Source organism: Quercus lobata, chromosome 4 (genome assembly GCF_001633185.2).
Source record: "Quercus lobata isolate SW786 chromosome 4, ValleyOak3.0 Primary Assembly, whole genome shotgun sequence".
NCBI classification, from domain to species: Eukaryota; Viridiplantae; Streptophyta; class Magnoliopsida; order Fagales; family Fagaceae; genus Quercus; species Quercus lobata.
In genome coordinates, this window is record NC_044907.1 from 76,758,321 (window position 1) to 76,830,409 (window position 72,089).

General features: G+C 34.1%; 1 protein-coding gene across 3 annotated transcripts; it reads right to left on the reverse strand.

Annotated features, from left to right (window-relative positions):
* Positions 1–26,990: 26,990 nt before the first annotated feature.
* On the reverse strand, positions 26,991–58,833 carry LOC115983195 (molybdenum cofactor sulfurase). Of its 3 annotated transcripts, none has more exons than XM_031105838.1 (22): positions 58,522–58,831; positions 56,787–56,885; positions 56,051–56,109; positions 55,610–55,770; positions 55,262–55,416; positions 54,318–54,444; positions 52,642–52,744; positions 52,500–52,545; positions 51,927–51,965; positions 51,695–51,851; positions 50,236–50,338; positions 48,139–48,255; positions 43,792–43,869; positions 43,562–43,663; positions 42,949–43,048; positions 37,456–37,563; positions 35,698–35,762; positions 34,160–34,311; positions 29,235–29,467; positions 28,564–28,700; positions 27,656–27,766; positions 26,991–27,566 (listed from the first exon to the last, which is right to left on the reverse strand). In XM_031105838.1, the coding sequence occupies exons 1-22, from the start codon at positions 58,631–58,633 to the stop codon at positions 27,453–27,455; spliced, it is 2,478 nt and encodes an 825-aa protein (XP_030961698.1). In that variant the 5' UTR covers positions 58,634–58,831; the 3' UTR covers positions 26,991–27,452. The 3 variants fall into 3 exon arrangements, with proteins under 3 accessions (XP_030961698.1, XP_030961697.1, XP_030961699.1); XM_031105837.1 differs by having other exon boundaries at positions 28,564–28,703; XM_031105839.1 differs by lacking the exons at positions 26,991–27,566; positions 27,656–27,766; positions 28,564–28,700; positions 29,235–29,467 and adding an exon at positions 32,581–33,415 and having other exon boundaries at positions 58,522–58,833.
* Between the last annotated feature and the right edge of the window lie 13,256 nt (positions 58,834–72,089).

Genomic DNA, 72,089 nt, shown 5'->3' on the forward strand with positions numbered 1-72,089 from the left:
AATTTTTGGATCTATAATATCCTTTAAAGTTGTCAAGAGTTTTGTAATTTAATTGATTGATAATTTTTAGTATTTCAAATTCTCCCTCTCCCAATTATGGAGTTATAAAAAATAAATGAATAAAAAAAAATCTGCAATACCAATACTTATCTCTACCTTAACAATGAAATGAACTAGTAGCTAAGAAAAAAAAATGGAATGAACTAATAGTAAAACAATAAGTTATCCCCCCCCCCCCCCCCCCAAAAAAAAAAAACCAATTAAATTAAAGACATAGCATTTTTTGTGTTATGATTAATGCATAATAAAATTTATACTAATAATATATTTACATGAAAATAATGCTATCACGATCAAATTAACTTATATACCACTTTAGTCAATTGTAAAAAAAATTTACATCTAATATTGCTGGAGGTTAATACTTAATTACATTCTCAACCTCAACAAAAAAAATTAATAGGTAAAACAATAAATTTTATAGAGAAAAAAAGATTTCGAGGCAATATTTTTCACAAATTTTAACTACCCTATTGTTCATGATAAAAATGTGTAATGTGCCAAATAAAAATGATACTACTCCTATCTCAAAAGACCATATTATGAAAAAGTATAATAAAATAAATGAATAGTGTTGACACTAGCTTTAGCATAATTATGAAGAATCATGTCATTTAATTAGTTGATATTTTTAGTATTTTTAGCATAAACATCCAGAATTTAAAAATCATTTCTTATAATACAACCTATGAATAAATAATAATAATAAATATAGAAAATACAAAATTTAGCTACAAAATTAGTTGTAACCTAAGGTTACAATCTTACTCAATATCATTCATATTACTACATATTTTAAAAATCTAACTGTTGAATTGTATGTTCTTTATGTTCTTAATACACATATCAAATTTTGTGTCAATTGGATATTATTTATTATATGATCTATAAGTTTACATTTTATACATAATTTTAAATTACAAAAACTTGCAATTTAAACAATTTATTAATGACATAGTTATTGATCTTTAATTTTATAGAAATTTTGCAAGTATGAAGAATGTAAAAAACAAATGTAATTCAACAGTAAATTTGTCAAAATTCATTTTCAATAAAAAAATATTAAATATTAAGAACATAAAAAAATGCAATTCAATGATTTCCTTCTCAAAAAATAAAAATAAAAAGATATTAAGTAAACTCTAATTTTGTAACTAAACTTTGTTCATACAAAATTATCAATAACAAGAAGTTATTGTTCATAGAGTCACAGTGATATAGGTTCTGTTTGGTACGAGAGTTCAAACACATGTTTTTAGTTTTTAAATAATATTACACGTATTTTCACACACTTTTTCACCCACATATATCTTCAAAAAAATTAAAATTTGTTATTTAAACACACATACTAAATGGACCCATAACCACCGATTTTTGAAGGACAATAGCTGCACCACGTTGAATTGACCATTTTTCCCAAAAAAAAAAGAAAAAAAGAAAAAGTTGAATTTAACCATTGTCATTTGTGATCCACAAAGCGTGGGCATGATGTCATTCTGGCATCACGGTAATTTGGACAAGAACACCGAACTCTTTTTTTGTTTTCTAAAATTTTAGGACCATATTTTTCATCACCACGTGTGCAACAACTATTTACATGGTAGACTATGAATAATGGAAAAAATAAAAAATAAAAAAATAACGCGTTCATGTGAGAAAAAAAAGTAGTCAATCACAGTTTGATGCATAAAATTAATAATTGTGGCAAAATCTATAATATTTATGTGATATTAAAGTTTATTTTCTTTTTTCTTTTTATTTATTTTAAGGAAAGAAACAACAAAAAATTAAAAGAAAAGTAGAGTAGGAAAAATGCCATAGGCATTGAAAATCTATGAGTAATTAATATTTTTAGAAAAAATCTAGGAAGTAGGAATACATCTTTTTGTACTATAACTTTGCAATAGTTTTGATATGGCATGGGTTTATATGAAAATAACAAACAACCAATTACAATAAATAGTTTGTAAAAAATGGTGTGATAAAATGTGTGGTCCTAAAATTACTTATGTGTATTACAATGGGACCTAAGTAATTTGATTGCTTGTCAAAATAGAGTGAAAAGTTATGTGATTTCTTCAGTGCTTGTAGCATCACTTGAAAAATATATTCACTTACTGATAACATTTTTTTTAGAGTTGGAACCAGCATTTCTAAGCGATTCCAATATAATCGTCCGGGTGCAAATCTATTTCCATTATTGTAAGTTGTAAGTTGTAACTATCGAATTCAAATATATCTGTAAGAGTTAAAAAATTTTAGTTAGTTTATCTCCCTTGATAAAAATTTAATGAAGGGTAAATATACTAACTGCATATCTCTATTTTTTTTGAGAGAGAGAGAAACAAACACTCAATAGAGAGAGAATGAAATTCTAATACAAAAGCCACACTATAAACTACACTTCAAAGCCATGGTAACTTTTAAAGAATAGTAGAGTAAGTTATACTACATACAATACTCTCTCTTAAGCAATGTGAAATAATAATATATTTTTTTATTTAAGAAATAAACGAGATTTTAACACAAAAACATATACAAATTTCACTCAAAAGTTATGACGGATTTTAAGGAAGAATGAAGCAAATTATACTACACACAATACAATTACACAATACACTTTTTAAGGGAGACATATACACAATACACTTTTTAAAGCAAAACGTAGGATAATTACTTTTATTTTTTATTTTTTTTTTTTATATATATTAGAAACAAAAACACGCACATGTACCAGAGAGGGGATGTATATTTACCATCTTAAATCAAAATAAAAGAGGATTATAAAATGGAAAACTATTATAGACTAGGCATAAAAAAAATTATTAGAATATATTAAGATACTCCCATTGATAAGTAGATTGGCTTTGTAAATTGTAAAATACTAGAGTTGTGATTTTGTAATTACTACCATAGGTTTATATGGTTTTAAAGTGATCACACTAAGCTTAATGTATTTTAATATACACTCTATATTATGTTGATTATAATATACAATTTAGAACATCAAAAGATTTTACAGTATGGATGTAGACCATCAGATAGAAGTACTACGTTAATTTTCTTGTTTCTGTTTTTTCTAGCTTAATTTCTCTCTTAACATTTTCTTATTAATTTAAACATTTTACAGATCATGGCATCACAAAACTGACTAGGGTCTTCTATTTTTTCCCACCCCCATTTCCATCATGCTTTTACCTGTGTAAAATTGCATATTATTCTGATTAAAAAAAAAGTATATTTAAAAAAAAGGTAGTTTGTAAATAGCTCTATTTTCAGTTAATGATTTGGATTGTTTTACCAGACGCATAATTGTTTGGAATTTTAGGGTTTCACTATTTTAGAGAGAGAGAGAGAGAGAGAGAGAGATTTGAATTATCAGAATTGAAATAAAATGTTTTTTAGCATATTAGTAATGTACATTGGTTGTAGAATTATTGGAATATAATTTTGTTGAACTTATTTGGGATTTTTACAAATAGTACCTTTGGAATTTGACATGGGGCCAATTTGATTCCTAGATTTTTTATTTGGATAATTAGCCCTTAGTGTGTTTTTTTTTTTTTTTTTTTAATATAACATATTTGAATCATCAATTTGAACACAATTAATTGATTTTCTCAACAAAAAAAAAAATTGAACAATTAATTATTGCACATAAGGCCAAGAATGTTGTAACTCAACTAGAGACATAGGGTTTAAATTTCTTCACCCCCATCTACTGAATTATAAAAAATAAAAAAAAATAAAAAAAATCAACGACATACTAATAATGATTATTACAGATTAACGACCCTTCTATTAGATTTTTTATTATTAGTAAAACCCAATGATTAGCCCTTTTAAATTATTATGGTTCATTATTAAAGAAAAAATAAACATTATCGTTTTGAAGACAGGCTTAAATAGTACTCCCAGTTGATAGGTGGACATCAAAAACTTGACTTCGCATGCATTTGTTGCCTCCACTTCATGCATCATCAACAATAGGGGAGGAGTTATATGACAATCATTTTCAAGGACTATGGAATTCCTTATGTGTTTTTTTTTTTTTTTTTAATAAGAATTATTCTATAACAACTTTTATGCTATTACAACTCTAATCGATATAACAAATTATGAGTGGTTGTTTATCACTTTTATATAAACCCACCATTTTTTTGTCCACTATCACATTATACCACATTAGAATTGTAACAAAAGTTGCGTCCATAAATATTCTCTTCATATATACTAAATTTGGCCATAGAGATTTTTTTTTTTTTTTTTGGGAGAAATAATTACAACATACTGCTAACTTCGCAAATCGAACATTTTTCCTCCTAGACTCCCAAGCACTTTGTACATGAGGAGATGCCAATTCAGCTACAAGACCTTTGGCTGGCCATAGAGATAGAAGAAAGGAAGAATCAACTAATGAGCCCTAAGGTACTTGATTGTGTTTTCTTTGAGAGGATCAAACTAGTTAATATAAATGTTGAGAGGGATGTTTATATTTGATTGAGTCTTTTGATTGAATATTTGAGTGAGTCTTTTGATTGCGAAGAGTGATAATATAGTCAATATATACATAAAAGGAAAGACCTTATGCGGGAGTGTATGAGGTTATGCCAGATGACGTTCTAATTTTGCATTTAGTTTTTTTTTTTTTTTATACATTTTTTATTAAGATTTTTTTACTATTATCCCAAAAGATCACATTAATTTATTTTTACTGTTATTTCATTAATTTCTTGAAATTTCACTTCACCTTTCTCTCTTCTTCATGTCTTTTAGCATACCCACCATTTTAGTATTAAAAAAAAAACTAAGGACTAAAATGTTGTGAATTGTTAAATGTAACGCACTGTTTCACCATTACCAAAATAAAATACCTAATATTAACAAAGCATTTGTAAGAGAAAGAAAGAGAGGAATTTGAGGAGCAGCCACCATCATTATGTTGGCCTCCCACCACCATCAGACCGCCAAAACCCCTTATGGGCAATTTTTTGTTGTTGTTGCTTTTTGAGATAAATTCATTATTAACAAAATTCTATAACAATTATTATGTAATATATATATATATATATATACACACACACAACATTCTTCAAAATCATCTTACATAAAACATTATAATTTTTTTTTTTTTGATAAATAATTACAATATACTGCTAACCCCGCAGCTCGAACCCTTTCCCCCCTAGACCCCCAAGCACTTTGTGCATGAGAAATAATATTATCCGTGCATTACACGGACAACTTACTAATTAAGTATAATTTGAAGGTATAAAAGAGGGGGTTTATACTAGGTCTTTAATGAATTTACTCTCAACTTCGTAAACAAAATAAAACCATAACTCATATATATTTTTTAAATGATTTCTGAAATATTAAAGGAAAATAAGCCGTATTTTAAATATCCCCATATACATGTATCACATGACCTTGCTTGCATGGTTGCATAAGACTATAAGAGACACTATTATTTCTTAGTTGGACTAGTTAGCAGGTTATTATCTTAAGGCAAGGGGTCTCTTTCACTTAACCAAAAAAAGAAGAAGAAGAAGACAAAAGGTCCCTATGATAGTCTTGTCATTCCCTCTTAAATGATTCTAAATATATAAAATTAGCTAGGACTTTTCATTTTCTACCTTTTGACTTTTAAATGTAAATCAAAATCAATGCACGTCTCCATATGTTGTCTTTTCATTCTCATAACCAATTCCATATTGCCACTTGATATTTGTGATCTGTTTTTTGAAATCCTTTGTGTGTGCAGAGACTCATTACATTTATTGTACTTTATTCACATTATGTTGAATCGAGTTATTACTATTTATCTTGGACGCCAATCTTGATTTTTTGGGTATTGAAAACGGGACCAGATGTGCACATTCATGGTTGAGAGTCCAAGTTTATTACAACTCAATCTTTTTCATGAACTATTCCACATTGTTGTCATCAGAAGAGAGACTTTATTGCTTTATGAAATACTTTCTCAACGACTTTGAAAAAGGAAATTTTAATGACAGTTTTTACCAAACCATATTAAGCTTGGACAAGTTTCTAAGTTCAAACCATGCATGGATTTTTTTTTTTTTTTTTTGGGGTCCAAAATGTTGATAATAACTGAACATTTCACTAACTGCCTCATGCATTTATATACTTTTCTAACTTTTACAAGTCTGGATGGAGTCAGGGGCGGCTTTACGTTCAAATGAACCCCCTGACCCCCCTGACCTGGCCATAATTATATATCTATCTATATATATAATTTTTAATAAATTTTTTTTAGCCTCTAAAATAATATTTTGAACCCCCTAACCCTAAATTTTGTTTAAACCCAGCTGATATAAGTTTGAATATGATAATTTTAATGCTACTTTCACAATATTTTCACGATAATTTAATAATAAATGTTAAGTGACAAGTTGTAACTGGTTTTTATCAAGACCCACAACTAACATTACTTTTTTCTTACCTTTAACAACTTGCTACATAGGTTTGTTGTAAATAGCACTACTCTTAAAATATTTTAATTATATAAGAAAAAAAAAATGTTTCAAATTTTTTCTCATTCGTTAACAAAAAAAACTTTTTTCCAAGACTTTGGCTTATTACTTTTCCATTGACAGCAGAAAAAGGTTGCTTTTCCTTGTATTTTTCTTCTTCATCAACAAAAAAGTACACCATTGTTACAACCAATAGATTTGTATCTATATCTGTGATTTTTTCCTCATTCTCTCTATCTTTCTTTTTCCATTCTATGTTTTCTTAGTTTTTCTCTCTATTTGATAAATATTGCTCTATAGATTTCCAAATCCAAAAAGTCTTTTAGTGGTTGCTCCAATTTTAAGAGACTGATCATGTGTATGATTAAGAAGTCATATACTTCAAAAGTTAAAACTTATATTAGTTACTATTTTTTTCTTCTTAGTTTCACATTTACCGTTAGTTTGACTCCAAGAGACTGAAAACGTGTATTATTAGTTATTTAATTATATTAGTTTGTGCATTTAATGGTTGTTTTCTTACCTTATTTATACTAAATTATATTTAGAATACTATTTTAGATTATTGTATAATATACCTAATATTGAAGTTGCACATGAAAAAAAAAATTGATTATTATTTTTTATTTGCCCTCATGATAAATTTCTAGCTCCACCACTGCTGACCTCCCTAAAAAAAATTCTGGAGCCGTCACTAGATGGAGTCTGTTCCTTCGGATATTACTTCTATTGTTTTGTTGGATTTACCTTTAAATAAATAAATGCAGCAAGTACTTCTTTCTCAAAATAATAATAATAATAATAATAATAAAATAATGTCTTCTGAACACTCAACGTATAGGTACAATTCAACTAAGCTCGTTTCTTTATCTATCTCACTCTTAAAAAATATTAACATTCAAATAAACTAACTTTGTTTCATTCCATTTCTTATACTAATTATATATATATATATATTTTTTTTTTTTCATTTCTTTATAATTTACTTATTTCATTCAAACTTCTAAACGAAACCAGTGTGTATAGAACTTAAGTTAGATGAACTTATATATTTTCATTTGTTTATTTTGTTTACATGAAAATTTGTGTAAACATACCATTGTACTTTAAAAAAAAAAGAAAAAGAAAAAGAAAAGAGACTTATGAAAAGTTTTATGTAAACAAATAAGGTAAAAAAAAAAGAGAGAGTTTAATATGTGACGTGGAAGACACAGCTTATTTCTTAAAATAAATTGATCAAATGGCTCGGATAATAAACAACAATGACCAAGTTATAGATAGTAGATATTAAGGCAATTAAGTGAATCTGATGCTTCGAGAAACTTTTGGAGAATACTAATCAATTTAGTCATGTAGAGGGCGTGCCTCAGATTATATCTGTTAGATATTGGCTGCTATTTCAGTTTTCTTGTTTGGTGAGAAGAATCATGTATGAGTAAAACTATAAAGTCATGCTTGACTGGCCTGTTTCCATAATGACAAAACAACTCTTAACCCCCACCAATTTGCATCATGATAAATTGAACCTTAAATTGTAAGCATACTATAGTTGACACAAGTAGGTATACAGTAACAAAGACCTAACAGAAAAAAACCAAGAGACCTATTCTTTAGAACAAAAAATTAAGACCAAGAGAAAAACATCACTTTGAAAGAAAAAAAAAATTCCAAAAGAAAAGTAAGAAAAACACTACTCTTTGTTTTTTGTTTAAAAAGAAAAAAGAAATACTTTGTATTCGAGTAGACTCAGCCACGAGCCAGGTCAACAGATAAGACCAGTCACTTGTTCCTTCACTTTGAAAATTGAAAAAAAAACATCAGGTTTGTTGATTATAACATGAAAGACTCATTCCATATTTGCTAAGTCAAAAGTATTCAGCGAAAAAGTAGGTCAAGAGGAAAAGAAAAACCTAGTCAGGTCTACATATAGCCAGCCCTCAGTCATGAACGAATCTAGCATGCAAGTGGATAAAACCATGTTTTTATTTTTCTTTTTCTGGGTCAGAGAACATTGTTGAATGCAAGTTCTATTGTACTTGAATGGGTTCTAATGGTAATATTTTGCTCATCATTAAAAAAACAAAACAAAACAAAAAAAATGTTGTGCCAAGTGCATAAAGCTCTCATTTGCTTTTTATATTTCATCATTATTCCTTTTGGATTTGCACTTAATTAAACAAGTACTTGGCAGTTGGTTGGCCAGCAGACCTGATGGAAATAAAAATTATTTACACTTTATAAGATTAGATTATATTGCACACTACTGCTGCTAATACTACTAGTACAATTAAATCTTTGTCCTTTAATTTTAGGGTTGAATATGGATAATATTTTTTTCCACAGTTCTATCGTGATCCAAAATCATATTTTTCATTATCCTCCTTAACTTCCCCCCCCCCCAAAAAAAAAAAAATCTATTTATCAATAGGGGCCACATATTTTTAAGCATATTTTTCCATTTTGAATCTTATCTTTTATTGTATATTCACTTATTCATTTTAATCTTTTTTTCATTTTTAGTTATTCTTATTAATTGAACATGTTACTTTAATTTTTAATAACCCAATATTTAATGCTACAGAGCATAGCTGGTCTTGTAGTAATTTTACAAAAATCTTTTCTTAACTTTATAGGTATTTTACAATCACACAATATTTCCTATGTGTTTTTATTCCACTTTATTCACCCTGCTTTTATCCTAGGCTTAATTCTCTTCAATCTCTCAATCCTCTTATGAATTATAGATCCAAGATATCATAAACACTCGCTCTTTGACATCTAGTAACTATCAAGTCTTATGACCCTTAATTTTTGTTTCTACTATTACTAAACTTCATGTTCTTTGTTTTTTCCCAACTTAGTTGAAAATCTTTAGATTCTAAAACATCTCTCCAAGTTTCTAATTTGATATTAATTCCATGTCCAATTACATCCACTAGAACTATATCATCTGCAAATGCATGCACCATGGGAATTTATCTTGAATTGATCTAGTGAGCTCATCAATAACAAAAGCAAAGATACATGGACTTAATATTGATCCTTAATAGAAACCTGTAATATGAGAAAACTCACTTGTAATGTCTCCATTTTTTCTCACATTAGTTATAGCTCCATCATAAATATCTTTAATAAACTTGATATACTTTAGAGGGACACATTTCTTTTCTACAACTCATCACATAACCTCTCTAGGTACTCTATCATATCTTTTCTTTAGGTCAATAAAAACCTTATGAAGATCTTTACGTGCCAGTGGTGTAGCTAGAAATTTACTTTTGGAGGGGCCAGACAAAAAAATGACAAAACTATTTTTTTTTTCTCTATGTTTTCCTATCTAATTTCATCCAATATATTGGCCGAATAGTTTCACAATTGAGTGCATAATCATGGATCTTGTTTTAAAGTTCTAACATTAACTTCATTGGAGGTAAGTGGTGAAAAAAATTTTGGTCTAGAATGATGTTTTTTCAGGTTAAATCCTTGGAGATTTGGAAGGATGCTCAACACCATAATCCAAAAGTATATTATTTTCCTAAAGAATGAGTCAGTAGTCCAAAACTTGCCCAAGGACCTAGATTTTTCAAATTAAATTATCACCCATTAAGTTGAATGACTAAGATTATAAAAAATACTAATAATTTAAAAATGACTAAATAATAGACAAACAATCATTCAAATTTTAATACATTAAAAAAAAATACGATAAACTACAAACAAATATATGTTATATTATTTTTGGAGCAATACCTGGGAATGCTACACAGCCTACACGGCTACGCTTACTTTGGGAGATTAGATTCTAACCATACACATGTTCATCAAGTGGAGGATTAATAAATCAAGTTGGTCTACAATTATCAGTCACGCTTTGCTTAGTTACCTTGTAAATAACAGAAGAACTAGAGGAAAGAAAAAGAAGGTAGACGCAGCAGAATAGAAGGAAAAAGAAGGAATAACAGATTCTAACCATACCCGGTTCGACACTTCACTGCTCAGTTGAGACGCCAAAGAGAACCTTTGATGAGCGGAATGCTGCAACTGTGTGGTGTGGCGCCATCCAGTAAGCCCTAGAAGTGGTTGGAGGAAAATTAGATTTTTTTTTTTTTTTTCCTTTTATTTGTTGAGACACAATTGATAGGAGGAAAATTAGAATTTTTTTTCCCTTTTATTTGTTGAGATAATTGTGTCTAATTATTGTAATTTTTTTACGTATTTATTTATCACTAATTGGATTGTATATATTAACCGGGTATGGGGATTGGGGGGCCAAAAGGGTAAACGTTCCTCAAAATTTTTCAAATTGGTTAGGATAACTCCAAAATCTATATATCTACTAATTTTTTCCAAAAATTTTGGGGGGCCAAGGCCCCCTTCGGTCCCAACGTGGCTCTGCCGCTGTTACGTCCTTCTCCATGTTTTTTCATTAGACATGTAAGTAAGAAAATAGTTTACATGGTAGATCATCTTGGAATAAAACCAAATTGATTCTCTGATATTGTTAATTTATGTCTTAACCTTTGTTCAATCACTCTTTCCAAAACTTTCATAGTATGACTCATAAGCTTAGCTCTACAATACCAGTAACTTGTACAATTTTGAATATTTATTTTTGTTAGGTTCTAAATGTTTTGGTTTAAATATTTAGATTTCTATTTTTATGTATGTTAGCAAACTGAGATCAAAACATGTCTAGATTATGTATTAGACATTGCTCATGATAGTACAAGTCAGGATTCAAGAACATTCATGCTATAGAAAGAAGAATTTAATTTCAGTGAGGTTCGACCAATCGAAAACTGTAGACATGATTCTTTTGTAGAATTCTATTTCAGTCCAAACACTACAAAAACGTTTAGGGTTTCAAGTGAAACATAGCTTGGTATAAAAGGAAAACCATAACTACATTTTAGAGATTCTGAAAGTCTTATGAGTTACTCTTATGAGATTTGAGAGATCTGTACCTTCTAACTCAACAAGCATATGCCGAATCAAGAGATCTACAATCAAAAACTGGTGGAACCAAGTTACTGCAAAAGATCTACTACTGACGATGATCTGAAACTTTTGAGTGGGATTTCAAAGTCACAGACGGGGAGTTTGTGTTCAGCAAATCCAATATAAAAGAGTCTGTGGAGTCAGAACTGCACGTGGTCATGTTAATAAGTTCTACATGAGGTAGCTTTAAATTTAGGATTTAAATCTATTGTAGTCTTTCATTCTATCATAATGGATTTGTTTACCTTGAAGATAGCTAGGTTAAATTCTCCCTAGGTTTTTACCTTGAAAAGGTTGGTTTCATTGGTTTTTCTAAGTCATCATATTACTGTCTTCTTTACTTTTCCACACCAAGTAATATGTTTGCATGTGTTTAACCTAGATCTCATAATTAACCTAAGTAAATACTTGGCTAATTCATTGGGTTAAACCAATATGCTTTTAAGGCGTCTAAACAAACAAATAAGTGGTATCAGAGTGGGTTCACTCTAATTGGATTAACGTCCAGAGTGAGATCCTTGATCCCTGCTATCATGGATAATTTTAAGTGTCTTTCTGCTCATGTTTGTGAAAATTTGAATAAAGAAGATGCTATTGTTTCTATTGATCTTATTGATGCCTATGAAACTCTCTGTAGGGAATTAACTAAATCTATGAAAATTGCTAAGAAATTCAAGGGAGAATTAAAAATGGCTAAACTTGAAAAAGAAGAATTGATTGTGAGATTGGATGAATCTAATAAAAAGAATGAATTTTTAATAAACCAATTTTCCTCTCAAGATGAAAAGATAAAAAAGTTTGGAATAAAAGTTAGTTGAGACTGAAGCTAAACTTGAAAATTTGTCTAATACCAAACTTGCTGTTGATAATAGATCTGTTTCTATTTCTGTTCTTGTTCCTATTCCTGTTAAGCCTAAAGACAAAATTTATATTCCTCATTTCAAGAGGAATCATAAAGAAAAGGCTTATATTGCTGGGTTAGACAAAGATAAAAGTTCTGATGTAAACGCTGAAGTTTCTAAACCTATGTCTTAACCTTCTGTTAGAGTGCATAAGAAATATGTTTTTGTGCTTGCCAATCACCTTTGTGGTGTTATTGGTCGCATTAGACCAAATTGTTCATTGTTGAGGAAAAAACCAAATTCTGAGACTAAATTTGCTGTTAGGAATACTGATGTTCCTAAATTTGTTCATGTTTGTCACTTTTGTGGTGTTTCTAGTCACATTCATCATAACTATCATAAATTGTAATTTAAGCATTCTCTTTTTCAGCCTAGGATATGTGATGATATTTCTCCTACCATAAGTCCAGATAAACTTTTTCATATGCTTTTGAAAAATTCAAGGTTGTTGGCATGTGAAAGGAAATTGCAGGATTTCAGCCTTTCTCAGAAGAATTGTGTAATCCCTCAAATACACTTTGCTTCTCATGGTTCTTCACCTACAAAGCCAAAGACTCGTGCTATATGGTTGAGAAAAGACTTGCTAAGATGAGTGTTGTTTACTAGTCCTTGATATAATTCTTTCAATTATTTATGGACATGTTTTCTTTCAGTTTTTTGTTATTTTATTTTCTTAGGTTGTTTTAATTATTAAATAAAAATCCAAAAACATTGAAAATTTCCAAAAAGACAAAAGTATTTTATTTTGTGTCTAGTTTTATTTTTCTTGAGAATTACATGAATTATAATATCTCTCTCTTGATTTAGAACATATACTCATGGGTTAATTAAGAAATTTATATTTCTTGTTTGTGTATCCTCTATAGCTTAGTTCAACATTGTCATGCATTGTTGTTGCATTTTATTCATTTAGCATAATATGTGCTTTTTGTTTTTAGTCATAAAAATTTTGAAAATCCAAAAAGATTTTTATTTTTTGTTATTTGTATTGCACACCACCAAGTGTATAATTGAGGTTGGCCAATGAAATATGCATTTCATGACTGTGTACCTTGTTTAGCTTTGATGAGCTACTTTCTGCACTTTGCTAGTTTGTGCTATGTAGTTGTGAGAGACCAAAAAATTGGGTGATATCAAAAAAGAGATTTGGGTGCTTTTAAGAGCACTTCTCTTTTTGGGTAAGTGGTGTGGAGTCACCACTTATTTTTTATACAAAAAAATAAGAAAAAATAAATACAAATTACATTATCAAAATTTTTAGAATGTCATTGATTGAATAAAGACAATTACAATTTTGGTAAATTAAGCCTTACAAGGCTTTGGGTCCTAGTTACAATCTATGCAAAAGAATACGAAGTTTTGGTTCTAGTTACAATCTACCAAAATTAAATAGGCAAAACACTAATCTACCTATCAAAAAACCCTAAGCTCAGGGCTAGATTACAGAATGGGAAGGTGTTAGGCACCCATTCCGCCCAGACAGAGTCTGGTCTTCTAGACTCTAATGACCAATATACCCCTTTTTTTGCATGATGTTAAATGATATGTTGAACATACATGATGCACACTTGACGAAATTAATTTAAATAAATTTTCCTTATGGATGTGCCTTCTTTTTCAAGAAAATTCAGATCTGTTTTGTGAATAATAAAAAAAAAAAAAGATTTGTAAAGAAAATCATATCTGATTTTATGTGAAAGAAAGAATACGATTTTTGTTAAAAAGTATCAGATCTGTTTTGTGTAAAGTTAAAAAAAAAAAGGTGATTTTATCAGGGAAAACCAGATCTGTTTTTTTTATGTAAAAGAAATAAATAAAAAAGACTTTTTGAAAGAGGATCCACTTTTATGAGGTAAATTTATTATACATGCATCATAAAAAAAGACAAGACTTCAACCTAACTTTCAATTCCTTCTTTTAAATTTCAAACTCTACAATTTTGTAACAAAGAAAATTTTTTTCTAAAAAAAATCATATCTGTATTTAATGAAAATACAGATAAGTTTGTGTTAAAAAAGTCAAATCTGTATTTAATGAAAATACATATAAGTTTTTGTGCTTAAAAAATCAGATTTGAAAAATATAGATAAGTTTTTGAACTAAAAAAATCAGATCTGAAAAATACAGATCAATTTTTGAACTAAAAAATCAGATCTAAAAAATACAGATCAATTTTTGAACTAAAAAATCAGATCTAAAAAATACAGATCAATTTTTGAACTAAAAAAATCAGATCTGAAAAATACATATAAGTTTTTGTTTTTGAGAAAATCATATCTGAAAAATACAGATAAGTTTTTGTGTTTAGAGAAAATCAGATCTAAAAATACAAATCAGCTTTTAAACTAAAAAAATCAGATCTGAAAAATACAGATCAGTTTTTGGTTTTCATAAAAGAATTTTTGTTAGCCATTGCAAATTTTGAAACTTAAGAAAAAGAGTTACAATAAACAATCACCTAAGCACATGTTAAAGAAAATTATAGCAACGTATTTAAGCATGGTAACCATATCAAGAACAGAACATAATAAAAATATGCTAAACATATTCATGCATCAAACAATAACCAAACTTAATGAAAGAAGAAAAGAAAGAAGAAAAACAGAATACCTCTTGCATGAGCGTGCTCTTCTAATGAAAGAATATTTTAGGATTCAAAGAAATTTGTTCACCTCTTTGAAGCCTAAAATACTTTACTTACAAAAAAGAAATTCCTAAAGCAAAAGCCTCTAGAATGTCTTTAATGTAAAGGGAATTGAAAAGTCAAAAGAGAAGAGCCAGAAAGAGGGGGGTCAAAAAGTGTGCTGAATTTTGAGAAGCATCCCCTATTTATAGAGGTTGGAATGCTTCAAAAAATTAGCTGAATGATCAAATACGAATTGGAACACGACCTTATCTCTAGAAAATCGAAAAAGGTAAGGTTTATCTCAATTCATGAGTCCTTGGGCTGAGCCACGAATTTGTGCCAATCAGCACTTAGGGAGTGCCGAATGGCTCTTCTGGGTGCCAAGCTCGCATTTGAATTTTGGTCCAATTTGGACTCCTTTTTTGAGGATTTTTGAGACGAGAATTGTACTTAGACGCATTTTTAATCACTTTTTCTAGATATTCAAGTCTTTAAAGTGATAATTATCTTGTAGATAAATATTCCAAAAAGTCTTGATTATCCACAATTTCTTTGTTATCTGATTATCCACTTTATTCCCATGCAAGTAAGTTTATTTTTTACACTGACCAACAACCAATCACAAAATTATTTAATTAATTTTAATTGTTTAGTCAATAAGAATTAATTTAAATTAACCATACGTGGTTGGTTCCACCCAAACAAAATGCATGCAAACCGTGCAAACTTGATCATGTGATATCTTTCGATTTGATGGTCTGATTTGGATATCGGACACACCGTCGTGACCGTTAGAATCTCAAGATCATTTTTATGATATGCAATGAATAAATTAATGCATGTAATGCAACTCTAAATGTCAAGTATATGAATAGTCACTCTAGCCATCTTCCTTGATTAAATTATGGGTGCAAAATCAAGTGTCTACAACAGTGCTTATTTGTGTGAGTTGTTTATAGTTTTTAAACAAATGATCTTGATTTTGATGTCACATATTTTGATCGTAAGGACTAGAAAATCCTAAGTGAAATGCATAAATAACTATCTCACCACTATTACTCGTCAATTATGAACACCTATGTGCAAATTATAAAAAACGTGCTCGGTAAGGTGTAGCACTTGCACAACAAGATTAATCGAGGTGTTATTGTCAAAAGAAAAAGTGTAATAAGGGTATTTTCTTTTCCATCTACTATATGCCTATGCGTGATTTCTGTGATTGGGCACAAAAGAAAGAAAAAAAATCAAAAGAAAAAGAAAAAGCAAAAAGAATCAAAATGTTTTTACATGATTACAAGCGTGTTTTCTATGCAGGAGACGTGAAAGTTATATGATGTAACTTTTTAGGTGATAGATAATTTCAAACCAATGTGATTAATGATGTAGAAAATTTGTTTGATTTCTATCTACATATCACCTATTTTGTGCTTTGCACACATATTAGTTGCACAAACTACACACAAATCTTTGCTAAATTCTATATATATAATTGTGTATTGATTAAACTGGCCATCTTTAATTGCATATGAACTAATATGTATACGTAAATTTTTGTTTTGGTTGGGAATTTGAAGAAAATGTGTTTAGAAGTTTAAAATCTTTGTTTTTAACTTCTTGATTGGTTTTTATATTTGCATTTAAAAGGCATCATGTTTTTAAAACTGTTCTGGATCATGTTCATCTGCATTGAGTCATAAAAACTACTTTCAAGTTGTTTTTCTGCATAAAATTTCTAGATTTTTAAGTTTTAAAAATTTTCACTGTTTCGACCAAGCAAAGATTACCCTTGACCGATTGAAAATGTTCAGGTTTTAAAGCAAAAACTCTCTGCCTTTCGATTGATATCCGATCAATGCTTGACCGATCGAAAATTTCCAAAAAATTTTCGATTGATGCTCGATTCCTTTACACTGATCGAACTTTGAAAATTTTAGCTTTTTTTTTTTTTTTTTTTTAAGTTCTTGACCAATTTTTCTTTTCTTGCATCATTTATGATTGGATTCACATGTATTTCATTGTTTTCTTTATCCATCTTGCATTTTTGCAGTCATAGCTCTCATTGATTTCACACACAACACTCATAAACTTTGCTAAATTAGGTACTCAACTTGATCTAAAAATTGATTAATTGATTTGAGTTTTGTACATTTTAGTATATGTTATTTTTCCTTGATGTGTGATGAACTGTTGAAAATTGGAAATTTTTAGAGATATGGTCGATGATATGGTGGATAATAAATGTGCAAATATTTTCTCTAAAACACACTGCATATTAAATTTTTATATCATTGAGATCTATTTTTTATAGTCTTAATTGATTGTGCCTGGAATTTTTTTGTATCTGTTTATGGGTCACATAGTGTAAAGTTTGCATATATGGAAAGAGAGAATATTTTTCTTCATGTATATTCTCTACTTAGTTTTTAAGTTAGGTTTGTGTCTTTTTAGTTTTCCCCACCTCCTAAATTTTCCCCAAATTTTTTTTTCCCAAAACTTGTTGTGTTTTTTCTATTTTAGAGGGGAGCGAAAGTTGTTTTTAAAACCTGTACTGTTCATAAGGGTAGTTGTTGCTCTTCATAAGGGGAGTTGCCACTATTTTCTATAGAGTTGGATTCTTTTGTGTTTCTTTAATTCTCTATTTTCTCTTGTCCTTTGTTGTGTATGTTTACTGTCTACCTTCTGTTTGGGTTGTCTTTGTCAATACGTGACAAAAAGAGGGAGAAATAGATGAAATTTGGAAAAAAAAAATTTAATTGTTTTTATTTAGGGGAAGATGAAATTGTTTTTGAAAGGGGGAGAAAATAAAAGTTTTTTTTGATGTATCTAACTTAGGGGGAGAGTTAGTTTGCATTTTTTTTATTTATTGTTTATCTACCTATATTTCCACACATGTGGTGATGTGCTCTTTTGAGTGTTTTAAAAAAGACAGGTACATTTTGATCAAGACCTTCTGCCTCTTATAGCAAAAAAAAAAAAAAAAACCCATTTTTTGGGTCTTTATTTTTATTTATTTTTTATATATATAAATTAGAATTTCTACTCTAACCTAATCTAAGTGTATATGTGTGTAAAAATCCCTCCTGGAGACTTGAACCCCAGCCCTTACCCCCCACATCCCATAAGCACTTATACTTCTGGAATGACCACCGCACCAAGGGTGGGCGGTGGTGCAACTTTTGGGTTAGAAGTAATGGATTGGAATTTGTGATCTATTTGGGCATTTTATTGTATTATGTTTGTTCTTGTATTTAAGCATTTCATTTTGTATGTATGTTTTGTCACGGATTGTCAAAATGGGAGATTGTTAGGTTCTAAATGTTTAGGTTTAAATATTTAGATTTCTATTTTTATGTATGTTGGCAAACCGAGATCAAAATATGTCTAGATTATGTATTAGACATTGCTCATGATAGTACAAGTCAAGATTCAAGAACATTGATGATATAGAAAGAAGAATTTAATTTTAGTGAGGTTCGACCGATTGAAATTAAGCCTCAACCGATCGAAAATCACAGACATGATTTTTCTGCAGAATTCTATTTTAGTCCAAACACTACAAAAAAATTTAGGGTTTCAAGTGAAACATAGCTTGGTATAAAAGGAAAACTCTAATTACGTTTTAGAGGTTTTGAAAGTCTTGTGAGCTACTTCTGTGAGATCTGAGAGGTTTTGTACCTTTTAACTCAACAAGCATCTACCAGATCAAGAACTGGTGGAACCAAGTTGCTACAAAAGATCTACTACTGACAGTGATCTGAAACCTTTGAGTGAGATCTCAAAGTCATAAACGGAGAGTTTGTGTTCAGCAAATCCAAGATAGTAGAGTCCGTGGAGTTGGAGCTACACATGATTATGTTAGTAAGTTATGCATGAGGTAGTTTTAGATTTAGGGTTTAAATCTATTGTAATTTTCCATTTTATCATAGTGGATTTGTTTACCTAGAGGATAGCTAGGTTAAATCCTCCCTAAGTTTTTACCTTGAAACGGTTGGTTTCATTGGTTTTTCTAGGTCATCATATTACTTTCTTCTTTACTTTTCTACACCAAGTAATATGTTTGCATGTGTTTAACCTAGATCTCATAATTAACGTAAGTAAATACTTGGCTAATTCATTAGGTTAAACTATTCTGTTTTTAAAGGGTCTAAACAAACAAACAATTTTGTTCTTCTATATAGGTGTTAGAGTGTTACTCCTCCACTTACTAGTCATTTTGTTAACACAACTTAAGATCTTATTGAAAAGGTTTGTAAACTATCCTACTCCATTATCACCAAAGCACTTCCAAATTTCATTGGAAATTCATCAAGTCCCACTGCTTTTACCATTTTCAACCTTCTTAATCAATCATTTACCTTGGTCATCCTAATACTTTGAACAAACCTACCATTACCATCATTGATTGGACTACTCAATTTCTTTTGTATGTCTTCAAATAAAAAGTTTATTAAAATAGTTTTATCATCTCTCTTCAATCTCCTCTTCCTTAATAACGGTCTTTGATCTCAATCTTTAATGCAAATGACAATTTGTTGAGATACCATAACATTTGATACCTACTTATTTGTTGTATTTGTATTCACAAATAGTGGATTTATGCAAAATAGAAATAGAAAAATATAAGAAATGATCACACACAAAACATTAAGGGTGTGTTTGTTTGGAGGTGAAATAGAGTAAATGGAAAACTTTGGAGAGAAAATGAGAAAAAAAAACTTTTTTGAAGTGTGTTTGGTTGGGTGGGAAGGAAAATAAATGGTGAGGTCCAGGTGTTTTCTCCCCTGACCCACCAAAAAGTTTTCTCTCCAAAATGGAGAGAAAACTGAAAAGCGAAATTGGGCATCATTTTTGGACAAAAATGCCCATGTACAATTGCATCTTCACTCACGTTGCTTTTCTTCACACTTTTTTTTCCCCTTACATTGCCTACCTCTTTTTTTCTTTTGATTTACTGGGCAAGCTTGTCTAGTTTTCTTTCTTTCTTCCTTTCTTTTTATTTTTTTTTATTTTTTTTATTTATGGACATGATTTTTATTTTTTAATAAATTTAGGTGATTGAATTTTTTTTTGGTTTTTTATCACTTTTTGGGTTTTAATTGGGCATCTTTTTTTTAATAAGGGTATATGCGTAAATTTATATAAACTCACTTATTCCATCCTTCCATTTTTCCACTCTCAACCAAACAAAAAGGAAGAAAATTAAAATCTTTTCTATCCTCTCACTTTTCCATCATCTCATCATTTTCTGTCCTCCCACTTTTTCACCCCTCTAACCAAACAGACCCTAAGATTTATGTAGTTTGACTTTAGGTTCATGTCCATGGGTGGTGTCAAATATAAAGTTCCACTAAGAGAAACAAAGTTTGTGTTACTGCTTGAACTCTTTATTAAGAAAACAACCAAGAAAGTGCCTTTTAGATTTTTTTTTTTTCTCTTTTTTATTTTTAAAAAAGGCCAACAGAGTCCACTTAGCGTCATGGTGCACCCTTAGAATCCAAGTGGAACTTGGATTCTTAGTGTTGGGTTTTGTGGAGTCTAGTTTTGTTTGATCCGGTTCGACAACCCGACCTAACCCGAATAATATTGCGTGGTTTTTAATGGGAGATTTTCTGAGGCTTAGTCCATGGAGCAGAGGCTTGGGCCAATAGGTTTTTTTTTTTTTTTTTGGCCCGTTTTGTATATAGAAACCAACTTTGGTGATTAGGGTTTTTGAGGTGTTGTTGCTGTGTTTTTGAGAGTGAGAATATCTGTGGCCGCACTTTGTACTTTTTCCTGATAATAGTGAAATCCCTACAACTCCGTGAACATAGGCAAATTGCCGAACCACGTAAATATTGTCTTGTGCGTGTGATTGTTTTTTTTTCTTTGGCGTGTGTTTTCTCTATTTTTTTGTTTCACAGGTTGGGATTTCGGTTAAATTCCTTACACTTAGAGCTTTATGCCTTTTGAATTGTTCATGTAGCACTATAAGTGTCTTTCAAAAATTTTGACATATAACACAGTTCAAGTCTCTTGTTTCCATTTCTCATATCTTATAATATTCATTCTCAACTTGTTATATAATTCATCATAAGATTAAAATATATTGGTTAGCCTTTTCTAATTCCCTCTTGTCCACTGTAAAATTTACATAAGTAGAATTATCTCTGCATCTGGGGCAGCTTCTCCCTGTGTGTGTTTAATCTAGCTAACTAGTGCTTGAACCTCATCTTCCCACCACGAGGTCTCATATGTTGATTACCCAGACCATTTAGACTATCCAAATATTTCTTTATCCACTCATTTAATATAACTAGCCATTTCATCCCACATCTTATCACTATCTTTGTCTAGAACCCACTTGATCATTTTCCCTTTAAACCCACCACTTAATTCATGGGGTTCCTCTATTTAATATCTCCTCCTAATACAAATATCTAATATCACTGACCTATGTTGATTGGTTACGCTTTCTCCTGGTATCAACTTACAATCTTTATATATTACATCTATTATCAGCTTTTTGAATAAGAATAAAATCTATTTGAGTAACCATTTTGTTGAAAGTAGTTGAGCGTGAATCACTCTTGTTCAACCAAGTGCTCGTTAATATGTTGTTGTTAAGTCTATAATAATATCTCCTTATTTTTTCCTTATTGTTTTGTCTATACTCTTGAGCCTTGGCCTCTACGAACTTTTAAAACCATCATTATCTTTTCTTAATGAAATTGATGTCGGGTATCTAATTATATTTATATCACTTTTTTACCCAACATGACTATTTAGGTCTCCTTTAATAAATCGATTCCGAGGTCATTATCAAGGATTTGGTAGATGGAAATTTCTCCCTTACTAGAATAGGATACCTTGTAAAAGACTTTATGTCTATTTCAAGTTTGTTACAAATCTATTCCTTCTCTCATGTAAGGAGACGGTCAAACAGGGCAATGGTGTGGCTCATGCCTTAGCTCAGAGAACTAGACCATCATTATCTTCTCTTAATGAAATTGATGTCCGGTATCTAATTATATTTATACCACTTTTTTTCCTATCATGACTATTTAGTTCTCCTTCAATAAGGCGATTTCGAGGTCATTATCAAGGCTTTGGTAGATGGAAATTTCTCCCTTGCTAGCATAGGATACTTTGTAAAAGACGTTATGTCAATTTCAAGTTTGTTACAAATCTATTCCTTCTCTCATGTAAGGAGGCAGCTAGGTAGGGCAATGGTGTGGTCCAAGCCTTAGCTCGAAGAGCTAGGCTTTCTTTTCTTTTATTAGTCTAGATGGAAGATGTTCCAACAGACATGTCTCATTTTGTATGTGCTGATTTGCCAGTTTATTAACAAAATTGCCACTGAGTTTGGCTTCTCCAAAAAAAAAAAAAAAAAAAAGAAAAGGTCTCCTTCAATAAAAATTCTTCCTCATTTAATACCCATTGAATCAATCCATTCACGTCCTCTCAAAATTATTACTTAACGTACAGATTCTTCCAAACTTATTTGTGGAGCATACACATTTACCGGCCATATTAATTTTCTGAACTCATAACTTCTTACCTACACTTGTCCATCAAAATGTGAGAACTGTTGCTCATTTACACCCAACTGTAGCACTGCTTATAGGAAATGCCCTAACTGATTTTTACCAACATTTTATTATATATGATGTATTTTCAAAATAAAGAGCCAAGTTTTATATATATATATATATATATATATATATACATATATATATATATACACACACACACATATATATATATATAGACTGTCAAGCTGTGGTCAGCCTCATTTTTTCTGGTCTTAGGATCGACTTTGAAAAAAATATGATACAAATTAAGAGCACACACAGGTAGAGTGCAGTGAACAATCTGGGATAAGTTTGATTGACATAATCAGCCTATAGGTTGAAAAGTGGAACATGCATATATAGAAGAGTTCCGTCAACCAGTTAATTAATGCACGAGAGGAATGAAAAAAAAAAAAATATATATATATATATATATATATGAATAAATAAATGGAGCTCATTTTCAGCTTGCATAATTTATGCAATCCCTATATATATAATAATAATAATTCTTAAATTATTCTCTTCCTTTTCAGTCTTTTGGAATATTTTTTTATCACAGGAAATTGTTAGTTTGATTGAGTGATTTGTATGCAGCCATTTTATGTTTGCAAATTTGTTTATTAGTTTTCATGTGGATTGAATAAATTTTCATTTCATCACCCTGGGACCTCTCTCTCTCTCTCTCTCAAAAGACTGATGGCCAAAGATCTATGAAGAGAAGACCAGAAAAAGTCCTCAGTTAAGAGGCATGACATGGGTCTTAATTGGAACCTTCCTTTTCTGAAAAGAATAGATCATAATTTTGTTTTTGTTTTCTTTCTTTTTCCTTCATTGTCAATAATTTTTTTTTTTTTTTTTTTTTTGTTGCTTTCTTTAATCTTGGTTTGGAGCCATACGTATTCTTCATTACTTTGGTCAAAGTTTCAGAATTTTCGGATGGTTGGGATTGGAAATTAAGACTTGTTGGTATTCATGCTTTAAATATTTACATAATTTTACAGAAGGTCAACGTCAAGACCTTCATGTCCCATAATGCAACACATTAAAGCACAAAGACTTGCTACTTCCACGTTGTAAAGTCGTCCCTTTATGTGATTTGTTTGAAGTGCACATCAAATTCGAGAGTCGAGTTTGTCAAAATTGTTCTGCATGCCAAGTTGAAAAATTATACATTTTTTTAATTAAGTAGTAACAAGACAAAGACTATGTCAAAAGATAGCCATTAGAACTCAGAAATTGTGTACCAAATTTTGTGATTTTGTTTATGTGGGTTCATCATTGTTTCAATTAAGAGGACTTTTAGCATACAATAAGCCAATCACAAAGTAACAAGTAAGAAATTCATTAGAAGAAGGAAAACTTGCTTGCATTACAGTCCAAACTCCAAACTAATTACCAAAAAATAAAATAAAATAAGGTTAAATATCCAAACAGTACAATCCGGACAAGAGATCTTGCTTGATCTGTTGATACGATGATTAAACTAATTTCTATTCTTTTTTTTTTTTTTTTTTTTGAACTCAACTAATTTCTATTCTATTCCTAATGGTATATACTAACCGTATATGCTAAGGATAAGAAATAAAAATAATGGATAGTATTGTTTCGCATGTCCCTTTTCCTGTCTATCTATCTTTTTTTTAGCATACAATAATATTACAAAGTAACAAGTAAGGAAATTTACTTACAAGTTCAGAGTTTCACTGAACTTGAATCCACTTTTATTCTCCCTCTTTCTGAATTTGTTCAAATTTTAAAAATTCTAAAATTAATATTTTACACTGTTTCTCTCTAAGATAGTCCCACATAGTAGCCAATAAATAAAATAATATTTTTTTATCAAATAAAAAACAAAAAACAAAGAGAGAGCTGTCAACGACATTTTTCACAAAAAAATCATAAGTGTCAGATTGTTACTTATTATTATTGGTGAGGCAAAAATATAATTTCAGTAGTAGATTCAAATTAGAACTAATAACAACTTAATACAAAATATTTATTGTGAAAATGTTGTAAATGTAGTACTTTAAAAAAAAAAAAAAAAAAAAAAAAGCAATACACAAAAAATTTCACAACAATTGAATTGACAAATTTTTACTAGTTCTCATCTAAATCCACTACTAACATTACTTTTTTATTACCAATATTAAGTTGCCACATAAATTTATGTGAGAATTTTGTCAAATTTTTTGAGTCTATAGGCTTTCTAAAAATTTTAAAAAAAATAATAAAAAAAAAAAATCTAATGGGTGGTTAGTAATTTGGCATCTAAAAAAAAAAATAGGGTTTAATATTTAATTTTTTTAATTTACATTTAAATATATAAAATACCTCAATTCATTTTTCGCCTAAGACCCCTAAATGCATCAAGCCGCCTCTGGTTGTGTCATACATGAGAATGATGAGATGCTCCTCTAGATGGCCACTTGTTCCAACGATTGTGATCAAATTCTCTACTAGTAATGTTAAAAGGAAAAAGCTACGCAAACTATTTTTACAAAATGTTGAAGTGATAAATTCTTACTGGTTCTCATCTGAGTCCACCACTACCATCACATTTTTTCTTAGCAATAACAACTTATCATATCAACAATTTGTAAAAAAATTTGTTATTCTAACATTTTCTATACTATTTTACACATTTTTACTAATTGTTTATGGAACAAATTCTTACTTGTTTTCGGTTGAGCTTATTACTAATATCACATTTTTACTTCTGCAACCACCCACTAAATTACCCGTTTGTAATTTTAGCATTTTTCGGTTCTCCAGTATAAGGTTCCTTTTACTCACATATGTAAAATAAACCGGTTGGTTTGTTGTGTGAGTCCTTGATGTAATAATTATCTCACGCAATTGGATGTATGGTAATATATACATATTTTGAACTCCATAGTTATATGAAATACACACGTTATCAGAGAAAATATGCATGTATCCAAAATGCATAAGATATCTTCTCCCAAATTCCAATGGATCAATGTGAACGACACCCACACGGTCATGTACTGACATACACCCACGTCAAACAATATGATATGATATTATGATGGTTGAGACAAATTCTTGTGAAAGACCTTGTGTGAGATACATGCACAGTTACCCAATTGGTCAAAATGGTTGGTAAAACAAATTAAATAATTCCTTGAGGGTGTTGATCATACCCTTGAACACTATAGAAGGTTCATAACTCTATCACTCACAACTTGTCACGTAAGTAAGTTGTGACAAAAATTATAATTTTAGCGTTTCTCTTTCTTGACACCCTTTTGCAAGAGTGAAGAGACATCTCTTCAAGCATAAATGGGATAAAGTTACCAATTGAAAAATGAGTAAATGTTGTAATGTAATGACCTAGTTACCCAACACTTGCTAAACGTTATAACACTTGGAATATTCTAGTTCTTTTCAATTTTAGACAAAACTTAACAGATATATATATCAACCATCTTAGCTTGCCACTCATACATCAAAGAAAATATTCCCTTACATTTTCACTTTACTTGAGAGCATTAATTAATATTGCTTCCGAAAGGTCCAAATATAAGTTTCTTTATATATATATATATATAAAAGCAATTATCATATAAAGAAAACTATTAGAATTTTTTAATAGTTTCCCTTCTTGATAACAACCAATGACATCTTTTATCAGAAATACCAACAACAAAGCTTGGTCAATGTTGATACCTGTAATGCTATAACAATGTCATTGTTTCAATTATGGCAATGGAGGAAAGGCAAACCAACACAACGGGAAATATGATACTACACTGCAGTAGGAAACATCATAAAATAGAAAAAATAACAGAGGCGTAAAGATCTAATTAGCACTGGGAAACTGAATTGTAGTGAGAGTAGTATGCAGGAAGCATCAGTTAACATTACCATTTTAAACGCTTAATTTTGTTGTTGTTTTTTTTTTTTTTTTTTTTTCCTAATTCTACAATTAAATAGGGATAGGGATAGATTTAATAAATGGAAAGATGACACCAATTTACTACCCAGATTTTCAATTTATTTTAAAACTTTAAAAAAATTTATATTACTATTGATTATGGCATGAAAGATAATCTCAAAGTTTTCACCTTTCACTAAGTTATTGCAAGAGTTACCATTTAGAAGGCCAAACTGATAAAACACAATCAGTAATAAAATATGTCTGATAGTTCAAAATGTCTCAAGAAATGGATGAAAGGAAGCTCTAGGCTGTCAATTACATCAATACAGCAAGCTTTTGCAGTCAGATGAAAGGTATTGAATTTCCTCTAATTAGACCAGAAATTACAGAAAATAATTAATTTTATTTGATCAATAATAATTATAACTGTTGTCATCATTTTTCAGTACAAGGAAGCCTGCCAAAAAAATTTGGCTGTAATGGTTCAAATCATACTATAAAGAGGGGTGAGGGATCCTTCCACATATAAAAGCTCAATGAAAATTGGAGCATCCATGGATTAACTTACAAACTTATTTTATTTGATAATACAGGATCAATCAAAAACAAGAAGAATTATGGTACAAACATATATGAAACTATAGCCGCTCTTGAACTGTGGAATTTCACAGAATTATTTGTTATCCCATTCTTCTGGGAGGCTGCAACTTGCTTAAGAAAGAATTGAGTATTATCTGAAAAAATTCTGTAGAGGTCCAATAAGTTGTAATTGCACTTTTCTGGGTACATTGATTTTGGGAGATTTGTTAGTAGAAATAAAAGATATTTGTGTATGCTTTATAAAGTGCCAGAAACAGATCTCTAATTCCATTGTCCTGATGTAAAGATAACACTTTTCATGCTTATTCCTCAAAGCTAAAAGGGATTTGGATGTACTTCTTGTCCTACTTGAAGCCAAGAATCAGTTTCCTGCTCTACTTCATTGTCAGTCTCATGTAATCTCAGAAGTATCCCAAATAAAATTTTCCCCTGATTCCATGTAAGTTCAATGTTACATACACTAAGAACAGAATCAATCAACAAAGTATCAAATTTCAAATAAGTCTATTTTGGCTGACCTTTGATCTTCTAAATGATGCTAAAGTAGCCAAAGGTTCATTTGACTTCTGCACTCCTCCAGCTGTGTGAACAACATTGATCATCTGGCAACGGTTGCATCCACCCAATGACTGAAAAAGAAAGTAGAGACGACCATGTAAAGTTGATCTATCCAAAAAAGTGCACACACGGTGTGCATGCAGATATTTTTTTTGGCCACCAAGGTATATTCGATTTTAAATGCAATTATTTTGGCTGTATAAAGTTTCAATATTCTTTTAAGAAATTATGATATAGTCGGCATTAAATTTATTTATTTATTTTTCCCTTATGGCACATTAAATGGCTTTTTTCTTTTTTATGATGTGTAACCTCAGCAAGGTAAAGCCCTCTGGACCCACCCCTAGAGAGTAAATGGTTTTATAGTAACAAAAACTTGGTTTTATACAGTCAATGCATTATGTGTTCAAAGAATCAACACCAAAAGGACTATCTACACTTCCTCGATCATTGCCTGTATTCCTGCTAGAAGAATGAGAAATTCAGGACATAATATAATCTACAAATAACATTTGAAAGGCTTCACATAAATTTGTAACGATGAGGGCATCAACCAATAGGAGTGGATTGTATCATCTTGTGCAGTGATGTATGCAACAAATATTATGAAGTCAAAAGGTTATGGTAGAATTCCAGCAAATCTACAATAACAGTTGAAAGAGATGTAAACATTTTGTGATGATGTCTGCAGTAAGAATTAAAAAAGTGATAAGTGAATAAGTTTTGGAAGATGCCACCACAGCTCTAGAGATGTACATCATCATGAGGTTACAGTCTTGTAATGTAAAAAATAATCTATTCTTGTTCTTCTCTGTCTGATACGGTATAAAAGCCACTATTATTCCTATTCAAAGTTAGGAGAACTTACCGTAAAATACTTATTTCCAATTTTAAGATTTCTCCATTCATCTTCCACATATGGTTCACCTCCAGATATGACAAGGTTAGGTCGAAATCTCATTGGATTGATTTGAACTGGCATTTCAAAAGCGCCCTTCTGTACATCTGCTACAATAAATTAATAGTTTACATACAATTCAAAAAGATTCCCAACCACCATATGTACAAAACTTGGAATGATAGCCAAAGGGGAAAACAGTCCAGCTATGAAAAAAATTTCTATGACTCAAATATTTATATTTATCTTATTTTATTTACTTTAAAGGAATGATGTGAACTTGGCTAATATAAAACTTGTTTCACTGCATCAAAATATGTTTTCTGGTAAGCCAACTTTTGACTAAAACAAGCCCTCAATAACTGACCTCTTGGCTGGGTCCTAACCAACAATTAAGGTATTGGTATACCTTTTAATTATATTAAGAGGTTTGATGCTCTATAAAGGTCAAGGTGCAGTGTTTTTTAATTAAACAACTGACATAATATTGCTAAGGGAAGGTCCAAGTATTATTACACATCTTCAAATATATTTTGAGTACCAAATGTGTAGCCTAAAAAGAAAGTAGCATTTTCAAACAGAACTGGAAATTAACAAATTTCAGTAACTTATTCATAAGTGAACACAGTACAAGGACATACTTGAGCTTATTCTGTTATTGAGGTCAGATACGCTCTCCTCAGATATTAATAAGAACTGAGCTTCATTGGCAAAAGTCACTCTGCTCTGCATATCTCTACGCATTCCCCCATTTTTACACTTATTCAAGAGCAAGTAATCATTGGACATTGAATACCGTAGCAAACAGCAAGTTCGACCAATGGCAAGGCTAAACCAATTGTTGACTTCATTGGTATAACCCTGGGCTTCATATCTAACCAACAAATAACAATTAGTTGCAACCTTGGGAGCTAAACATGATGAAAAGGATGTATAAAGACTAAAAGAAATTTTCAATACTAGTTTCAGAAATATATTTTCAAAACAGAGAAAGACGATGAACTTTGCATTGATTCTGCCATGCTTACGGTTTAATCCAACCAAAATCCCGATCATTACAACATTTGAAAGCCCGATTTACACATAAAACCCAAAACCTACCCTCTCCCAATAAACCTTTTCTTCTTCTTTGCCTCTTCCTCCATTGATGCCAATCTGCTTCAAGAATTATATCTTTGTGTTTTGGATCCCAAATTAAATCGTACCCACAAAAATCCTTACACAAATCTGCATCTTCAACGTCCCAAAACCACCATTTCTTATCCGTCTCCAAAACCAAAAATAAAAGTCCACTTAAACCAAATATAAAAGCACGTTATGATTACTGTAATATATTAGTTCTTAATATTTATATTTTTCATATTATAATGATCTTATGTGTAAATTTTTGACAATTCGTAAACAACATTTTTCATTGGAGCCGATTTAGCCTTCAAATAGGTGAAATTAGACAAATATTTAAACCTGAACATGTTAACACTTAAACTTAAATCTGGAATTTTGCAGATTGTACATGTATGTGTTTTAACTTAAAATGTGTTTGAAAAAAATATTGATTTGAGATTGACGTATTCTCTTAGAGACAGCCATTAAATTCACCATTATTGGGGAAGTTTGCAGTTGTACATTTGTGTTTTAATGTGTTTTAGAAAAATGGATTGACGCATTCTCTTAGGCTTAGACTGCATGATAACTAATTGTCTATTTGAGTTTATCTAATGGCCATAATTCCACACTATAACTATTTCATTTTTCATTCATGGTACTTTGAATTCCGAGTTTTAAGACATCACATGCATCATCTGAGCCTATATTATTTCTCATTTGTACTATTCACTTTGATGGTACAATCTTGGTATTATAGAAAAAAAAAAAATGTCTTACCTTAAATATGGCTTCATGACTGAGTAAGATATATATTTAAATTATGAAACTTTGTGATCAATTTGTATTCTAATCATACACCACAAATGTGTAATACTAATATCCATATTCCCAAGTCCCAAGAGGATTGATTTTTTACCTTTTGTGGCTACTTTGCTTTAAGTGGATGTTGTTTAAGACTAATTGTGAGAGTTAACACAAATCTATCTTTTGAGAAAGGAATATATTTATCTTCAAAAGGAAGATTAGCAGAGAACTTACTAGATAGGACTGCTTCATTAATAGAAAAAATAATCCCTAGAGCCAAAATTTATTTGCAAAAAATCAGTGAAACTCGAATGGAAAGAAATGCAACTTAGATTTTTGGGAGAAGTTGTGTTTCATTTTTGTTTAATATAGTAAAAGTCTTAGGTGGTAAATGTTTGTTTGTCAGCCCTCTCTTTAATGCTATTACTTGGTTCTCTTTTAGAATAAGTCTTTGTTACTGCCAATTGGCTTTTCTTTCATATTTTCTATTAAAATTTTTTATTGCCTTTCACTCTATTTGCATAATAACCAGGATTAGGTACTTTAAACTTTTGTTTTAATGGCAGACAATTGCGGACAATGTGTTTTGTTATTGTACTTTTATGGTTGCTGGTGTGTGAATTGCATTAACAAAACTAACAATGAGTGGTTGTTATTAAGTTTGCAGGTCTGCATGTAATTCATTTAGTAGACCATGTTCGGTTGGAGGGCACCTCCTATTCTTTGAGGTTCACACTATAGAATACATTCGATCATAATCAAAATTTTCTGATAGTTTACATTAAAAAAAAAAAACTACAAAGATGTACTTCTTTTATACAGAATAGGTACAATATTATTCTAATAATTATTGTTTTGTTCGTTAAGCTCATTGGCATATCTGGCTGAATTCCAATGAGCCAGAAAATTGTATTTCCTAACAGCTTTGAAGTCGTGGAAGCCTTGGCTGCAGAGGGACCGTGATATTATTTGAGATAGTTGTGGATATAGTGCCACCACCACTGTTGAGTCAGCTTTCTACCAACGTCCAGTTTCCTGCCACCTTCTTACCACCAAGATTGCAAAGAGAAACCCCTTAAGGCAGACATTTAGAGAGAGAGAGAGAAATCTTAAGACTGCCTACCACCACACTCTCCATCTCTTGGCTCTCCCCCCCTCCCCAAAACAATCCTAGATGTTACTTAAGCCGGTTATAGTCCTAAGGTGAGTTTTTCTTTGATTATTATTTATTATTAGAATATTATTTTAAACATTTTTCCAATGAATTTATGTTGGTTTGTGGTTGGTATATTTTGGGTAGTTGTGGGTTCGTCTTTGGGTGTTAGGACATTGGTTTGTTGGGGGTGTTAGGACATTTGTTTGTTGCAAATGAGGCAATTAAAATCATAATGATATTTGGGAAATATAAAACGTGATAATTTACCTATTGTCAGATTGGATAAGTGGGCAAGAAAATGATTACAAGCTACATTTAATGTTTACCATTAAAAGATTTTTTTTTTTTTTTTTTTTTTTTTTGATTTAGAGATTTTTACTAGACGGGTTTAAAGGAAAAAGAAATGATAACCTATCTAACACTGATTCATGTGATTTAGATTTTAGATGGTAGAACTAATTTTGCATTTGTATGTGTTATTCGTTTGGAATCAATTTAACATATTTTTTTTTGAAACTTCTGATATGTCCAGGTATGCAAAAAGATCATCGATGGCTTGCATGCTCACAACATTGGACCGATAAGACTTTTAAGGAAGTCCATAAACAAGGGGTTAAACTATTTGACTTTTGGTTTATTTTAGATTATAAATGTTATTTTGAGCTATGAATCTAAATTTGTATGATGTTTTGAAGAAAGGTATTTGTTTTTCCACTACTATAAGTTTAATTTTTTCCCCTTATTTAAAGTGTGTTAATATATGTTACTAAGATGAAGTATGATTTGATTTACTTTTGATGATGTTAAATAAGAAAGAAAAATACTTTTGAGATGCTATAAAAATACAATAACAAAATTATAAAAAAAATTTTAATAAAAATCCCGTGCATTTGCACGGGTTAAAAACTAGTTGTAATAAAAGTAAAAAGGAAATAGTAGAGCAAAACTAGGATTAGTTTTGGACTTTGTTATTTTAATGTGGTAGACATTTTCAAATTGGCTCAAATACAGAACTCGAACCAGCTCACTCAAGAAGCCTTTCTCTTGACTAGGATTATCAGGAAATCATCACTGTCCTTTAAAAGACCTAGTCAGGTCAGGTACAACTGGCAATTTAAGGAGGGAATTCGCAGACTAGCATAGTGAGGAGAAAGTATATCATAAGTCAACATGCGGTTGGAAGAAAATTGCAAACTAACATCTCGAGTTTCATAGACTTGATTTCAGTCTAAAACTCAATAGTTAAAGACTCGATTCCCACTTGGTGAGTTAGAAATATGATGCCAGATAGATCCCGAGTCTTATAGACTCGAGTTCTAAAAAGCAAAACCAAGTCTCTGAGACTTGATTTTGGTACTTGAAGAAAAACAGACCTGAACGATGAACAGAGGAAGAACGAAGAACAGAGGAAGAACGAAGAACGAAGAGTGCTGGAGCTCCGATTGGACGATGGAACGCAGACCTGAAGAAGAACAGGAAGAACAATCTGACGAGGAACAGAGACAAAGAACAGATCTGAAGAGGAACGATGAACAGAGGAAGAACAAACAACGCTGGAGATCCGATTGAACGATTGGACCTTCAAATCTGCACGAAGAAGAACGCTGGGTCTGAAGAACGTGAGGAAGAAGAAGGAATGCAGAATGCTAGGTCCAATCGTTCAATCGGAGACAATGAACAGATCTGAAGAGGAACGATGAACAGAGGAAGAACGAAGAACGCTGGAGATCTGATTGAATGATTGGACCTTCAAATCTGCACAAAGAAGAACGCGAGGAAGAAGGAATGCAGAATGCTGGGTCTGAAGAAGAAGAAAATAAAATGGTGAAACTCAAATCTTAAAAACTTGAGTTCCACGTGGATTTTTTTCCACATCAGATGCGGTCACTTACAAATCGAGAATTAGAAACTCGAGTTGTAGGCACTCAAGATGCTAGTTTCCTGCATTATTTTGAAACGTGACAACTAACTAAATTCTTTGATATTTAAGGTTATTTGGAAAACAAATTCGCAATTTAAGCCATTAAAAATCATTTCTTAAATAATGTTGTCAAATGTATAAATTGGTAACAAAGCACATGCTGGTTACTTACTTTTGTGTGTGTATGTGTGTGTAAAACTAGATATCTCTCACAATAGTAAAACTTACTAATATCTAGATGCACAATATTTGAGGTTACCGCAGACAGGAAATCAAAAAAGTGACCAAGCTTTTCATGTTTCTTCCAAGTTGCCTAACATATCATTAAATCCTATGCTAGGTATTGTTGCCAACTTATTTTTCAGCAATGGTTCCATAGACATATTGTTCATAGTTGTCATCATCCTCATCAACATTATTGTCACTTGAGTTATGACCCTTATCTTATGCTAACTGGTATAGGCAGGAATGATAGTCCAACCAATTTAAATCAGTTTTATTTCTGACCAACCCAAGGAAAGATTTTATTTTTCTTTGATAGCTGAATGAAGAAAATTAGCATGGATATCTTATCTCACCTCTGGCCATATAAATCAACTTCTTCTCTACCACCACTTTGTAAGTCTGATTTAAGGTTGATCTGCAGTCCCTCTTTGCAACGTGGTGACTCAACGAACATTATTCCCCGATGGAGGTCAATGGAAGTACTGATAAGGCACATTTCAGGCAGCTACAAAATCAAGTCATTCCAATTAAAATTTAAAATATTAAACAATGAAGAATGAAGAATGATGATATGTTTATCTAACAAATCATTATCTGTTTATTTAAGTAATTGACACATGTCAAATGACAGTTACTCCCACATAACACTTACATACATAATAGCATAATTTATGTTACCAGAACTTTAACTTTACCCTCACATACCCATGTCGACGTGACAAGAAATGAGTAAGAGTATGGCTACTAAACACTCCAAAAATGGAAAGAATATGTGGAAACAAACTCAACCCAGATACAATATCAAACAAAAATAAAATCTTTCGTCTAAAACTAGGTCAATAATTTTAGCAGATAAGTGGAATAAGCATAAAGATGAAATACAGCCTCTCCATGATCGGTGTTTAGATCATGGAGTTTGGTGTTTAGATCTTTTGGGATCTCTTGGGTCTTGCCAAGATCGGTTGCAAGTACTCTTTTTAGTTGGTGGAATTGGCTTGGAAAACACTCGTCCAACATTTGGAATTTAGCACCTTTATGCTTAATGTGGTGTCTTTGGAGGGAGCGAAACAAGAGGACTTTTGAGGATTTGGATAGTTCGGATGACCAACTATTGGCTTCCTTTAGTGGTTCTCTGTTTGACTGGTCTAGGGCTTGGGGACTCACCTCTAGTGATACTCTCCCTAGTTTTCTTAGTTCTCTCCTGTGTCACTAGTATCTTTCTTTTCTTTGTTCTTTCTTGTATTTTCTCTCTGCCTTATGTTTTTTTGCATAAGGTAGTGTTCTTCAATATATATCATTATTACTTATCAAAAAAAAAAATGAACTTAAGTGTAATAGCTATGGCATAATAATCTTGGGAAACAAAAGACAAACCTATTGATGGAACAGGTAGACCTAACAACAAATTCAGTACATAGATCATAAAGACCCAAGAATGAGGTGGGGGTGGGGGGGGGGGGGGTGGTCATGTCATTTCTCTGACTCAGATTTTTTCTAAGCTTACCCCCCAAAACGTAGAAATAAATTTTAAGTGATCTCTTTTTTGTCAATTTGCTAGCTTTCCATAACAAAATAGTGAAAGAACCTCCCTAAGACACTCTTAGCAAATACATAAAAAAAATTAACAACTATTACAGCATAAATATAATTGTTGTCAACAATTATGATTCTTAAGATACATTGAAGGAGGTTTAAGCAATTAAGAATTAAGAGAATGTTGGCTTGTCAGAAGATTTGGACTTTAAAATTTTCCTCAAAAACAAGACATAATTCCTGTTGTCTTTAGTCACTAATGCATAGCCCCCTTGTGAAACATCATAGAAATTTAAAACAAAGCCTGCTATAAACAAAAACAAAAAAAAAAGTTTACTTATTTAAAGAAAAATTTCACCTTCTTTTGGGTAAGAATTTCGCCAGTTAGGCTTTTAAGAAGCCACTCATGATCGTATCTCAGACCTGTTCAAAATTCACAGATATATAATTAGTATTTTGAAATATCTGATGCAAGACAACTATCAAATATTATCAAAGAGTATCAGAGAACACATGCCACTTAGATTTCAGATAACTAAAAAAAAATACTTAATTTCCTGCATCTCAAACAGAGTACTTATACACACACACACACACACAGAGTGATCCAGGAAGAGAAATTTTTTATTTGAATTTAGTTCTATTTTATTTTGCCAATCAATTGTATTTTTATTGGCCATGTATATTTTTATTCTTGTTCGTAGTAGGTTTTTTTTTTTAGTAAATGGTCCTAGTAGTTTATTAGATTATTAGTATTTTAATTTTCAGAAGCAAGGTTATTTTTGTAATTAGCAAATTAGAGTTTCCAATGTCAATTAGAATTAAGGTTTAGTATGCTGTGTTAGAATTTGGTTTTTCCTTGCTTGATGCATACTCCAAACAAGTTTAGGTGCTAACTCCTAGGTTCTATCTTTATTTTTCCTATTGTTTAATTTCATTGTTGCAAAGTTTGGTTTGTCCAATGTCATAGAGAAGTATACAGCTGTAGATAAAATTCACATGTCGTGATCAGGAGACATTGCACCTGTAAAAGAATGGGAAGAAGTTGCTGAAATTGTATTTAAATAATCGTTTGGTTTTAAAATAAAATAAGATTCTGAATGAATAAATCTGCAGAACTATATTATTTATTTATTGTATTAGGTCAAATCCTAGGCCGCTTGCAACTTCAAATCATGAAGGATTTTGAGGGCTATTCTGAGAAGTATTTAATACTCTTTAGAGTCCTGGAATGAGGTCAAATAGATATTAGTCAGTAAAGATAGTAAACAACCTTTTGATTTTTCCCTTTTCCACTATTACCTTGTAGACAAATATAAAATTTGGATCACATTCTATCTCATCGAGTTATAGCCTCACCGAAAATGTTGGCAAAACCACCTATTCATGTGCCTCTAGAATGGAATGGAAGCAACAAAATGAGGGAAGCGGAATTACACATAAAGAGAAAGAAAATACATAGAGAGCTTCCCTGGAAACTTCCTTAAAAGTTTACATTTCACATGGAAATCCATGCTAGAGAAGTCATTCACAATTACCAGTTGACTTAGGAAATTATTTATGAACTAGCCTACTCTATTTCAACTGCAATTGCTTCTAGACTACCTATTACTTATGTTTGCTTTAGATCACTCCTTACAAGTTTTTAAACATGAGCTTAGGCTTCCCTTTTCCTTTCCAATGAAATTATTTATTTATCCAGGGGAAAAAGTACAAAACAAAGGAAGTAAAAATCAATTTTCTATGGCATTTCTGTTGTCGCTAATCTGAACAGAAGTTCCAAACTGTGTGATTCCTAGTAGGCCCTAAATAACCTTTAAATATAATTGACATACAACTGGAAATAAAATCATATTATCACTGATATGTTATTTGGCATTTCACCTTTGATGTATACAATGCTCCATTAGTATCCCAAATAAATTAATGACGTGTCACATATTCATCCAAGCACAAGAACATGCAATGTGCAAACCACAAATGGCTACCATACTACAACAAAACTAATAAAATCACAGCTCTGTCAGTCGAACCTAGTATTAAGATGAAGAAATTAATGATGTATCACACATACTTCATCAAAAAAGTAATACTTATAATGTCCAAATAGCAATACCAGATATGCTCAGAGGCCACTTTTCTGTACTGAATCCTGCACATGATTTTATTGGGTAGATGGTAATGGACTTGAGAAAGAAACTAGAAGTGAATCTGCTTTCAAGACCTGCAATTTATTAACAGGCAAGATGCTGGATAAAATAGATAATGCATTAAGTAATTTAATGATTGTGTCTACTAAAAGCACAATTGAGAGTGAAAAATAATGCTGTATGGTTATTAATAGTTTTACCAGGGAAAGTATGCAGCAGTTTTAATAAATACCAGTGACATAATTGAGAAGCAAAATTGATGATAAAGAATCTATGGTGTAAATATGATAATGGCACTAAGAAGTGACAACAAAGAACGTTTTCAGTGTTTTAACATTTAAAAATTAAAATAAGTATGAATCAAGACAACTAAATATATATCCCATGTTCAACAATATTAGTCCCTTTTTCAAGTGGCAGATGTGTCCCTTTCAAGCAATATCTCAATTACGCTGGAATCTCATGTGAGCTTCACTGGAACTTACACCATTTCATCAAGCCTTATCAATTTGCCAAATATTGCAAAGAACCCATTTACTAAGTCTACTTTTTGAGAAAAGGGGAGGGGGAGAGAGCAACATTAATGACTGATGGCTTCATTGTCCTCATGGAGTTCCAAACATCTCAAAGCATACACAAGCACAAAAATTAATTTGTTAGGTCCTCCGATCCAATCTACTCACTCAGAAATATAAACTTAAGGGTTCAATAGTTTAAAAATTCACAAAAGATGTGAGCTGCCTAATCTCTTTTGCATTGAATGTGTCATAAGCAATTTCTTTATCTGCTTTTTTTTTTATAAGAAAGTTTTGGCACCTAGGGGAGGGGAAGGGGAGATTCAAAATTTCATTATGGTTATAATCATTGATATCAATGTACTTGTTTTCCTGTCAGCTTCCCTTTTATACATTTTCAAGAACTTTATTGATTAGAAAAGGTTTTAGGTGTTTTCAAGGGCACGGCAACTGTTCACAGGAAAAAGTGCGGGTGCCTCTTTGCTTTATAACCTTTACTAATTCTAGATATAAATTTTTTTGTGACAAGCAATATGAGTTTTTCCTCTAGAAACACATTTTCTTGTAATATGGCAATATGCATTTTATCCACCATGAGTACTAAAGTTAAGAGTGATTGGAAAAATGTTAGGCCAATTTCATAACGATGCATTGTGGTGCCAGAAGATGTACAGCCAAATTCAGGGAACTAACCGAAGTTAATTTTTTTTTGATAGGTACCGTAAAATTTTATTAAATAAAAGAAAATAGCCAATCCGAGTATATTGGGAATGTACTATGGGGACACAAATCAAGAATCAAAATTACAACAATCAAGTAAAACCAGTAAGGGAAGAACAAGAAAGATGACAAAAAACCACACTCCAATAAAGGAGAATGTGCAAAAAAAAAGACTTAATCTCTGGCATAGAACGTTCACATCCCTCAAAACTTCTAGCATTCCTTTCACACCAAATACATCATAACAAGCAAGGAGGCACAAGTCTCCAAAAATCTAAGTTGCGATGTTGTCCAAACTTACCCTACCAAGACTCAAATAACTCAATAACCTTGTGAGTCATAACCCAATGGATTCCTAACAAACAGAACACCAACGACCACAACTCACAAGCTATGGGACAATGAAGCAGAAGATGATCCACTAACTCCCCACAACTTTTACACATATAGCACCAATCAAGAACTAGCACACATCTTTTGCGAAGGTTATCTGTTGTTAAAATCTTACCTAAGGAAGCAAAACATGAAAAGAAAGCTACCCTTGGAGGAACCTTCGATTGCCATGTCATTCTCCAAGGGAAGATAGAATCCTCTAACCTCGAAACCTCTACTCCTTGTTGGCTTCCAACAAACCTTATCAAGACCCAACCCCTGTGCAGTCGAAGAGTAGACCATATCCATAAACAGATCAAAAGATTCTTGTTCCCAATCTTGTGGTGGACGACGAAATTTAGCATCTCAATGAATCCTCCCACAAGACCAACACATAACCTCCGCTACTGAAGAATCCTTTGTCCTACTAATACAATAAAGTTCTGGAAAAGCCTCTTAGAGAGTACGATCTCCACACCACACATGCTTCCAAAACTTCACTCTAGTACCATCCCCCACATCATACAAAAGGAGTTTAGAAAAATTCAGCAAACCACTTCTAATGAATCTCCACAAGCTAACACCATAAGTACTTGTTACCTTTTTTGTACAACAACCACCCCAAACATTCCCATATTTCGCCTCTATAATCCTCCTCCATAAAGCATCAATCTCTATACCAAACCTCCACAACCATTTTCCTAACAAGGCAAAATTAAAACTCCTCAATCGTCTAATACCTAACCCCCCAACCTGCAACGGCTTACAAACCTCAGCCCAATTAACTGAGTGTAATTTAGATTCGCCACGAAACCCTCATCCGTAAGCCACATATTCTCAAATCTAAACCCCTCAAGGACAATCGAAAAGTGATCAAATAACAACCTAGACATCCGTCGTTGAGAAATAGTTGAAAAATTATCCTCCCAATCTGTAGAAAACAAAAATCTGTCCAACCTAGCCTTCAAAGCAACTTCGCAAGAATTCAACCAAGTGAAAGATCCCCCTTGTAACGGAAGATCAAAGAGGCCTTGCTCAGAAATAAAATTAGAGAATTCCCGCGTAGCAGCAGTAAAAGAAGTAGAACCAGAGCATTCAGAAGGAAACCTAACCACATTAAAGTCACCACCCACACACCATGGAACATTCCACCAACTGCTCAAACCAAATAATTCCTCCCATAAGAACCTTCTATCTCTCAATGAATTAGGACCATAAACACCAATAAACACCCAAACAAACTGATTTGACACACTTGTAAATTTGCAAGAAATCGAAAATCGCTCCACTGCTTCCTCCACTTTATTTACAACATGTGTGTCCCACGTCATTAACACCCCTCTAGAAGCTCCATAAGAGCATAAGTAAGACCAATCAACATGTTGACCACCCCACAAACTGCAAATCACAGCTCTAGTTATCAACTCCATTTTAGTTTCTTGAAGAAAAACAACATCTGGCCCCCATTTCCTAACCAAATTTCTAACCCGCAGCCTTTTATCCTGCTCATTCAACCCTCTAACATTCCAAGAAATAATCTTCAAATTCATTGATGAACCATAACAGCCTGCTCCTTCCTTGCACTCCTTAGTTTAGTTGAACCATACTCAACATTCATAGAGGTCAATAAATTTTTCAACTCCTGCTAACCTTTTTGCCCCGACTTGACCTGTTTCATTTGATCACCTACTACATGATGCCGTTTATTCTTTTTCCTGGCCTCTATAGCTAACAACAATCCTGTAATTTGCTCCTCAAAACCTTCCAATGAAGTTCCCACCAATTTTCTAAAAGCCTAAATCCGATTGGTTACCCATTGTGATAACTAATTGCTATTAACATTCTCCTTACACCCAAACTCCTTCACAAAACTATACTCCAACTCCAAGGGAACTTCTGTGGCCAAAAGTACCACAACTAGAGGCTCGCCACCTCTCTCCCAAGTCATCGACCTCTCATCAAATTCCCAAATCTCATCCTTTAACCCAATAACAACAGACAAAGAATCTACTAACCCATCACATTCATCTGCCCAGCTAACCATCTGACCTTCATTGACAAGAGAATCATTACCTGTTACAACTTCTCCCTCCATGACTGAGTAATCCGACACGCTCTCTAGAGATCAATATAGAGACAGAGGATGCACTATTTGCCAACCATCATGCAATTGTAACATCCACTCCTTGGAGTTACCCCATGATTTATCCAAATCTCCAACCAAGTCAATAATAGTGGGACAAGAGTGATGTACCCCCTTAAAATCAAAAGACTCATGTATTGTAACCATTACCTCCGAACCCACAGATTCCTCATCCTTATCATCGCCACCGGAGATGACGAATTCACCACCGTTGACTCCATCGAGTCACTAGGTGACTGCACCATCGCCACTGTCGACTCGAAAAAAAGCTCATATCGGCTCTAAGGATGTCGATCTCAGCTCGAAGGATGCCTGGGCCACTTCTACTGTCAAGATCAACATGGTGGATGACTGGGTAGGCCAGCTCGGACTCAACTGACCGCCATAGCCACTCCCGCCTAGGTATGCTTGGAACAGTCGCCTGCCTCAAAATTACTTGGGCTTGTCAAAATTGGGCCTGAGTAACTCTTATAATTACCCAATAGAGGTGCATGGGCTTCCAAAGGCCAAGGGCCCATTCCCATAATATCAATTTGAGCAAATTTGGCCTCCTATGCTACCCAATTAACAGCTTGCTTATCACACTTATAACGATCCCAAGATACCCTTTCCAAAATCATTCACTTCCACAATCCCTAGCCAACGTGACCTCCTAATTTGTCGCTCCTTTCCAAAATCAACATCTTTTGAATTTAAATTATTTAAAGGAAATTTGAATTTATTTCGTTCCAAAATTTTCTCCTTAAAATTATTCTACCCATTAATACCACGGTTTCTACACTCCACACCACCCATGGCTGTCGAGATAGCGTTTTCAGCTAGAGCTTCAAAAACCACCACCTCTATACAAGATTTGTCTCTCGAAGGCTCCACTTTATTCTCCACTACTCAATTCTTCTCCTTCTCTCTAACGGAGGGCTGTTGTGAGTGCTTCCTTGCCTACATGAGCTTTTATCGTTTCAACAAAGGACCTAGAAGAATGATTCTTTGAAAACTGCTTAGGCTTGTATGGTAAAAATTTTGGACCACCCAACGCATAATGAGAAGGTTCCAACATTCTCCTTTATTCAATCCCAAGGCCCTCCAACCTTGTTGTACCTTGCCTGCAGGAATAATGATAGATCTCCTCATCCCGCCTACTTTGAGCTCTGTCACTGGTAAATATTGGCCAAACAAGTTAGAACCCCGTTGCAACATGTAAGCAACATCTCCTTCCTTGAGCGTGAAAAAGTGCTTGGGGTTGACCCCAATCACAATGTGTTGCAAGCTATGCATTAACCAATGTGCTGCATTCTTACCCATAAAAACTGATTGCATGAAATACTTTCCCTATTCAAAAATCTTAAGGGAGAAAAAATTCCCCCCTTCCTCAATAAAAAACTGCAAAATTCACCCATACCAATCCAAGACAAATGTAAAAAATAACCGAAAACAGTATTTCTGACTAATTTGAGGTAGTCGGGCCTCTCAGAGAGCATATTTTTCTCTAACTACCAATTTCCTAACCGAAGTTAATTACGTCTTATAAAATGAAGCATATACAAAACTAGTGCTTGATGTGGCACCCTGTCTAATTGGAAGGCTACACCAACTAAGAACTGTTTAAGAGAGAGACAAAGAAATATTTTTTTCCTTTTAGTGCTATAGCATGTTGAGAAGTTCCAAGACCATCTATAATAATATTATATTAAGCAGCAAAGAGGGGTGACCTTTGTCTGGAAAGGGGATGGACCTTTCTCTCAAGTGATACCCAAGTCCAGTTGGATTTGGCAATGATACAAAGGAACTTTTCACGAAGTCAATAAATTTCTGCATATTATAACAAGAAAGAAAAATAAGACTGAAAAGAAAGGCACAACAAAATTTTAAAAAAAATTTATTCTTAGTTGCAACCCCTTACATCTACAATAAATAAGCCATCAACTGAAAATTCATTAAAAAAAGAAGGGTTCTGTTAATGGGTGCCCTTAGGACATTTATTAATTGGTCATTTTAGGAAAGTTTTGATACCACTTTTATGGGAAATATAAAAAGCTGTTAAAAAAATCAATTACATTTTTCTTTTCCCATAAAATTTTTCTAAAAATATTTCCTAAACCAATACCCTTAGGGCATCCATTAACATTTCCCAATTAAAATTAAGAGAGCCATCAACATATTTTCAAAAGAAATTCTTTAATCAGATGAATCTTGAAATTATCTCAGTATATTTTTACCTAAAATATGTTGTCACACTCACGCTGAAAATGCAATAAACTGCAGAACCATAAAAAAGAGTTTTTTATCCCTCAAAATTTGAACAGTAGCAAAAAGAAAATCTACCTTGGCATCTTCATATGATGACATATAACCAAAGGACACTCTAACAGCTCCCGTTGGTTTTCCATTAAGTACATCATAGTCATCCCAGCAAACATGGCCAGCCTAAACTCAAATGTGCAATTGTCAAGGATGTATTGCAGACATTCGACTTGCGGAAACCAAAGAAACAGATACAAAGCAATTATTGTCATATAAAGGTGGGCAAGTATCAGCCATAAAATAAGAAATACCTCCATATTTGAACGAAGATCCAAGTGAGACAAGCCAAGATATTTTGCACATGCTCCAGGATTGCAAAAGCATCCTGTCTACACAAGAAAGCAGGCAAAGAGATACCATACCAATCAGCATCCTATCAAAAATTAAGAAGTTGAACCATTTATTTCATTCTGCTCCTCCCATGTCATCAAGAACTAGATGTGTATTAGAAGACATCAAATCATACAATCAAAACTTGTAAACGATACAAAGACATCAAAAAAATAAAGCAATGTAAAGTGCACGTGCATTGTTAGGGACAGTGAAAATGTCCAACAGAGCATGCTTAAGTGTTGCCATTGTAAGCAACAAAAGATAGCATTTTACACGTATTCTAGTAAGTAATCATCACCTTGGTTGCATTCTATGATGAAAAAGAAGAATATGAAAAGAAAATTACCAAAAAGTAAAATACATACCAAAGCTAAGAAAAGTGTGTGTGAGAGTGTGTGTGTGTATATATATAATTAAAAAATTGGATCATCAATTGCTGGAAATTAAATAAAAATGATTGAATAACGTCCATTCATACTATGAGGCATTAAGAGGGTCCACTATATCATATTTTCCTTGGATGGCAATATGGAGGGTGAAGGCTCCTTCAAGAGTACTTTTTCTTGTGGACAGCATCATGGAAGAAGATATGCGATATAGGAAATCTCATTAAACAGGGTAAATTTATAGTGAATTTTTATTGTATGTGTATAACAGGGTGAGATTGTTGATCATTTGCTATTGCATTGCCCAATAGCAAGGGAGTTATGGGGGTTTGTGTTTTTAGTGTTTCAAGTTAAATGGATGGTGCTGAAGATGGTGTGTGGGAGTGCTTCAATGTTGGCAATGTAGACTCAATTCTTTCAGAAATAGGGTATGGAACATAGTTCATCGTGCTTCATATGGAATATTTGGAGTGATTATATCCACAATTTCCTAATAGATAAAGCTTTTGGGACAAATAGTAATTTATCATGGTATTAAAACAAGTGGTCTTGCGTTTGAGCCTTGTCTCCAACATGTGGAACCCCACTTAGTAAGAAGGAATTTGACCCCATGTGAGGGAAAGTGCTAGAATAATGGTTAAGTGATAATTATTTTTTCTTGTTCCTATGAGTGTTGCTAGATGTATTGCAAAAGTACAGAGGGATTTTTTTTGTGGGGAGGGATGGGAGATGAATTTAAGTATCACTTGGTTGGCTAGAGGAATGTTTCTGTACCACTTCATAATGGGGGTTTAGGTATACGAAATTTGATTTTCTTAATCAAACATTGATGGGGAAGTGGTTGCGGCAGTATGCTTTGGAAAGAGAAGCTTTGAGGAGAAGGGTTATTGACACAAATATGGTAGTATATGGTGGGGCTGGTGCTCTAATATCATACAGGACCCTTATGAGGTTTTCCTGTGGAAGAGTATAAGGAAGGGGTGGGATACTTTTCATTGCTTTGTTAACTTTAAGGCGGGGGATGGTTCTTCTATTAAATTTTGGCAAGATCATTGGTGTGGGGGACATCCTCCAAAGGAGAACTGCCAGAATTATATAGTATTGAACACAATAAAGATGATTCTATGCAGAGCTTTTATCTTTCTCAAGGGATAGCTACCATTGGAATATCAGTTTTAACCAAGCGGTTCAAGATTGGAAGTTGGAATCGGTTTTCTCTTTCATGGAATTACTATATTTTGGAGTGTGGAGGGGGGATGGAGTGGACAAGTTGTGCTGGAAACTATCATCCCAGGGGGTGTTTGAAGTTAGATCCTATTATAAAGTCTTACCAAAAAATATAAATAAATAAATGTGGACGAGCAACAATCAGATCGCCCACATTTATTTCTTGTCTCTTTTTACCATCCCCACGCATGTGGCCAATAAAATTGAGAGGTTGCAAAGGGATTTCTTGTGGGGGGATTCCAAGCTAACACTTGGTGGGATGGGATAAGGTGTGTGCACCTTTGGAAAATTGTGGGTTAGGAGTAAGGAAATTAACTACATTTAATAAAGCCTTACTAGGGAAGTGGTTATGGAGGTTTGGGATTGAGGAGACAAGGCTTTGGAGAAGGGTTGTAGCTCTCAAGTTTGGGGAAGAATGGGGGGGATGGACTTCCAAGCTAGGTAGAGGGGTTCATGGATGTGGCTTGTGGAGAAGTATTCGCATGGGATGAGAGGATTTTAGCAAGAATATTCGCTTTGAGGTAGGGGTGGGGGATAGAGTGAAGCTTTGGACAGATCTATGGTGTGGGGATTCTCCTCTTCAATTGATTTTCCGATTGTGTATGGGATGGTCTCTGATAAAGGGGCATCGGTGGCCTCTTCTCTTAAACGGTTGGGGATAGAGGAGCGGAGAAGCTGGGATGTTCATTTTTCTCGGAGACCAAATGATTGGGAAATGGGTGGTGTGGATGATTTTCTCCGTACCTTGGGCTCAAATCTTCCTCCCACTGAGAACGGAGATTGTATGCGATGGAAGTTGACAAAGAATGGGGTTTTTGATATTCGATCGTTCTACAATAAGTTAAGAAGCCCCTTGCCCATTATTTTTCCTTGGAAAGGTGTTTGGAAGGTTAAGGCTTCTCGGCGTGTTTCCTTCTTTGTGTGGACTACTGTATGGGATAAGATCCTTACAGGTGATAATTTGAGGGGTAGAAGGTTGGATTTTGTCAACTGGTGTATCATGTGCCGCAGTAATGGGGAGACGGTGGATCATTTGTTACTACATTGTAAAAAGTATTATCGGTTGTGGACTTTCGTGTTTAGATCCTTTGGGTTCTCTTGGGCTTGCCAAAATCAATTGCGGATACTCTTTTTGGTTGGTGGAATTGGCTTGGAAAGTATTCGTCTAGCATTTGGAATTTAGCTCCATTATGCTTGACGTGGTGTCTTTGGAGGGAGCAAAATAGGAGGACGTTTGAGGACATGGATAGCTCGGATGACCAGCTATTGGCCTCTTTCAGTGGCACTTTGTTTGACTGGTCTAGGGCGTGGGGACTCACCTCTAGTGATTCTCTTCCTATATTCCTTAGCTCCCTCGTTTGTACTTAGTATCTTTCCTTTTCTTTTTCTTTTCTCTCTTTCTTTTCCCTATGTATTTTTCTCTCTGCCTTATGTTTTTTTTGCATAAGGTAGTGTTTTTGAACATAATCTTTATTACCTATCAAAAAAAAATAAAGTCTTACCATCCCCTTCTCATGTCTTTTTCTTGAAAAACTGTGTGGAAATGACATCTTGATTTTTGCTTAGTACTGCTACTATATGCATGAAAATTTACGTTAACACAATACTAATAGGAGAGACTATAATCAAAATCCTACCTGAATTGGTGGAAACTATTGAGAATAAAATTATTAGTAGTACAATCAATAAATTCTAGGAGTATTTCTAAGAAATTGTGTTTTTTCAAGAACTAAATAATATTGTCGATTTTGAAGACATTTAGTCATTTTAAAGAGAAATTGGTGGGTTATGATCTGCAGATCTGCTGCAAGGTTACTATCATCTCTTGATTGGTCCTAGTGATCAGCCATTCCTTTGGAAAAGCATTTGGAAACCAAAAATCTCTCCTAGAGTTACTTTCTTTGTATTGACGGCAGCTTTGGGGAAAATTCTGATGATTGATAATTTGAGGAAAAAGGTTTGAATTTCAGATTGGTGTTATACGTGCAAATGAAATGGGGAATCAGTCAATCACCTGTTACTTCATTGCTCTATTGCTACTGATTTGTGGTCCATGGTATTGGGTTTGTTTGGAGTGCATTGGGTGATGGCAAGGTCTGCTATTGAGTTGTTAGCTTGCTGGCAAGGTAGATTTGGTCACCATAGGAAGGGTGATATATGGATGGCTGTGCCCTATTGTTTGATGTGGTGCCTTTGGAGGGAAAGAAATAATAGGAGCTTTGAAGATACAGAAAGAATTATCCCTGATCTTAAGTTATACTTTTTAAGAACCCTATTGGATTGGTTGTCAGCTGGGCAGAGTCACACTTTATTTTTTGTTGTTAATTTAATAGATTTATGTAATTTATGCAATTGATTGTTTGATCCCTGTATTCTTGGGTGACCTTTTTTTATATCAATAATAATTTTATTACTTATAAAAATAAAAAGTTCTCGACTTGAGATAGAAGCTACTTCAAGAAATCAATTATATGCTTTTGCAACTCAAATAAAATGAATCTTCCCAATCTTTATGGAGTGAAAACATCAATTCAGCCATTTATTATGCAGAAAAATTCAATCATAAAAACAAAGTAACAAAAATATATTTAAAATATGATGTAATGTACAAGAATAAAACATAAATATGCATGTTTATTTCAAAAAATTTACCCGTAACTGAATTCCAGATAAGGATGACAGTTTTTCCACTTCACGGTATCCAAACCAAGAACCATCAGGCCTTTTCAAGTTGAATGAGATAATAGGACCCCATTCACGACATAATACCTAGGGGAGAAATACCATAACACTTGTCAGATCTTTTTCAACAGATTCTGGAATAAGTTAGAAAAGAACATGCATATGCATATGTTATTGTAATTTTTTTTGTTTTTGAGATAAGTACATGTCTTATCATGATGTGACTCGCCTAAAGGCAGGCATTCCAAAGTGATCACTTTACAACATAATATCATTTAGGAGCTCCAAAAGAATCTTAATCCAATTTGTATAATTGGCTTAAGCTAAAATGGAATATGATATCTAGTTTTCACTTCTCACAAGAATGTCAACAAACAAAACCAAAAAATAGGAAGAAAACATGCATTCTGTAAAATAAGGCATCCTTGTTAGTTGTTCCGCCAAGAGAATTGTGTTTTTGGCCTTGACCCAACCATATTCTGAAGTAGGACAAGGGGGAACAACAAAATCTGATTTAGAACACCAGGGGCAGATCCAGTATAGCTTGGGTTTTGAAGAATTAGGGTTAGGTTTTGGTGGGGAATAGGCTAGAAAATAATAGGGATTATAGGGCTTTCAAAGGGGACAAGGATTAATAGGGTTTTGGAATGAAAACAAAGGTGAAAATCAAGATTTGGGTTACTGTAAACAGTGATGTGAATAGTAACCGTGAATGGTAAATTTAAAGAAAATAGATAAACTCTAGGAATCACACCTAGACTTCCTAAGCATCACTCCTAGGGTTCCTTGGCATCACACCTCGGAGAAGGTTGCATCACACAAACCATAAAAGAAAGCAGAGCTCTTAAATTCTAAAAACATTCATTAATCTCTACCTCAATAGAAAGTATTACAACTCTTTAAATAGAAGACTAGTACCTAATCCTAGTTGAACTAGGATTTCTTAAAAGCCTAAGAAATCCTTAGGCTTTTACTACTAAGCCCAAGTAAATAAACAAACTTAAAATAAAGCCCAAAAGAAGATCTAATAGACTGTTAGCACAGCCCATTCCATAATATTATGAAATTACAAAATTGCCCTTGATACATAAAATCAAATAAAATATAGGAAATCTGTCTTCTCACTGCCTCCTGCATCATATTCACAACATCCTATTAATAAATTTGGACCCGGATTTTGAAAATAGACAGCCTTAAATAATTACTATCACTATGACACAATATACTTTGGAGCATGAATACATGACAGTTAAGAGTTATAAAGTATAAAAAATTAGGGTTAAGAGAGAAGAATTGAGAGGGAGACACAGAGAAGAAAGGTAAAAAAGGTTTAGGGCTTGATCAATCAGTCCCTAACCTGAGCACATATTTATATTATAGGGATACAGCAAGAATACAAGACTACCCCTATGCTGATATAATACATCAGAGGAATAGAAAAATAACAATAACTCTAACAATCAAAAAGACACTATAATAGACATAGGACAGCTCTAGGATCAAAACCGATGAAGGACCGCAACTCAGACAAAACTTGATGCCTCTGATATCAAATCTGGTGCAGGGCCTTCACATTCATCACCAACGAACCAGGAAAGCAATGAGCTTGTGGACTGAGGCTGTTCTGAAGGGAAATGATCAGGATAAGGCTAAACAATGAGACTCTGGGTTGCACTTGCAGGCTGGAAAATACTAACAAAAAAGATAGAAGGAAGAAGACAAAAGGAACTAGAATCAATATGCTACCAACCAAATTCACACACCAAGTTTTCTGAATCAAAACGCTTGGACCCAAAAGCAAACCCTTAAGACCCACAGAACTGACCCAACCTGATACATAATACCCACAAAATCCTCAAGCCAACTTTTTTACTTAATATAAATATGAAGCTAGAGTATCATAAGCACTGAAATTGTGAAGCATTCTTGGTTGTAGTAAATGAGAAGGTGCAGAATGAGGCATCTTCTCTGAATAAAATTAGCAATTAACTTCAATAACAAACTAACTTTTTCTCCATTTTCTTTACTTACAAAAACAAAAACAAAAAAAAGAAAAACAAAACTAACCTTCAAACTGTCACTTTTGTAAACTTTGCACACACTGGCTCCATTTTCATGCCTTAAGGCCAAAAGCATCTTCCTCAGATATGTAGCAAGCGCTGCTGTATGCCTGAAAGGTGATATGCACTTTAGAACATTGCATATTAATCTAAAGCGTGAATGTTCAATTAAAAGAGCAAGGAAAAGAAAGAGCATAAACGGCAAGGAGAACATAAATTTTCCTGACTAACATGAAATCTTATGTGTGCACATTACAAAATAATACAAAAGTTGGCACACATTTTTTTCTTAACCTCTGACGGCAAATGTGGGAACAAGACATGTAAATTAAATAAGAGGGATATAACGATTTTTTTATTATTATTTATCAATATCCAGTTACAAGAACTAGCAGCATTTACAACAGAAGTACTAAGAGTAGCTCCATACGTCAACCCAAGGCACATCTTCCTCTACAGACATTGAAAAGGTACTAAGGAAAACCAATAGGCATTAAATTATGGGTCCTTGTCAACCCAAGGCACATCTTCCTCTACAGACATTGAAAAGGTACTAAGGAAAACCAATAGGCATTAAATTATGGGTCCTTAACCTCACCGGGGTTACTTTTTGAACTCACTTCAGTTATTCCTTATTCCTTCCTAGTCTAAATAACCACATGAACCGTGAATTATCTTATGAGTCTCAATTAAATAGATGAGCTATAACTTCTTTGAAAAAAAAAAAAAAAAAATTGATCAACAAACAATTGATAATTTGCTCACTACCAGCTGATCAAACATATTCCTCTCATTCCATCAACTAATTTTATCTGTGAGAGTTGATGAAAATAAATGTTTTATGTATTCTTCTAGTTTTATTGTGTATTAAACTAATAGAGTATCATATGTTTTATTACCATACACTTCAACAATTTTATTCTCTTTTGTGTTCTCTATTGTGTATTTCCCTCTTTCTTTTTTCCCTGTGTATCTTCCCATACGTTAAAGCAAGAAATGCACTTTGAATCTTCCATTAAATTATATGTGTATATATATAGATAGATAGATAGATAGAGAGAGAGAGAGAGAGAGAGAGAATGACTTTCTCATTATCAAATATTGCATTGAATTTATTATAGGAAACTGTAAATGAAAGTCTCTTTCTCATTCCCGCTATCTATTCCAACAATACACTAGAAAAAAAGTGAATGGAATCCCATGATTGTACTTGCATGTATTTTTTAATAAAAGAAGGTATTTATAATATCTCCAACAAAAGAAAGTTTCGAGAAGGATCACAAACAAAACTATTTAAATTTTTGAAATAAAATATGATGATCATGAATATCCTTTTTCTTTTTCTACTAAGGATAAACCACACCAAATAAGCACACATAGAAATTCGTTAAACAAATAAAGATAATTCCATTATCATCATCAAGAGAAACAATATTCACATTATAAAGGAAGCCAATTTCACATACCGGCCTATTGCAGAGATAGTCAGGGAATTCAGAATTTTGAATCCATGACGGATTGATGCTATGCTCAAGAATGAAGCAGTGCCATCCTCAAAAAGTTCCTCAATCCCTTCTCTTCTTTTAACAAAGTCAATGTCAGCAATTGAGGCAGCAACTGTGCCTGTAAAGTTCTTATAGTGAAACAATGTAACAACCACATTGAATACTGGTTGCAATTATACACCCAAGCACAAACCTCCACTGAAGTAGGTTTTCTTCAATAACTTTGCTGCATCTGCAGAACAAAATAATCAAAAAGAAAATGAGGAAAATAATTTTTTTTTCCCTCAAAGATCAATAGACCTAATAAAATTATGATCTTTAAAACCTTCAGATAGGAGAAGAAAGAGAGAAACTTAGGGTTTAGACAAGAATAGCTTATCAAGAAATCAGGGTATAACTGAGCCCATGCTCTGAAATTGGTAATGAAATTCTGTTACAATTGAAAAACTAATTACAAGAGCTGGAATTCTGTTATAATCTGACACCTTTGACTTTAAATTAAAGACAAAATTAATTACCCGAATAGCTGTAATCATCTACTTAACTATCCAAATTGTAAGTGTAACTGTAAAGTAGTACTTTCAGGAAGAATCAGGAGTAAAATATAAAACGAAAAATAAAAGAAGAAAAAATGAATTCTAAATACATATCATGCCATTAAATAGATATGGGATAATGATCACACATGATAAATGGAGAAACCTTTCAAACCACAAATCACATAATAATTTCAAAAAATTATACATTTTCAGAATCAAATGCTTACCATTTCGAGCGATGAGAGCTCCAAGTCCAGTTGGATAGCCAAATATCTTCACAAAAACAATATGAAGACAAAAAGACATCAACATCCAAAGGTAGTTGTTTCTTACAGATGAAATTTCTACACACACACACACATCGCACACCTTATAGAAGGAGATGACGACAAAATCCACAGAATATTTTGATAAATCTGGTGGTTCTGTTGCACATCCTTTTGCCGCATCAACCAATACCATCCATCTCCCACTGTTATGACATTAAGAAGACAATATTTGCATTCATGAGTGATATACAAATTATTGAAATCATTACTTTGAGGAACCAGCAAAGAGAAATCTCCTCTATCATCCAGATGCAACAACAATAACAATAAAATCTGCTAACAATCAGGTAACATTTATAACTTAAGTTTCATAAGTTTCTTGGCAAGCACAGCCTGATCAAAGATTCCACAAAAGGGGTTGACTTGTGGATATACCTGAAGTTATTGTTTCCTTCACATTATACATGCATTCAGAAAGCCAAATCATCTAAAATAATTTCACTATTTTAGATACCTTTAAGTCTTGTTTTGATAAGTAAAACAGAAGCAGTACAAAAAGTTTTGGGAAAAAAAAAATAGTTAATTTTATGGTATTTAGATAGCTTTAAGTCTTTCTAGTCAATCAAAAGAAAAGGTCAAGAAATCATTTATAAATATTTCCATTCATTATGGCAGAACTATAAACCTAGATGGAAATATTCAAAATATGAGGAAATAATGGGAATCATTCTTTTTTTTTATAATATAAATTCAAAGATTCTTGTTTGAAGATATAAAAGCATTATACACATAAAATTTAGTAGGTTCATAGAATATAGCCATGTACTGTAACAAACATTGCACAAGAAGTAATTTTGTCCGCCAGAAAATCATTAAGATCAAAATCTCTCTCTCTCTCTCTCTCTCTCTCTCTCTCTCTCTCTCTCTCTCTCTATATATATATATATATGTATGTATGTATGTATCTTTCCATCCCAGAAATTTAGTTTAGGTTTGATTTTAGTCCCTCAAATTTAAAAAGTTAGGATTTGGTTCCTGAAATTTCAAAAAAGTGGACAATGTGGTCCCCCCAACCCAATTTACAAGGGAATAAATCAAACCAACCACGTATTTAAGGGAACAAAATTGAACCAACATATTTAAGAGACCGAACATCCCATATTTATGAGACCAAAATCAAACTGACCCCATAGACGAAGGGATGAAATGTTCCCTTTCTGATACTTCAGGAATAAATCCAAACTTTTTAAGGACCAAAATTAAATTTACCCCAAAAATTTTTTTTTTTTTTTTGACAAGTAAAATTTGCCCCAAATTTCAAGGACCAACAATAAAATTTGACATGTTATGTTGTACAAATACTAGAATGGGCACAGACTCAACCACCAATTCTGCGAGCTCTTGTAGAGACAAGACATGGACATAAAATGAAAACAACAAAACAAGGCACAAACAACACACATGCTTGCACCTCATCATGCATGTTATTACTTATTAGTTTCTTTATGCTCATGGACATGGTCTCCATTTTATCATGATCCTCTTTACCAGAAGCAAGCCATGGACATGGCATTGACATGGTATACTAAATTACTCACAAATCACATACAAACTAGCAGTAACTTCATCCATCAAAAGCTACACCCAAATCAGTTCATATAGTTCATACACAAGTTATGTTGTTATGAATTTCATAATTGCAAAATTTCTGTATATCAATGGTAGAATGTGGCCTAAGTTAACTAAAGGATGCATGACATGATATGGGTTATATACTTGCAAAACGGGGAGCCTTCCAAAATTTTTTCTGAATCTTCCTTAATAATCTTCACCAAGTCAAGGCCGAATCTCAAACCTGAGAAATTGCACTCTGAGGGGAAGGCAAATAAGTTATATGCATCACCTGCATTAAGTGAAGTACATGATAAAAGAAAGTGAGATAGTGTCAAATATATGTACATGGTCATGAATTCTTAAGCACATATCATTTTGCAATTGTTTATTTTTCTAACTAAAATACAATATAATATCCTAAGGATTATATAAAGGTAAGATTAGAGTTTGTAACAGAGTATTAGCGTTAGGAATGATTTATTTTCAGTCATTGCCATAATCACTGCATAGGAGGGCAGAAATTTTATGCAAGAAGAAATTCCAATCCCACAAAAGACCTTAAGGATATTCACCTACAAGAATTTTAATGGTTTATACAACATGGAAACTTACAAATAACTTCAATTAACTAAATGGAACTCAAATTATGGTACAATACAAGACCCTTTAAAAACTAAATTTTTTTTATTTTTTATAGGTAATAAAACTTTTATTGAAACTGAACATCATGTTCACAATAGTGAACACTCTGAACAAGGAAAAAATACAACCAAATCAAGAGCTAAAAGAAAGGGAGGGTAAAAACTCAGACAATGAAATACAACTCATACAACCCCAAGTACAAGCCCATAGAAACAAAGTACCAAAAAGAAGAGACTTTAAGAGGTCTAAGATGCACTAATAATCATTATATCCATATCAGAAATCTTTAAGGACCATAAAATTATTGCAACCATGTAAAATTTATATGCTGGACGAGGTATAAACAAGTTCTTCTAAGATATGACAAGGGACACTAACGTCCATTTTGCACAGCACAATCAAAATTTTAAAATAGCAAAAATATTTCTAATGAATTCTGAACATATTATAAACATCATAGCTACCTATCAGCTCCTCCTCAAGGAACTTTTCTTCATTTCTCCTTTGTATTTGGTGCTGGGATAAACTGACAGATGCAGCTATGCCATTTGATACACCATGATGCACAGTCTCTTCAATATCTACTGCAAAGGCTGCAGCCCCTTGACTGAGAGCATATCTAAAATTTCAATAAGGATTGCATAGCCATGGAATTATAAGGAAGAAAGAAGAAGAAAAAAAATTATAATGAGACCATTCAGGAAATTAATTAATAAGCTAAAAATTGAAGCAAAAATATACAGAAGATACTCAAGGCATCAAAAAGTGTGCCTATTCAATAGCAACCAAAGGAAGCTACTACAGTAGGATACTCTCTAATACCAAGGACACTATTGTGATTCTCCATTGTATACATAAAACAGCTCTTTTGACTCCATGGAAAGGCCTCCCCAACCAGCTTCAGTGCCGCTGATGCCCCAGAAGTGAATATACATTTGTAGTCCTTTGGGGATGCATTGAAATATTCAAGGACCTGATACTCACAACAGGTCATTCAACAACTGATGGAAATTTTAGAATTTGGAACAAAGTATCACTTGCTTACACATGAAACACTGAAACAAGATAGCAGTCAAACTGATTGAGAAAATACCATTATCTACAAAGAATTCATTAATGTTTGCAGATAACTTGGAAATTGAATGTTGTGAAACCGTTAAAGAATAGCTATGATAAATCTGAAAGTCTGATGTTCACAAAACCTTATGGGCAGATATCAAAGTATTAAAGGCTGCTAAGATAACATATAGTACCTGTTGGCGAGCTTCCCTCACAATTTCACAAGTGGCAGAGCTAGAGTCACTTTGGCTGTCTAAGCTTATATTAAGGAAGCTTACTCGATGAAATGCAATTATGAACAATCAAATATACAAATATGTTTTGCATGTAACAAGAGGGTAACGCAAAAAGGTAAATAGAACATCCCATATTCTTGAAATAAAGGTCAGAAAACACTATATAAAAAAAAATAGTAAGGAAGGAGCAATACAAGTCATCACCATGAAAATTTTATTAAATTATGAAATTTGAAATAGTTAAGAGAAGACACAGATGGAAGAAGAGCTTCCACTTCTCTCTCAATTGGTTTTTTATTTGATATTGATCACACAGAATCCGTAGTAGGAGCTGAAGTACTACTCTCTCTTTTTTGGGTTACTCAAACCCTCCCAACAGATAGGGTATGCTCTCTCAAATCACAATGCAACCCAAATTATTGCGAAGGCTCTAAACAGAACCATGGAAACAAAATTAAAAGCAGATAGCCATATCAAAATTAAGTAGTGTAAAACAACAAGGGGGCTTCAAGCTACTTCTCCAGGCAAAATTCCCCTAAAGCTACAAAAGCAATTTTAAAAGGTAACAACACACTACCAAAGACTTCAACAAAAACAAAGTCAATTAAGCAATTCCACAATAATTCAAGATTCAGCTAATATTGCAAACCTTACAAAAATATACAAAAGCATTTTAATTTGCATAACAGGATACGAGGATTTCCATAAACATTAGTGGTGAGATCTCTAAAGACTGCTTCCATCTGCAACTCAGAGTACAAAGTTGACCCAGCATGATCCAAGTATACAAGACCTAACATTACAAAAATCAAATACTATCTTAAGTTCCTTAGTGTTCTCTCTAACTTTCTCAGCACACATATAGAGCAAGTCTTTTTTCCCCCTTAAACATTGATTTTTTTTCTTTGTTTACCCAAAAAAAAACCAAAATGACACAATGAAATACTTATATAGTTTCTTTCATTTCCTTTCAACTCCTCAGCAAGTACCTTGATCAAGCTAAATTCATTTCCCTTCACTTTTCTCAGCAACCAAACAAAGAGCAAGTACTTTAATCAAGCTAAATTCATCATTTCTCGATACCAAAAACGATATGAAAAACACAAATCAAATCCTTTCTTAACTTCCTTTTATGTTTTCTTTGGGAATGTAAACAAGTCAAGTTGAGCTAAAGATTGAAAGTTCAAGATTGTTCATTTAATTTTATTTTGAACACAAGCCGAGTTCAACCTAATCACCAAACTAGAGTATATGTTCAAACTTGGTTCATTTTATTGTTAAACAAATTTGAGCAAAACTTATTCTTTAAAAAAAAAAAAAAAAAAAAAACAAGGAACCCCCCCCCCCCCGGCAGTATGAGCCAGAGGGACAAACCCAAGATGCCTACACATCCCCATTGAGCAGGCATCAGATAAATCGCCAAATGCCTCAACTAGGAGTATAATAAGAGACTTCTGGCTTTCCAGTTAGTCCAAGCACTCTCCCTCACCGCTAAGGCACCCCGGGTATGGGGGAAAAGACACAAACAAAAGTAAGATGTTTAACTTACTCAATAAAACCTACAACTAAAATTGTTTACATGTTTACAAATATATGCTAATTACTAGATAGAAAGATCCTCAGTTATGAACTTATAAAAATTAGATTCTCAACCTTGTATTGGATAGTATTTTCAATAAGTTAATAATAAGAATTTGATATCTTATATCTTATGAACTTACACTTATTAAAAAAAAAAATCTTATATCTTATGAACTTAGTGTCCGTTTAGAAACAGCTTATTTAGCTAAAACTGAAAACTTTTTGTTGAAAGTAAAAGTAAAAGTAAAAGTTAGCTGAAATAGTCCAGTTAAATCTATGAATAGTATCAAAAAAAGCAGTAAGACCCATAAATAGTAGCAAAAATAAGCTTAATAGTAAAATAAACTGGCAAAAATAATCAATGCCAAACACGCACTTCTGCAAAATTCTTAGGTAGTTCTAAAATAGTGCGAGCTCTCTCATATAGGGGTGGGCCCTATGGTGGGTCTCACGTGTGGGCCCACCCATATCTAAGTTTTTTTTTTCCATGAAATTGCTTACAAACTTACATAATCTAATCTCCTATCCACAAAAGTACATTCTAGCTATAAACATATAATGTTATACATACTTTAATCAAGCCTCAGGCAGCAATCTTGTTCACAAACATATTATTATATTTTAAAACTCGACTCGTTTAACACTCGGAGCCTAAACTTATGCTGAACTTGGCTCGTTTAGTAGATAAGCAACCTGTTTATGAACAGCTAGATTCATTTACAGCAATAGTTTTCTTTAACTTTCTCAGCAGCCAAACAGAAAGTTTGACTAAAACCAAAAAAATAATAATAACAATAAATAAAAAGTAATGAAATCTTCTTTGAAAAGAGAGAGAGAGAAAATCTGACCATCTAATCTTTTGAACTCAGTAGCTCGGATTTGATCAATAGACTTGGGGCCACTGGGGTACCCATAATCGGCGCCAAATTCCTTGAGAAACTCTTCCTTTTCTGGGTCCATTTTTTTGGTGTAGATATTTTCTACGACTGCGAAAGCGCGCGCTAGAGAAAGAGAGAACGAGAATCACGTGTGAACGTGAGAAGTGGGAATTGAAATAACGTAGGACGGTAGGACTACTTTTTTTCTTTTTTTGTGTTCGTGAGCGGAATGAATGTGAGGCTGTTCTTTTTTGGGCAGTTTTCACTCAGGTCAGCATCCGACCGGCTTAATTCAAACTTTTTTCTCTTTTTAAAAAGATGGTTGCGTTTATCGATTCTTAAAAAAAAAAAATCACCTTTTTTTTTTTTTAATAAAGTATTGACGGGGTTGAATTCAAAATTTCTTATTCAAATATTAAAAACTTTACTAATTGATATAATAGAATCCACAATTTAAGACTATGTAGTCCAAATAAGGTATCAAATACCTTTTCTTTTTTCTTTTTTTTTGTTTAGTATGATATTGGGTGAACCTACGTTTTTAGTTATAAAGCATGTAGTTTTCTTTTTGCAACAAAAAAGAAAAAAGGGTTATAAAACGTTTGAGTGGATACTGGATGATGATTTAATTGATTTTGAAGTGAGATCAAAAAGTTAAAGAGATAAAGCAAGTCTCAGAGCATCTCCATCTGAAAATGTTTTCTCATCCCATTTTATCATCTCAAAATGCCACTTTATCAATTATACAATATCATTTTACAATACATCCAGCATTCCAACTTTTATTTTCCTATTCTACTCATTAAAATAATATATCTACACAATAAAATATATTTTTTCCTTTTTTGTTTTTTTCCCAATTTTCTCCTTCACCTTCCCTCAACCTTTAACACTGCACCTCCACTGCCCAGTCACCACCACTGCGCCTCCACCATGCCCACCACGCCACCACTACCCACCAAAATCCCACCAAAACAAAAACCCATATTTACAACAAAAAAAAAAAAAAAAAAAAGGCATCAAAAAGGCAGAGCCCAAAAGAACCAGAGTCCAACCATGTGGTGACCCACGCTGATCTTGCCATGACCTCGCCGAACCTAAACACTGGCGATCTCCGACGACCAACAACCCACTTTAGCCATTTCAGCCACAACCCAAACACCGGACCCAACCACGACCCACAACCCACTTCAGCCATACCCACCTCTTTTTTAAGCACCAATCACAGCCAAAAAAAAAAAAAAAAAACACCCACAAAACCTACTGGATCACAACCCACCAGAAAAAATGAACCACCGTGATGTGTAATGTTGATGTTGGGAGGAGGATGGTGTTTGGGTCTGAAGAGAGCAGAAAGCAAATGAGAAAGAGAGAAGGAAGAGAGAGAAAAGAAGAGAAATAATGAGGGAAGAGAGAGAAATTCTCGGGTTAAAAAGTATTAAAAAATAATTTTTTTTTATACCATTCAGCTACAGTACCATCTTACATTTAAGATGGTACTGTAGCTATATGTCAAATTTTTTTAGCATTTTAGCATATGGCCTTCCCGTTGCTGGTGTTTTTCTTACATTTGGCATATAGCAAGCCCAATGCGGATGCTCTTAGCCAATCAAGTCCAAAGTTTGTAACCTGCTACTGTTTATTTTGCATTTCTTACTTTACGATCCCAAGGCTAAGAGGGTGTTTGATTTGTATTTTTAAACAACAATTTTCAGTTTTTAAACAACATTACACGTATTTTCATACACTTTTTCACCCGCATGTATTTTCACATGTTTTTAAACAATAATTTTCAGTTTTTAAATACATTCATCAAATGGGCCCTAAGAATGAAGAAAAAGAGAGTTAAGAAAAAAACAGTTGATAAAATTAAGAAAATTTTATATTTTAATAAAATATAATGTAAAATAGATAATCTGATGTGGGATATTTTAAAAAGTGAGTATATAAAAAAAGCTAAGAATAAAAGTAGATTATTATACTGAAATAGACAAATTAAATAAGAGTACATTCAATCCTAAGCAATACATGCTTGTGTTAAGAAAATAGTAGGTTAGGGTTTAAAAAAAAAAAAATGTGAGGGACAGAAGAGAGAGAAAACAATAATAAAAAAAATAAAAAATAAAAAACCAGTGGTTCATTCTTTAGTTGCGAGACATACATGAAAAATGATAATTTTTAGATTTTTTTTTTTTAAGGGAGAAGTTTTTTGGGTGTTGGCATGTTGCAACCATAGAGATAGGAGGGGTAATTCGTATTCGCATGTCAAGTTCATGTTGTGTCAACTTATAAGTATTCGACTATATGGGAGAACACTATCCCGATACGTTTATTAAACAATGTTGATGGCCATTTCAAAAGCCCAAGTGGAAGGGAGAGGCCCAGCAGCACGGACAAAAAAGAGTTAGCAAATGGATAAAAAGCTCATTAAGCTCAAGCAGTAGGAATAATGGATCACAGGTCCATGAGATAAACAAATAGGCCTTGAGGATGTAAAAGGGCTTAGAGGAGTCCGGAAAGAGAGAAAAAGCAAATCATGGGCAATATATGATGTGGAAAAGTGAGAATGGGTCACCGCAAACCCAAAATAATGAAAGCAAAGAAAGTAAGGGGTTGATGGCAAGCCCATGAACCCCAAGGATGAGGGATTAGGTAATTGGGCCGGGAAAACCTGAAGAATTCAGTAAAACCCCATGGGAATGCAAAATTAAGAAAATGGCCGAGGAAGCCCAAAGAAAGCAAACGGGCCCGGTATGCCCAAGGGAAAACAAATGGGACACAGGAGCCCTCTAGTGATATAATAAAAGAACCAATGGCCGTATTGGGCCATTGGGAGAAGAATAAACGGCAGGCCCAAAGAGGCCTAGTCGGATTGAGGCAAACAACTTCGCAGCAGGAATGATAGAGTGGTATGGTAGGAAATGGTAGCAGGAAAAATGGTGGGCTAAAGAAAAGCAAAGCCCACCGTCAAGCAAGGCCCAGCCCCTAAGTAGGGCAAGCCATAAAGGAAAAGGAAATGAGAAAATAATAAAAAACGAATGGCAGATTGTGCAGGCCAACCACGGCAAACGCATGAGCAGCGGATAGATTTTTGACATACATGGAAAAGAGGCACGCGCAAGGCCCAGACCTCACCAACCTGTACCCAGCCAATACAGGACACGGTGAGGTCATGGGTCAGAGGTAAGAGGGCATGGTTTGACGGTGGGGAGAAGGAAAAAATCTATTTTGAGGTTCCTACTTTGACTCTTTTGGGGGAAGTGTCCTGCTGGGATGACATACCACCCAAAGGAGTAAAGCTGAGCTGGAACCACTAGGTGCATGCCATGAGGGATAGGGAGAGAGAAGACACCCACACCAAAGTAGGAAAGGGTGACATAGCAAACAAATAAACAAAATAGTTTTCTTTTATCTAGCGATGAGGAGTGGCACACAGACAGGCCAGTGGTGGTCGGCAGGTACACACAGACTTAAAAAAAGTGGTTAAGGGATAAAATAGTAAAATCCAATCGCGACAGACACTATAAAGAGGCCCTTACCATGTACATGAACCAGGAAGACACAAGCACCACGGTATTATAAATTTGAAAACTAGGAAATAGAAAACAAGTATTAAGAAAAAAAAATAGAAAAAAAGATAAGAAAGGGGAACATTAGAAAAGAAGGAAAAAAAAAGAAAAAAGATAGAGAGTTAAAGCAGCAGGCATGCACCAATAAGTTAATTCCCTCTCTCCCTTTCGAAGTCCTGCTCTCTGCAGGAAACAAAGGGTTCTCTTGTACACCAACCATTTAGGTCCGCTTCCCTCAAAGTGATTAATTTCCACGGTAGGATCTCCCTGGGAAGTTATTCACTTTGAGAAAAGGCATTCTTCCCTTTCTAGTTTTGGTCCTGCGGATCAGATTTGATCTAATTTCTTTCCTCTTTTCAATTAACTCATATACTACCCACTTGTTTCCTTTACTTTTCTTATAAAATAATTGTTGTTAAACTATGATTATCTTTTCTTAAGTAGGGATTATCTATTTACTTTAATAAAGAAGTCAAAGTGCTTTCTTTTATCTTATTATTATCATATCTGCCTGCCTTAACTCACCTGAAATAGTTCTGCCCGCCGTAAGCGTGCTCCTGGCAGACGAGGCATGGTTTGTGCATAAGTCGGACCAAATTGAGTTGCAGTTGGATCGGTCTCAACTCCCTTACTCATAATATTTGGGCCCAGTACTACAGGAGACAGCCCAGCCCGATTTCCAAAAAGGCCCACTACAAACGGGTCATGATTCCTCAATCCTTACACGACATGTTTATTAAATGGGTCAGTTGTGTCGACATATTTATCAGATTTCGTCAAAGTAGTAGTAATAATAATAATAATACAAATTTTAGTAGGTGAAAACGCACTTTTGGTCCCTACATTTTAGGCATATTCTCATTTTGGTCCCGAATTTGATTTTGCGCCTACCTCAGTCCCAAAAAATGGAAAATCACATCCATTTTGATCCCTATTGTCAATCCACTAATGGAAGTTGCTTACGTGGCACACGAAGTGCCCAGTTGGCACTGTAAATGCCGACGTGACTAATAAAATAATAAAAAAAAAATTTGGCATTTTTAAATGCCATGTCAGCATTTTAATTATAAAATATTTAAAAATTTAATTTCTTAATTTTAATTTAAACTGAAAATACAAATTTGGCCTTAAGCATCTACCCTAAGTCTCATATTAATTTCTCCTCTCCTCTTAAAAAAAAAAAAAAAAAAACTCTTCTTCTCTCTTTGAGCTATTCCATGGTCCCATCAAATCTCTCCAAACCTCTATCTCTACCTCTCGATCACACTCTCTCGGCAAGGGAGATGACAACCTAGAGCTTCTCCACGACAACCAACACCTCAAATGGTGGCTTGGTCTAACTCGGGTTCTCAAGCTCAACCATGGAGCTTTTATGGATCAGTGAAGGTGACGTGATTGGTTTGGGTGGTGGGTCGGTTTGGATTTATGGGTTATGTATTAGTTGTTGGTGGGTGTTGTGAAACCCCAAATCGTTGGTGGTTTTGGATCGGTTTGGATTCACAAGTTGCAATCAGTTGTTGAAAGGTGTTGTGAACACACAAATCAACAACTTGGGGTGATTTAGGAATAGAGGCTTGGGTGATTCAAGATGGGCCAGTTGGGTTTTCTGTCGGTGTGGGTCGCAGTGGTCAGTTGGATTTGTTGTTGATGTAGGTCACGGTGGTCGTTTGGGTTTTTTTGCACTTTTGATTGTTGTAGGGGTTTGATCTATCATGATGGTTGACGATGGTCTGATCTGCCAATTGTTGGTTGGGTTTATTCTTTGAGATTTATGGGATTTTTGAGTTCCCAGGTTTTTTGTGTTTTTGGGTTCTTGGTTTGTTCTTTAAGATTTATGGGCTTTTTGAGATTTATATGTTTTTGTAGGTTGGTTGCTAAGAAAATGCAAGTAAAAAAAAAAAAAAAATCAAATCATGATTTATTTTTTAATTTTTTGGGCAATCAAACTTGTTCTTGGGAAAGAACATGAAGAGCTTGAACAAAAATGAGGACGAACACAAAAACATGAACAATAACATGTTATTGCAAAAAACTAATGACATGAAAAAAATAATTAACTAATTAATTATTTTTAAATTATAAGTTCATTATTTTGTTCATATTTTGTTGACGTGGATGTGGGGCTGATGACATGTAGGATCAATTTTTTTTTTTTTTTAATTGCAAAGCCTGCCAATTGCACATTTCGTGTGCCACATAAGCAACTTCTGTTAGTGGGTTGATGGCAGGGATCAAAATGGATGTGATTTTTCATTTTTAGGAAGTGAGATAGACGCAAAATCAAATTAGGGACCATAATGTAAATAGGCCCAAAATGTAGGGATCAAAAGTGCATTTTCGCCATTTTAGTATTAACCAAATTGATCTAAACTAGGAAAAACCAAACAAATGAATTTTTTTAATATAAAATTTAGAATTAACGAGTAACTGCATTACAAATAATGATTCAAAACTAAAGCATATCTTAATATCACAAATAATCAATCACAATATATCAATAAACCACAACAACTAATAAGTTTATATACCAAAGGTTTGAAGGGTATATTGATAAAATGTCATTTAATTAAATGGGTCAAACAGGTCAAGTGTGTTCTATGGGTTGGACATGAACCTGATACGTTTATTTAATGGGTCAGTCGTGTTAACTCAAATATAATACGAACTTGTTAAGTCTTAACTCATAACTTGCTAATTTTGTGTCGTGTCGAGTTTATGTGTTGTGTCAGGTTTATTGATCGTGTCAAATTTTGCCACCCTATGCAGAGAGTTATTGTATCAAGAATTAATGAAGATCTCTGGTGAATTTTACTTTTAAGGCCATAGAGATTTTTTACCTTGGAGTCATTTTTATGATCTAGTGGTTCAATCTTATGGTACGATAAGCCATTTTTTAAAGGACTTTAGATTGAGTTGTAGTATCAAGACTTAATGAAGATCCCCTGTGAATCTTATGGTTTGATAAGCCATTTTTAAAGGACTTTAGATATTCAATCTTTCCTGCATACATTTTTTTTTTTTTTACATAATAAATTCATAAAAAGATGAATTCATTTTTTTTTTTATGAAATGGATTCATTACTTTGGAGTTTGGGATAGTTTACTAATAATATCTCATGACGTGTAGGGAGTTTCATAGATGTGGGAGTGTTTCTTTCTATCGTTTCAAGATACCATGTGCTTAGTCGGTTTCACCTTACTACTCAGTGTGATCCTTTCCAGTTTGGCCATACTTTTCTTTTCTTACAACCTTGGTGGCTTGGTTTATTTCTCAAAATACAGGCCCGTTTGGTATGTGTGTTTAAACAACAATTTTCAGTTTTTTTTAGAAATATATGTTGGTGAAAAAGTATATAAAAATGCGTATAATATTATTTAAAAACTGAAAACCTGTGTTTAAAATGATATACCAAATAGCCCCCTAGTCTCTAACTTTGAATCTCCTTTACTTAAGTTGTGACTTGTGCGTTATAGTATTTGAATAATTTATCTAAAACCATTTAAAAATGTAAATCCTAATCTCATATTTATTGCCTTTGCAAGCAGTTTTATTATGGTCACTGATAGGGATAAATCCGAAAGCAGATGGATTCAATTAACGGAGGCGATCATAAGTAATAGAGTCACCAAAAGAGACGGCCTAGTTATTCTACCAACCAAAGAACTAGTAGACGGGTTGATAACCTAGATAGAGTGGCAGGGTGATAGATGGACTCCTTAAAGTAGATGGATCCAAGGGAGACGATTTGTTGAAACCACGTGGCACCTACGTGGCATGAGTGGTCTCCAAGAATTCTAGTATGGAAATACCTTGCATTTTATGCCCAACCATAATCAGAGGAATCTCTATAAGAGAAGGATCTCATAAAATACGAGTATTAATGAGAATCTTCTCTACAAGGAAATACCTTATCCACCAAGAAGCGGAGGTCAGCTCTATACTACTATAAAAATTCCAAAGCCCTCATAAATCAAGGTATACATGATTCCATAGCTTTGGCACTCTAGAGTTGTGGAAATTCTCTTTTTAACTTAACTTTCGAAGGATATTTGGCCGGTGCCACACCGGTACTCTTTGTAAGGTCTTCTCTGTGTTTTTGTTTCGTAGGTCCCATCAAAAGCACATGAAGACCGTTTGACTCACTAACGATTTTTTGCATCATCAGTCACAATATTTTATGTTAACCCTTCCTTTACCTCTTCCATCTAGATGTATAGTTACTAACTATTCTTTCAATTACCATTTTTAAAATGGAAATTTGATGGATTACATACCATTAAAATAAGTTCATCTAATGAGTTTGCATTAATTCACAAGTAAAATATAATGTCTGTAGGGACTTGGTTTGAGCGCTCCTTTTATCGGACAAAAGGTCTCAAACCCAACTAGCCCAATACAATGAATTTTTAGAGAATGGGTTTAAGAACTAGGCCTTAGTCCGAACCACGATCACTAGACACAATTAGGTGTGGGCTGAGTAACAAGGAAATGGGTTGAAGTATGGAATTTTGTCCTCAGGCGTTTCATCCGAGGAACTGAGTATTCTTCTTCTTCTTCTTTCAGTACTAGGTTACAGGGTTTTTCAAGATCATGCAGATTGCCACAACTTCTTCTTTTTTCTCTCTTTCTGCTCTTTTTCCGAGATCCCCCATTCTTGGAGGGTCTCTCATATTATATACTTCTTTCCAGTCGATCTTGGCCCTCCACCTGTTGATTATACATGTCACTACTCGAGTGTTCGTCCCATCAGCCACCTTCCCAAACCCTCTATGAGTTGCGGCAACTAAAGCCGCACTGTTCAGGGGTCATTTTCCTCATTAATGCGGCCAAAACGTTAGTTGGGTGCATTCAATGCAGAGATGACAGTTTCTCTTTGGATTGCTCCTACACCATACGCCTATGGATACCCTACTGTACTTATCCTTCTCCTGGGGGCGCTCTGGGAGGCTGCCTTTGCCGGTGTGCTATTCTCTCCTCTTGGGATTTGGGATGCCGAGAGCAGGATCGTCCTCGGCAACGTTTCTAGGCCCTTTGGACTTTCTTTGTCCGTCCTCGACGCGGGCCTTGGGCCTAGTACAAAGTGGGCCGAGGTTGTCAAATTCCTTGACCCCACAATAGCCCCTCAAAATCATGCTGTCTGGCTCCTCGGACTAAGAGGAGGGTTTTGGTGACATCGGGCCTCTGTCATGGCTTGTCAAGTCTTGTCCTCCATCAATGCCAGAGTCTCTTCGTTTGCCCGAGACACGTTTCTGGTGCCTTGGTATACAAAGCGTGTCTTCATTAAATGCTGGCGGCTCTGTGCTCCCCATGTTCAACGGTGTGATGGTGATCTAACGGTGGAGATTTCCTTACTTTTATGGGCGGGAAAATCCGCACAATTACTTTTAATGGGAGGTATAAATACCCATTTGAACTGATTTGTCTCTTTACCTTTGCACTTAAGAGTTCTTGCGCACACATCCTGGTTCATTCAAACTTCCAGCCAAAACTCAAGTCTCTCTCCAGCATAAAAAGCCTGTCCGAGGAGCTTTTCCTCATTTCTGTAAGTTTTCTTCTCTCTCCAACTCGCGTTTTCTCTCTTCTAAATTTATCTTTCTCTCGTTCCTCCCCTTCTTTTGTCATCCCCTGGGTCTCTTTAGCGGTTTCTATAGATGGGTAAATTAAAAAAGTTGGTTGAGACCGAAGAGGCGATGGAAAAATTCATCACCGATTATAGGATACCCCCCAATGTAAGTTTGAGGCACTGTGAGGACGAGGAATGGCATTTTAGGAGAAATGCGGGCGAGGTGGTGATTCCCCTACTCGCCTTTATAGAAAGGGGTGTGAAAATCCCCATGGGGCCAGTAATGAGGGATTATCTTAGGCATTTCCGATTAACTTCCACCCAGTGCACTGCTAATGTGTTTAGGATCCTCGGTTATGTGGATGCCTTAAACGAGAAAATGGGGCTAAGGTTGACCCATCACGACGTAAACTTGTGCTACAACCTCCAAATCCTGAAGGGCAAATCCTTTTATATGAAGATGAGGGACGACAGGGTTCGGCTTATTCAGTGCCTCCCCGAGTCCAGCAAAGGGTTGAATAAGGACTTTCTCATTATGTATGGGGAGTGGCATGATGGCTTTCCTTGCCCAACAGTGGAGGGGGAACCAGGTGGGGTACCGAGAGTAGGAGAGAGATGATCTTCTTTGCCATCGTGATTTGCACGGTTCGGTTGCTAATATGAACATGTCTTCTTTTTATAGATCCACATGCCTTTCAACGACACTTCCACCTAACCAACTGGGGAGATTTGGAGACTATTCTCAAGGCGGTGGTTTTTGTAAACGAGCGGACAACCAAGTCAGAGCTGCTCACAAGATCTTAGGGTACGACCCTATCTAGAAGTCATTCGCCGCCTCGAAGCACGTGATCAGAGCTAATGATCCCCAGCATCAGAAAATCACTGTAGTAGAGCACAAATTTCTAATTCCCGAAGGATCTTCTGTTCCAGAAGGCATCCCGTTGGCCGGCTCTTCTTCGTCCCACCAAGCAGTGGATGCCGAGAGTGATTTGGGCCTACTCGAAGAAGGATTTGGTGTGTTTGGCCAAGCCAGTCCGTTCGAGGATCCTTCTGGTGACTTGGGTGACCCCGACTTGTCCGAGGCGGATCTCTTGTCAGCGAGGATATCTTTTCAGGCGGAGATGGGTTTTAAGAGGAAGCCCCAGACATGCCTATTCGATCTAATTAAGGGCCAGCCGGGGAAGGATGCGCCAGGGAAGTCACAATCCAACCCTCATCCTCCTTCACCGCAGCCTCAGCTTGCTCAGACCAGCTCTTCTCCATCTCGATCTCAGCCACCCTCTCCCCGATCCAAACTTCCCGCTCCTCCCCAATCAACTCTGCCTCCTTGGCCTGAGCCTGCCGACCCAAAGAGAAAGAGGAGTTCTAAGGGTAAAGAGCCAATGGATGGAGGGAAGTCTCGCTCCTTTCAAGAGGAGGGTGAAGCCCCGCGGGCTCAAAAGCAACTAAAGATAGGGCATCAAGGCTGTGGAAAAGAGGTCGATGCCCAACCTGCACCTCAGGCTTGGCTTCCTGCCCCAATGCTTTATGGGGAACCGTTGATGGACAACGCTTCCCTAAGGGACTTCCAGGGCGGCGAAGTCATTTATGTGGCCGACGCATTGGAGAGGACCTTGTTGCTCCCTACTGACATGGACGAGTTGAGGGGTGTGAGGAGGCAAGAGGTCTTCCTCAACATTAAGAGGTATTTAGGCATGGTAAGGTTTCTTACACTTGTGACTTCGTTGATTTCTGCTCCTTGATTTCCCATTTATCGTATGTTCATCCCAATTGGTAGGCAATCCAAGCCACTTACAGGCTAGAGGATGAGGCCAAGGATCAAAGTAAGTCCTTGGAGCTTGAACGTAACAAGCGCAAACCCTCAAAAACTCCGAGGCTGACCTCTTTAAGGCCATGGAGGATTTGAAGGAGATGACAAGGGCCAGGGACAGTGTCGAATCAGGCCTTACCGGTGCCCAAAAGCAGGCCAAGGACCAGACGAGGCGCTTGCTCGAAGCCGAGGGACAATTGAAGATTGCCAAGGAGCAGATCGATGATTTAAAGAAGAAGTTGTTTGAGGCAGAGAAGGCTAGGGGCGTTGCGGAATGGGCCAGGGATGAAGCCTTGAGGGCTAGGACGAAGGCAGAATTTGCTAAGATGGAGGCCGAGAGCTCCAAGGACAAGGTCGAGGAGGAGGCCTATAACACGGGGGTGGCTGATACCCAGGCCATTCTCAAGGCTCAAATCCTTGGGGTATGCCGGCTCTACTGCTCCCAGGTCTAGAATGAAACCTTCAAACAAGCTGGGGTGGAGGTTTCATCCGATCTGTGGAAGGCGAAGAAGGTATACTATCCTTTGGCCATCCGTGAGACCGCCCCTGTCAACTCCAAGACTGTGAGTGCTCTAGAAGAGGTTGAGGTTGCTCGGCCAGAGGCTGCCCTGGCCGTGTCCGCCCTTAACGAGCTAGCCGAGGAGGGCAACCTTCCTGGGGTGACGGAAACATGTGGAAGTTCGAATCCTGAGGCACCCCAGGAAGCTGCTGGATCTATAGTCAGTGCTCAGGACTCTCACACCGAGGAGCCACCTCTCTTAGTTTAGCCCCTTCAGACCATTTCCCCGACTGATACCTCCCAAGGCTCCGAGGCTAATCCTGCTCAGCTCCCTAAGGAAGGGGACATCTCCCAAGGTTCTGGGGCCAATCCTACCCAACTCCCCGAGGAAAGGGCCAAAATAAAGTTGAAGAAGTAGGGGTCCCGGTCAACTTTTGTATTGGTTCTATTTTAATTTTTAGTTAGTTTTCTTTTGTTTTAAGGACCTTGGAATGGTTTGTAATTAAATTTCTTCGACTACATGTATGAAATTCTTTTCTTCATTTTTCTTTTGAATTATGCGTTTATTGTCACCACCGTTATTGCTATTACTGTGAATCTCATGCCTTGTGAATTGGTTATCCTAACGGGTATTGATGGTCGTGTACATAATACATTCGAAATTAAATCCCCTAATTCTAACTTACCAGTATCAAGGGAGCTTAGTTTGCATCTACCCATATTTTGGCTAAGTGTATGATTCGAGGTGCCGAGCGTGTACTTAGGTCATATCCACAGCTTTTACAAATCTTGTAGTAGCTAGTTTCCCCATAGGTTTGAGTTCGAGGACCATGCAAGACTTTGGTTCTGTTTAGTACTTAGATTTTCTTGGAGTAGCTAGTTTCCCCATAAGCTTGAGTCCTAGGACCATGCAAGACCTTGGTTCTGTCTAGTACTTAGATTCTCTGAAGTAACTAGTTTCCCCAAAGGTTTGAGTCCGAAGACCATGCAAGACCTTAGTTCTGTCTAGCACTTAGGCTTTTGGAGTGACTAGTTTCCCCATAGGTTTGAGTCCAAGGATCATGCAAGACCTTGGTTCTGTCTAGCACTTGGGCTTTTGGAGTAACTAGTTTCCCCATAGGTTTGAGTCTGAGGACCATGCAAGACCTTGGTTCTGTCTAGCACTTGGGCTTTTGGAGTGACTAGTTTCCCCATAGATTTGAGTCCGAGGACCATGCAAGACCTTGGTTCTGTCTAGCACTTGGGCTTTTAGAGTGACTAATTTCCCCATAGGTTTGAGTTCGAGGACCATGCAAGACCTTGGTTTTGTTTAGCACTTAGACTTTTGGAGTGACTAGTTTCCCCATAGGTTTGAGTCCGAGAACCATGCAAGACCTTGATTCTATCTAGCACTTGGGCTTTTGGAGTGACTAGTTTCCCCTTAGGTTTGAGTCCGAGGACCATGCAAGACCTTAGTTCTATCTGGCACTTGCGCTTTTGGAGTGACTAGTTTCCCCATAGGTTTGAGTCCGAGGACCATGCAAGGCCTTGGTTTTTTCTAGCACTTGGGCTTTTGGAGTGACTAGTTTCCCCATAAGTTTGAGTCCGAGGACCATGCAAGACATTGGTTCTGTCTAACACTTAGACAGTTGCCAGAATGCGAGACATGTAATCAGGATGGACTTAAAATCTAAACTAGATAAATGCTCTTATTAATAATAATACCTTCTTAGGTTATTTACATTCTATGGACGAGGTACCGCTTTTTCATCTAAGTCTTCTAGGTAGTATACTCCTATTTCTGCAACTAAAGTGATTCGGTATGGCCCTTCCCAGTTGGGTCCAAGCTTTCCCCATGATGGGTTTTTGGCAGCACCCACAACTTTCCTTAGCACTAAGTCCCCTGATGCTAGCGGTCTAAGTTTCACGTTGGCATCATATCCCTGCTTGAGCTTCTGGTGGTAATAGGCCAACTGGACCATTACCTTTTCTCTTCGTTCGTCGATCAGATCTAGGTTCTTCCCCAGCAGTTCGTCATTACTGTCCGGGGTGAAGGAGCTCGTCCTCAGCGTTGGGAAGTTTGCCTCTAGAGGGATAACAGTCTCAGCCCCATAGGT

What these genes read in the sequence shown, in the direction of transcription:
- LOC115983195 (XM_031105837.1), bottom strand. Translation starts at nt 58,633, where the DNA reads ATGGACCCAGAAAAGGAAGAGTTTCTCAAGGAATTTGGCGCCGATTAT. An exon ending in CATCCCCTTTCCAGACAAAG is followed by an intron (nt 37,564 to 42,948) that starts GTCACCCCTCTT and finishes AATAAATTGCAG; the next exon opens with GTCTTGAAAGCAGATTCACT. An exon ending in AAATTCTTACCCAAAAGAAG is followed by an intron (nt 34,312 to 35,697) that starts GTGAAATTTTTC and finishes TTGATTTTGTAG; the next exon opens with CTGCCTGAAATGTGCCTTAT.